This window comes from Salmo salar, chromosome 14 (assembly GCF_965601325.2).
Source record: "Salmo salar chromosome 14, fSalSal1, whole genome shotgun sequence".
In the NCBI taxonomy this organism is placed as follows: Eukaryota; Metazoa; Chordata; class Actinopteri; order Salmoniformes; family Salmonidae; genus Salmo; species Salmo salar.
The window spans coordinates 5,375,230-5,447,318 of NC_138304.1; the positions used below are offsets into that span (position 1 = coordinate 5,375,230).

At 44.1% G+C, this 72,089-nt stretch overlaps 1 protein-coding gene across 1 annotated transcript; it reads left to right on the forward strand.

The window, feature by feature from the left end:
• Positions 1–11,582: 11,582 nt before the first annotated feature.
• slc39a6 (solute carrier family 39 member 6) lies at positions 11,583–57,640 on the forward strand. Its single transcript, XM_014139142.3, has 12 exons — positions 11,583–11,725; positions 29,177–29,384; positions 31,034–31,625; positions 32,042–32,198; positions 34,292–34,384; positions 34,664–34,833; positions 35,169–35,360; positions 49,724–49,808; positions 50,370–50,768; positions 52,057–52,137; positions 52,668–52,858; positions 56,025–57,640. Exons 2-12 carry the CDS (start codon positions 29,182–29,184, stop codon positions 56,175–56,177), a joined length of 2,316 nt encoding a protein of 771 aa, XP_013994617.1. The 5' UTR covers positions 11,583–11,725; positions 29,177–29,181; the 3' UTR covers positions 56,178–57,640.
• The last annotated feature ends 14,449 nt before the right edge of the window (positions 57,641–72,089 follow it).

The window sequence follows — 72,089 nt, forward strand, 5'->3', positions numbered from 1 at the left end:
GAGGTAATTTGTACATGTAGGTAGGGGTAAAGTGACTATGCATAGATAATAAACAGTGAGTAGCATCAGTGTAAAAACAAAGGGGGGAGGGGGGGTCAATGTAAATAGTCCGGGTGGCCATTTTATTAATTGTTCAGCAGTCTGTTAAGAAGCTGTTAAGGAGCCTTTTAGACCTACAGTAGACTTGGCGCTCTGGTACCACTTGCCGTGCGGTAGCAGAGAGAACAGTCTATGACTAGGGTGACTGGAGTCTGACCATTTTTTATGCCTTCCTCTGTCACAGCCTGGTATAGAGGTTCTGGATGGCAGGAAGCTTGGCCCCAGTGATGTAATGACCGTACACACTACCCTCTCTAGTGCCTTGCGGTCGGAGGCCCAGCAGTTGCCATACTAGGCAGTGATGCAACCCGTCAGGATGCTCCCGATGGTGCAGCTGCAGAACGTTTTGAGGATCTGAGGACCCATGCCAAATCTTTTCAGACTCCTGAGGAGGAAAAGGTGTTGTCGTGCCCTCTTCACAACTGTCTTGGTGTGTTTGGACCATGATAGTTTGTTGGTGATGTTGTTGTGTAACAACAACATTATGTACAAAATAAGTACAAACAATGTGAAAAAACACACAAAATATCACAGTTGGTCAGGAGCCCGTAAAACAGCTGCCATCCCCTCCGGCGCCATTATCCTCATGTTGTTTAGCTTGGCTTTGGATATCACTACGTAGCTATTACAATGTTATATTCTGAAGTTGTTATTAGTATTATTACCTTTAGTGTCATTTCTATGTGTAATACTTGCTATTTATGTTGCCCATTTGTATAGCCTCATTGTATGGTATTAGGTAAGATGTTATTATTGTACTTTTATGTAATACCTGGTTATTAGATACAGTCCTTAACTACTGTGCTATTCCAGTTCTGTTCCATTTTTATTCACTGCTGTAGCCTATTTGATATGCATCCATCCATCCCGCTCTATTCATTGCATTCCATGTGTATATTCATTATCTCTCTGTTTTTGTGCCTGTACAGAACCATACCCATGTTCATCTTCTTCTGTCTGTGAATAAAGTTCCTGTGTGTGTTAACTCTTGGGCTGCTTTATTCCCCTCTAACCGGGGGCAGTGTCAGTGAGTCACAAACCAGCAAAATACGTAGAGCCGCGACGCTCTCTTTCAAACAGATTGGAATAGTTTAGAAAAATGTATGTTGCTTAAATTTGAGTAGCATACAATTAATCAATCAATGTACATGCAAAAACATAGATATTAAAACAAACAATTCAAAAATATCGACCTGCAATAGAGCATGCTGGGAAATATGATAATGATGGGTGTGGTTCTGGTTCAACTCTGGTTATTAAAGAGCGACTGCCTGCCCGTAAAAAAGCTACTTTTCGTTTTGAAAATGGCCTATGGGGCATCGATATGAGTCAGAAAAATGTATTCTAGTGTCAAAATGTATTAAATAGTATAATTCTGGTAATAAAGACGGTCTCGTCCAAAACTGAGATTTGTAAAGATAGGAGAAAATGGTATGTCACGGAATGAAGGGTACCGTAACAGCATTCCTTGGGTTGGGTTTATTTTATTCCTTCCCAGTCTCAAAGTCAACAGTAAAAAGGCAACTCCAGGATGCTGTCCTAGGCAGAGTTGCAAAGAAAAGCCATATCTCAGACTGGCCAATAAAAAGAAAAGATTAAGATGGGCAAAAGAACAGACACTGGACAGAGGAACTCTGCCTAGAAGGCCAGCATCCCGGAGTCGTCTCTTCACTGTTGACGTTGAGACTGATGTTTTGCGGGTACTATTTAATGAAGCTGCCAGTTGAGGACTTGTGAGGCGTCTGTTTCTCAAACTAGACACTCTAATGTACTTGTCCTCTTGCTCAGTTGTGCCCTGGGGCCTCCAACTCCTCTTTCCATTCTGGTTAGAGCCCGTTTGCGCTGTTCTGTGAAGGGAGTATTACACAGCGTTGTACGAGATCTTCAGTTTCTTGGCAATTTGTTGCATTTTCTTGCCTTCATTACTCAGAACAAGAATAGACTGACGAGTTTCAGAAGAAAGATTTTTTATTTCTGGCCATTTTGAGCCTGTAATCGAACCCACAAATGCTGATGCTCCAGATACTCAACTAGTCTAAAGAAGGCCAGTTTTCTTGCTTCTTTAATCAGAACAACAGTTTTCAGAAGTACTAACATAATTGCAAAAGGGTTATCTAATGATCAATTAGCCTTTTAAAATTATAAACTTGGATTAGCTAACACAACGTGCCATTGGAACACAGGAGTGATGGTTGCTGATAACGGGCCTCAATAGTCATTTACAACATTAACAATGTCTACACTGTATTTCTGATCAATTTGATGTTATTTTAATGGACAAAAAATGTGCTTTTCTTTCAAAAACAAGGACATTTCTAAGTGACAAACTTTTGAACGGTAGTGTACATGTAGGTAGGGGTAAAAGTGACTAGTCAATCAGGATAGATAATAAACAGAATAGCAGCAGCGTATGTGAAGAGTGTGAAAGTGTGTCTGTGTGTTTTGTCTGTGTGAGCGTATGTAGTCTATGTGTGTTGGAGTGTCAGTGTAGTATGTGTGAGTGTATGGGTAGACTCCAGTGAGTATGCATTGAGCCGGTGCAAGAGAGAGTGCAAATAAAAAGGGGGGCAATGCAAATAGTCAGGGTAGCCATTTGATTAATTGTTCAGCAGCCTTATGCCTTGGGGATAGAAGCTGTTCAAGAGCCTTTTGGTCCCAGACTTGGACCTCCGGTACCGCTTGCCATGCGGTAGGATAGAGAACAGTCTATGGATTGGGTGGCTGGAGTCTTTGACAATTCTTAGGGCCTTCCTCTGACATGTTTGTATTTGTATTTATTATGGATCCCCATTAGCTGCTGCCAAAGCAGCAGCTACTCTTCCTGGGGCCCAGCAAAATTAAGGCAGTTTATACAATTTTAAAAACATTACAATACATTCACAACAAATTTCACAACACACTAAGTGTGTACCCTCAGGCCCCTACTCCACTACCACATATCTACAACACAAAATCCATCTGTACGTATTTGTATAGTGCATATTTTATCGTGTGTGTCTATGCATGTGTATGTGCCTATGTTTGTGTTACTTCACAGTCTCCGCTGTTCCATAAGCTGTATTTTTATCTGTCTTTTTAAATAAAATTGTACTGCTTGCATGTTTTACTTGATGTGGAATAGAGTACCATGTATTCATGCCTCTATGTAGTACTGTGCACCTCCCATAGTCTGTTCTGGACTTGGGGACTGTGAAGAGACCTCTTTTGACATGTCTTGTGGAGTATGCAGGGGTGTTCGAGTGTTGTCAATTTGTTTACTGTAAAATAGCCACCGGTGTAGAAAAAGGTGAACATTCCACTTTTTGCGTTTTCCACAGTTTCTTACTTAGGCTGGCGACCTGCGTGATCAAGGAAGCCACCTCAATCCTATAATCCTCGGCAAGCAAACAATTGCCTCATTGGAACTCTGAGTGATCCGGTTTGTCCCGAAACAAAGTGTAGTAGATACAGCTCCTACAGCACTGGAACCGTTAATTTACTTCTCCAGACAAAGAGGGCTCCATTGCAAAACTCATCTGGGACTAACTTTGCTAGCTTGATGGCTAGCAGCTTAGCTAGGTTAGCGGCTCTGTTAAGCAGGCTTCAACATGTCTGTTAAGCGTGATTCCGGGACAAGAAACAGCGGTCCTAGCTGTTAAAAGCTAACCACGTTGCGGAATCCATGCAAAAACAAGTTCGGTATTTATATTTAATGAAGATTGGTTATGTTTAAGTCAAAAATAACTAACTGAGTGTTTCCAGCATATAGTTTTCAGCTGCACACTCTGATGACATGACCTGGTATAGAGGTACTGGATGGTAGGGAGCTTGGCCCCAGTGATGTATTGGGCCGTACACACTACCCTCTGTAGTGCCTTACGGTCGAATGCAAAGCAGTTGCTATACCAGGCGGTAATTTGATTTGATGTAATCTTTTTGATGATCTGAGACCCCATGCCAAATCGTTTCAGCCTCCTGAGGGGGAAGAGGCATTGTCATGACCTCTTCACATGTTTGGACCATAAATAGGTCCTTAGTGGTGTGGATTCCGAGGAACTTGAAGCTCTCGACCCGCTCTACAACAGCCTAGTCGATGTGAATGGGAGCGTGCTCGGCCCTCCGTTTCCTGTTGTCCACGATCAGGTCCTCTGTCTTGCTGACGTTGAGGGAGAGGTTGTTGCTAGCCTCGAAGTGAGCACAGAAGGCATTTAACTCATCTGGTAGGCTTGCGTCACTGGGTAGCTCATTTGTAGCTCATCACTGGGTCCCCATTTGTAATCAGTGATAGTTTGCAAGCCCTGCCACATTGGACGAGTGTCAGAGCTGGTGTAGTAGGATTCGATCTTATATCCTGTATTGATGCATTGCCTGTTTGACGGTTCGTCGGAGGGCATAGCGTGATTTCTTATAAGCGTCAAGAATAGTATCCCGCTCCTTGAAAGCGGCAGCTCTCATGGCGTCTGGTTGGGATATGTACTGGTTACTGTGGGGATGATGTCGTCGATGCACTTATTGATGAAGCTGGTGTTTGATGTGGTAAACTCCTCAATGCCATCGGATGACTCCTGGAACATATTCCAGTCTGTGCTAGTGAAACAGTCCTGTAGCTAAGCAGCCGCTTCATCCAACCACTTCCGTATTGAGAGCGTCACTTGTACTTTCAGTTTGAGTGTTTGCTTGTTAGCAGGAATCAGGAGGATAGAGTTATGGTCAGATGTGCCAAATGGAGGGCGAGGGAGAATTTTGTATGCATCTCTGTGTGTATAGTAAAAGTGATCTAGAGTTTTGTTTTACTCTAGATGCACAGGTGACATGCTGGTAGAAATTAGGTAAGAAGGCTTTCAGTTTTCCTGCATTAAACTCATCGGCCACTAGGAGTGCCACCTCTGGGTGAGCATTTTTTTGTTTGCTTATGGCCCTATACAGCTCGTTGAGTGCGGTGTTAGTGCTAGCATTGGTTTGTGGTAGTAAGTAGACAGCTACGGAAAAATATAGATAAACTCTCTTGGTAAATACTATGGTCTACAGCTTATCATGAGGTATTCTAACTCAGGCTAGCAGAACTGTGAGACCTCCTTAATATTAGATTGCACACCAGTTGTTGTTAACAAAGAGAAACACCTCACCCCCCGAGTTTAGCCGACGCTGCCATTCTGTCCTGCCGATGTATAGAAAACCAGTTCAAGTTATATTTTCCATGTCCTTGTTCAGCCACGACTCTGAGAAATATTGGATATTACTGTCACGGATCCCTCCGGTACTGTCATTACGCACACCTGGTCCCTATTCCCATTTGATTAGTAATTGTATAAGTGTGCCTTTTGTTCACAATTGTCCTGTCGATTATTGTTCCAATGTGTGAGTACCTATGCTGTGTTTTAGCTTTCATGCCGCGTATATTGCACAGATGATTACGGGTCTCGTCCCGTGTGGTGTCATTGTGCGATTGTGTTATTTATTCGAGGTACTCCTCTCTCTTTTTTGGGGGTTTCAAGCCTGTGTTTTGTATACGTGTTTGTTTGGTCTTTGTCCCCGTGCCTTTATACGGCACACTGTAATTTGGGAAATAAAAAACCCTATTACAAATTCCTGCACCTGTGTCCCGACCATTTACGCCAACGTGACAATTACACCATGCCCAAACCGAGCGCCCGCGTGCGCCATCGTGCGCAAATTGATTTTGTCCCCCCACACTAAATGCGATCACGACATGCAGGTTGAAATATCAAAACAAACTGAACCAATTATATTAATTTGGGGACAGGTCAAAAAGCATTAAACATGTATGCCAATTTAGCTACCTTGCAGTTGCTAGCTAATTTGTCCTGGTATATAAACATTGAGTTGTTATTTTACCTGAAATGCACAAGGTCCTCTACGCTGACAATTAATCCACACATAAAAGGGTAAACCGAATCATTTCTAGTCATCTCTCCTCCTTCCAGGCTTCTTTTTCTTTTTTGGACTTTATATGGCGATTGGCAACTTACTTTCTTAATAAGGTGCATTACCACAACCGACCTCAGTTCATCTTTCAATCACCCACGTGGGTATATGCTTCTAAAAACCAATGAGAAGATGGCACGTGGGTATATGCTTCTAAAAACCAATGAGAAGATGGCACGTGGGTATATGCTTCTAAAAACCAATGAGAAGATGGCACGTGGGTATATGCTTCTAAAAACCAATGAGAAGATGGCACGTGGGTATATTCTTCTTAAAACCAATGAGAAGATGGCACGTGGGTATATGCTTCTTAAAACCAATGAGGAGATGGCACGTGGGTATATGCTTCTAAAAACCAATGAGAAGATGGCACGTGGGTATATGCTTCTAAAAACCAATGAGAAGATGGCACGTGGGTATATGCTTCTAAAAACCAATGAGAAGATGGCACGTGGGTATATGCTTCTAAAAACCAATGAGAAGATGGCACGTGGGTATATGTTCCTAAAAACCAATGAGAAGATGGCACGTGGGTATATGCTTCTAAAAACCAATGAGGAGATGGCACGTGGGTATATGTTCCTAAAAACCAATGAGAAGATGGCACGTGGGTATATGCTTCTAAAAACCAATGAGGAGATGGCACGTGGGTATATGCTTCTAAAAACCAATTTTTATTTTATTTTTATTTATTTCACCTTTATTTAACCAGGTAGGCAAGTTGAGAACAAGTTCTCATTTACAATTGCGACCTGGCCAAGATAAAGCAAAGCAGTTCGACAACATACAAAAACACAGAGTTACACATGGAGTAAAACAACATACAATCAATGATGCAGTAGAAAAAATATAAAAAAATAAGACTAAATACAATGTGAGCAAATGATGTGAGATAAGGGAGGTAAAGGCAAAAAAATGCCATGGTGGCAAAGTAAATAAAGTATAGCAAGAAAAACACTGGAATGGTAGATTTGTAGTTTGAAGAAAGTTCAAAGATAAAATATAAATAATATGGTGCAAAGGAGCAAAATAAATAAAATAAATAAATACAGTAGGGGAAGAGGTAGTAGTTTGGGCTAAATTATAGATGGGCTATGTACAGGTGCAGTGATCTGTGAGCTGCTCTGACAGCTGGTGCTCAAAGCTAGTGAGGGAGATAAGTGTTTCCAGTTTCAGAGATTTTTGTAGTTCGTTCCAGTCATTGGCAGCAGAGAACTGGAAGGAGAGACGACCAAAGGAGGAGTTGGCTTTAGGGGTGACCAGAGAGATATACCTGCTGGAGCGCGTGCTACAGGTGGGTGCTGCTATGGTGACCAGTGAGCGGAGATAAGGGGGGACTTTACCTAGCAGGGTCTTGTAGATGACCTGGAGCCAATGTGTTTGGCGACGATTATGAAGCGAAGGCCAGCCAACGAGAGCGTACAGGTCGCAGTGGTGGGTAGTATATGGGGCTTTGGTGACAAAACGGATGGCACTGTGATAGACTGCATCCAGCTTGTTGAGTAGGGTATTGGAAGCTATTTTGTAAATGACATCGCCGAAGTCGAGGATTGGTAGGATGGTCAGTTTTACGAGGGTATGTTTGGCAGCATGAGTGAAGGATGCTTTGTTGCGAATGAGAAGATGGCACGTGGGTATATGCTTCTAAAAACCAATGAGAAGATGGCACGTGGGTATATGCTTCTAAAAACCAATGAGAAGATGGCACGTGGGTATATGCTTCTAAAAACCAATGAAAAGATGGCACGTGGGTATATGCTTCTAAAAACCAATGAGAAGATGGCACGTGGGTATATGTTCCTAAAAACCAATGAGAAGATGGCACGTGGGTATATGCTTCTAAAAACCAATGAGAAGATGGCACGTGGGTATATGCTTCTAAAAACCAATGAGAAGATGGCACGTGGGTATATGCTTCTAAAAACCAATGAGAAGATGGCACGTGGGTATATGCTTCTAAAAACTAATGAGAAGATGGCACGTGGTTATATGCTTCTAAAAACCAATGAGGAGATGGCACGTGGGTATATGCTTCTAAAAAACAATTAGGAGATGGGAGAGGCAGGACTTGCAGCACGTTCTGCGTCACAAATAGAACCAGCTTCTATTTTAGCGCCTGGCAATGCAGACGCTCGTTGGCGCACGCGAGCAGTGTGGGTGCAATAATTGAATAACATATATGTGTACATTTATTTTGCAACGCTCACGCACACAACACATCCGGTTTGGGCATGGTGTTACAGTTCAACAGATCACGTTGATAGGATAGTCTCGAAGGGAGCCCGTCCAGTTTATTCTCCCGTCATTGCACGTTTGCCAATAGAACGGAGATTAGAGCTGGTTTATCCACCTGAACTGTGCTTGTTAGACACGGCACACATCTCAAGAGCAGGGGTTGGAACCAAAAGTATTGTAATGAAACAGCAGGGAGCAGGTCTCGAACCCCCGACCAAAAGTATTGTAATGAAACAGCAGGGAGCAGGTCTCGAACCCCCGACCAAAAGTATTGTAATGAAACAGCAGGGAGCAGGTCTCGAACCCCCGACCTTTTAAGCCAAAGAGGCTTGGCTTAAAGCGCTGGGCATCTTGTTATGACATGCATTATCTGAATTAGGCCCACAGAATGGACAAGTGGCGTTTATGTAGGTTTTTCTATAAACTAGGGTACTTGTGAATTTCCCACACTGGACAACTTGTTGCAGCTGTTGATAAGTCATTGATAATAATCTGCACAAAAAAAGCATTACATTAAGATATAAGGGGGATCATAGCTATTTTCAATAAAATGCACAAGTTGATTTAAAACCTGTTTAACCCTTTATGGTTGGTGTCTTGACGGATTTGTTCAAAATCGTTTGACATAAAATATTACTTTTCTATCCTTGCATTTATGGCAGTGTAAGTTGTCTTTATATCATACAGGTTTAAGTTCAATGTCTAATTTAAATGACTAATGGCTATAATAATCCTGGATCTAGCTATCGGACAGTTCTTTGAATATAGATCTCAGAAATGCAGTGTGACTATGTAACATTTCGTGTCTCGTTATGTTATGGGGTTAAAACAGTTTTTATTATGTTAGGGTTGAACTGGCTATTTGTATGCATAACTTATATAATATACCGGGGAAGCTATGCTACAATATTAAGTATATAAACTACGTGTAAATCAACTGTTGAAGACAAGAAGAACTACAACCGGCAACAGGAAGTGCGTCACGACGCTGGGATCAGCCTGCACGCCGACGACAGGAGGAGCAAGTTTAAACCACGCTCCTCCTCCCTCTGACAGGCCAGCATTGAGCGGGAACTAACTCTGTCAGAGAATAAAAGAGAGAACAAAGGAGGTGTCGTTCTCTTTCCTGTTTGCCCTGCGAGGTGTCACAGAGAGACCGTATACTAACGACATATTTACCACACACGTGTTTGCATGAATTAAAATGCAGCTAAATCAGAAGTCACTATGTGCTGACTCTTTTGTTCTGTTACCAGAAACGAACTGTCGCAACATTTACAATTAGCACACTAATCCATACTTAAACTTGAATTTGGAGCTCAGAAATTCAAGTCCTGGAATAGGCCTACCTTGAAAATCGGTAATTTCCTCAACTTGGTGGTTGAAAAGTTCTTGTAATTATTGCTGGCAATTTATGTTCTTCTGTTCCCTTATAATTATCCATGATTTCATTTTTGATCCGTTTTTGTGAGAGATGTGGCCACTTTCGTTTGTTTCCCGCCACTTCAATTGAAGGGTGTTGCGCTACTCTTTTGCGATAAAACCATGTGCGGTTATTATGAGGACGACAACATGAAGTTGCCTTCAACTTTGCTTTCCACACAAATCCTTCAATTAAAAAAGGAACCTTGTTAAATTTGCATATATTCATAAATACACACGTGGAACTGCATGAAAATCCTATTTATTTTTGTTTCAAACCATTTTAAATGTTTATCCCAATGTCACATATTGACCCCATTATTTATAGAAGTACCCAATAACAACATCCAACTGGTGCTAATTACAGTCTGTAATTACACAGGTGTAACAACAAATGCTTGTTACCCTGCGTGTTACAAATGGGTAACAAATGGGTAAGAGAGTAATTACAAAAGAGCACTGTAATTACTGACCGTGTAACACAGTTGAAACGGCATCTTTTGTGTGTCTTCCACTTAGATACCAGTTGCATTTACATGGAGATGTAGGTTCTGCGTCAGTCACATTACATACTGTGTTTTACAAGTAGCCCATGTCTTGTTATAAGAATAAATGTGAAAGGCAGCACTACAATTGTTTGAATGACATTAAATGATTACCTATCTTGTAATATATAATCATGTATTGGAACATGATAGAAGTATGATGTAGGGTAATAATAATTCTAGAAAATTACCAATGAGATTGCAAATTAAATGATTTGTATATATTGTATTTTATTACACTTACATACAGTTATCATAAATAAGAGCTTTAAGAATTCATTTTAAACCTATTTACATGTTCATATTCATAAGAGGACACAAATGACATTTAGCTACAATTGATGAAAATTATATTTAAAAATGAAATATAACTATTCAGCATTTTATTGCTGAATAGTTATATTTCATTTTTAAATATAATTTTCATTAAATTTTTAAGTAAAACTTCTTCAGTGCTCTTCCATATCACTGTTCTCAGCCAAGTCCTTCCATGTCACGTCCTGACCATAGTGAGTGTTATTTTCTATGGTAGATTAGGTCAGGGCATGACTGGGGGTGTTTGTCTGGTTTTTGTATGTCTATGTTTTGGTTCTAGGTTTGTATTTCTATGTTGGTGTTATTTGGCATGACCTCCAATTAGAGGTAGCAGGTTGTCGTTGTCTCTAATTGGAGGTCCTATTTAAGTTTAGATTTGTCCCACAGGTGTTTGTGGGTGATTGTTCTTCGTGAGGTTTATGTTCCTCCAGCGTCACGGTTTGTTGTTTTTGTATTTACTTAAAGTGTTAATTGTTGCATTCGGTTTCACTGATTTAAATAAAACATGTGGAACTACGAAAACGCTGCATCTTGGTCCGCTCTTTTGTACAGCCATGACATTCCAGGGATGCCAATGGGATGCTTGAGTTGGGGTGTTCATGAAAGAACCAATGCTTGGAGGGGGGAGATGCCCACATGCAGGAACGCCCCAAATTGCGGGCTGCAGTTGCACACAGGTTCATGTCCTAACTGTCCAGGAGCAGAAACTACAGATCATCCTCCTTCACTGTCAAATTTATGAACAAGCATTTCGCTACACTCGCATTAACATCTGCTAACCATGTGTATGTGACCAATAACATTTGATTTGACATCAAAGGCAAACGCTCAGAAGAATGATCACATCCCTGGGAATAAGCTTCACCCTCTCCAATTTGCTCAAAACCCGCCCAGAACACACTGTAATCCATTTATCAATAACTTCCTTCTTCCAGTCATGTAGACTGGAATGCAGAATCTAGAACACCACCAGTCTCACCACACTCCATCCCGGTAGGTGGCGGTAATGCACCTAATACTGGTATGCACACCGCCAAGAAGTTGCACGCCATTGCACATTTTGGCCACCAGACGTCTCTCCTCCCGAGATAAATACTGTAGTCAGCACTATTCTGTACCACACACACGTCATTCGAACGAAGGTTGGGAAGAAACGTTTATCCTACAAGCGCTACGGTTTACAGGTAGGAGATACCTTGTGCTATGTTTAGCTAGATTTTAACACATGTATCAAGCGGCGGAGTATGTCGCCCGCCTTACGTTTTGTTCAATGGGTTTGTTTAGTTTCCGGTCTATGCTGCTTGACGTGTTCTCTGCACACGGCACGGTAGATTTTGCTAGTGCAGAGTGCATAAATTCAGCTCATGGCGCTCTCTTTTGATAGTAAACTCGGTGTATTTCGTCTCCGAGATTCCTGTGGTCGTTACAAAACAATCGTATTGTTTTTCATTTGCGCATGATTGCCTATCATTTACACCCTGACTAGGCCCTGGTAAGGGCCGCATGCAACCACCATATATTCTTCCTTCGAAATGCCGCATCTGTTGATTAAAGGAGAAAGAAATATCTAGCTATAAGTCTGGGTTCTTGCATGTTGCCCTTTTGTGATAAGTGATTTGTCGTGGTTATGCCAACACGACTCATTGTCCCCCTCGAACTAGTAGTATGGATCTGTTGACGTTCGTATTTACGCAACTAGTTATTCTCAGACACCACTGGCCCGATTTGGACCAAACACGGGCAATGATGCGTTTTGTCATGGTTGGTGCAATCCGATTTCTGTGTGACGTCCCTACCCTAAATCCCTACCGAAACGATTTTAAGTGTCAACTTGGATTGTGTAGTGACGTACCAAGGGTCCCGGATAACAATATTGACCATATTGCCATAAAGGTACAATGGTGTGTGATTGTGGCCTGCAATTTGTGGCGTTCTTGCATGTTTTCATTCCTGCATCTGCAGGAACACCCCCTGTCCAGCATGCCAGGCATGGAAGAAGGACATTGTCTACCGGTGTCTCTCCCACCTGCTGTTTAACGGAGTCCCAGCACAGTGTCCTTTGCTTACGCCTGCCGAACACTTGTCCTCGATGTTAACGGAACCCCTGGAAAGCGGTGCCCGACAGGCAGGGGCAAAGGACACTGTCTACCGGTGTCCTAACTAGCTATCCAGCCTGCTGTGTACCGGAATCCTAGCTAACCAGCACACAGTTTATTTCGCTCCAGCCTGCCGGACACCTGTCCTCGCAGTCATTAACAGACCCGCAATAAAGCGGTGGCTGACAGGCAGGGGCGAAGGACACCATTGCCGCCCCCACCCGTTCTTTATATAGGGTTTTTTGTTGGTTGGCGTCCAACATTATGTTCATTACCGCCACCTAGTTCACTGGAGCGCCCCCGCCTTTTGCCTGTGTACTTGAGTCCTACCTTAACTTGACCAGTAGAAGTATAATCAGTGGCTGCATCATTTCTGGGGGAAAACATGTTTACTGTTGCCTTGCTTTCCTGTTGTTTTGAAATGGCAATGCATCACTTCACGCTAGTTAGCCAGCTAGCTAATTGGCTAATAGCACAGATGAAATAATAATCTTTGTTAATGGCTTGTTGTAGCTAGCTAAGTCTGAACTAACTCACCTGATTCACCTTGGCACAAAAAAGAGGATTTCAACACCCACCATCTCAGATTATTCTGAAATCGTTTCTGTAGTTAGAAACAGATAAGGTTAGCATTCCTGCAACATTGTTTAGTTGAAATGCATTTCTCACAGATCAAATTATATCTAATTGATTGCATCAAATTGGCCATTTTTTAATTTCTAATATTCAATAAATATATTACCTAAAATCCGATTTGGACAAAACGTCTTCCTAACAATGAGTAGGACATGAGAAATTCCCCCCAAAAGCCACCCATGGACTGGCCACACCCGCAGGGCCGGCTCCAGACATAAGCGGTCGCTTAGTGTCCCCAGTCCTTCAGTCAGTCTCAATTTACTGTTGAGGTAGAATAGTAGAATGGACGAGGTGTAATTTAGATGTGCATCAGCAGTTTTTCCTCTTGTTATGTCAGTCACTGACAGTCACTCAATTAACCATGTCCACTAACAATTTTTAGATTGGTAAGTTAGTTTAGCCCATCTATCTAAACTTGTAGTAAGCGTGGCCGAATACCAACAGGCCACGCAGGGCATGTGCTCAGCACTGTGACCGTCAGGGGCCCCCATTTTTAAATTTATTAGGCACACTCACTCAGATCTCATTAAAATGGCATAAATCTTGGCCAAATGTGTACAATTGCAGGAAATTAACTTTAAAATGTACAATGTTATCTCTGTTGTCAAGAAGGGGGAAACTAAAATGTTTTGCCTGCGAGGTGGGGGCCTCCCCAACCATATCTCGCCCACTCCAACGGCCAGTATACAGTATCAGTTCTCTGTTTGACAAGCAGTATAAAGCTTGGTGTATTGTTTATTTGTTCTACGTAAAGTATTCTCAGTGAATTTGGTGACGTTTCTTTCCCCTGTTTCACTTATCTTTCCCCATAAATAAGTGTGAAAGTACCAGGTTTTGCGCACTAGGTGCCGCTGTTCCTGTCACACCATTTTATCTATTTTGCTGGTGTTTATTTATGGCAATTGTCTTTGCAACTTTGGGTAGAAAACCAATAGCTTTTGCTCACGATGACACTAAATTGTGTGGTCATCCTCACAAGTCAAGTTGGTCCCCCATGAAAGTAATTCAGTTTGTCCTTCTCTTAGACTTACAGTGCATTCGGAATGTATTTAGACCCCTTGACTTTTTCCACGTTTTTGTTACGTTACAGACTTATTCATGTAATACCCTTGAGGTATGGATACCCTGAGAAAAAAGGTTCATGGATGATGAGACCATCGAGCCCAGCTAACGTTAGCTAGCGAGTAGGGACCATAGAATATTTGCCATCTTTAAGGTACCTAGCTCGCTAGTCAAGGCAACCTTTCATGCCTGGATTTTGCACACACAGACCTCCTCAACCCCATTATTTGCACACTGCTGCATGACCTCAGTTATTTTGAGGGTGTTGCGCAGATGGGCAGATCTTGACATAATGCCTTATTTCCTGTTCTAAGTAAACAATTGCACCAATGCATCCCATCCAAAAGTGAGAATGTTCATCAACAGTGAAACCCTTGTAAGGTTACATGATGGAGTTTGTCTTATGACCATTTAAAGTGCATTTATAAACCCTTATTCAACCAAGCGTAATAGGCTTATAATTTGGCAAGCACGAATGACTCTCACAATTTATCTGTTTATTCATGTCTGTTTAGTTGATGGTTAAAGTAGTTGACCCATTGTCAAATGCAGCATTAAATATTTAACAATTTCAAGTAATTTGATGTGAAGCCATTTTTGCCACTGGGCCCAGGCATCAGACTCCAGATCTTTCTTGCAGAGTTGTGTCAGTGAGGTGGTCGGTTTTCAGTTGGATAACACTTATCACGTGGTTTGTGCAGGCTGAACAATGGTGCTTTAGGATGCTATCGGAAACTTTAACATTTGTAACAAGCAGGGTACCAAGCATTCGTTGTTACACCCCTGTAATTCGACTATATTTAACACCAGTTACATGTTATTACAGTAACTATGAATTATTACAATACTGTAATTACATATGTACAGTGTATTCAGAAAGTACTCAGACCCCTTGACTTTTTCCACATTTTGTTACGTTACAGCCTTATTCTAACATGGATTAAATAACTTGACTCTTCAATCTACACACACAACCCCATAATGACAAAGTAAAAGCTGGTTTGCAAAAAAAAACAAAAAACTGATATCACATTTACATAAGTATTCAGACCCTTTACTCAGTCCTTTGTTGAAGCACCTTTGGCAGAGATTAGTCTCGAGTCTTCTTGGGTATGTCGCTACAAGCTTGGCACACCTGTATTTGGGGGAGTTTCTCCCACTCTTCTCTGTAGATCCTCTCAATCTCTGTCAGGTTTGATGAGAAGGTTTTGCAGCACAGCTATTTTCAGGTCTCTCCAGAGATGTTCGATCGAGTTCAAGTCCAGGCTCTGGTTGGGCTACTCATGGACATTCAGACTTGTCCTGAAGCCACTCCTGCATTGTCTTGTGCATACGGTCATTGTCCTGTTGGAAGGTGAACCTTGGCCCCAGTCTGAGGTCATGAGCATTCTGGAGCAGGTTTTCATCAAGGATCTCTACTTTTCTCTGTTAATCTGTCCCTTGACCCTGACTAGTCTCCCAGTCCCTGCTGCTGAAAAGCATCCCCACAGCATGACGCTGCCACCATCATGCTTCACAGTAGGGATGGTGCCAGGTTTCCTCCAGATGTGACGCTTGGCATTCAGGCCAAAGGGTTAAATCTTGGAGTCTTTAGGTGCCTTTTGGCAAACTCCAAGTTGGCTGTCAGGTGCCTTTTACTGAGGAGTGGCTTCCACCTGGCCACTACCATAAAGCCTGATTGGTAGAATGCTGCAGCGATGGTTGTCCTTCTGGAACTCTAGAGCTCTGTCAGAGTGACCATCAGGTTCTTGATCACCTCCCTGACCAAGGCCCTTCTCCCCTGATTGCTCAGTTTGGCCGGGCGGCCAGCTCTAGGAAGTCTTTGTGGTTCCAATCTTCTTCCATTTAAGAATGGAGACCACTGTGTTCTTGGGGACCTTGAATGCTGCAGAAATGTTTTGATTACCCTTCCCCAGATCTGTGCCTCGACACAATCTTGTCTCGGAGCTCTACGGACAATTCCTTCAACCTCATGGCTTGGTTTTTGCTCTGATATGCACTGTCAACTGTGGGACATTTTATATAGACAAGGTATTCTCAAACTGGGGTATGGGTACTCCCAGGGGTCTGCGCAATGCCCTCGGGTGTACTCCAAATAAAATGATTCACATTTTTTTTTTTAAATATGCATTTTTCTTCACATTTTCAAACAGTACATTTATATTTTCCAATGGGCTATACATTTGGGTGAGTTTTTTTCGCCTGAGTGGCCTCGTTTAACTGCCAAAAATAAAATTAAACCATCTAGTGTTCAGCGAAATAACAACACAATGTCAAATACAGGTACCCTAGTCAAATAATTAACATCCAGTCACGTTAACTGTTACTCTCTCGTGTGAAACCTTCACTCTTGCGCAGACATTTATAAGCGAAACATGACAATTTGAAAAATAAGCCACGGGAGTTTTTTGAGCGAGAATAAAGACGACTTTTGAGTAGTAAGACATGTATAAAAGCAACAGATGCCATTAATAAGAAGGGGCTAGACGCGTCTTATATGGTGAGCTACCGAGTGGCTAGGACAGGCATTCATTCTTCCTGCTGCTGCGGATATGGCTGGGACAATGCTGGGGCAAAAGGCCAAAAACTATACAGACAAATCTTCATCAAACAACACTGTTTCACGACGCATCAGTGACATGGCAGGAGATGTTTTGAAACAATTACTGCTTTGCATACAAGCTAGTGAATTCTATGTGTTACAGCTGGATGAGTCAACAGACATGGCGGGCCGGGCACAGCTCCTGGTATATGTCTGTTACGTTCATGGGGGGTCAATTAAGGAAGACATCCTCTTCTGCAAACCACTGGAAACCAGGACAACAGGAGAGGATATTTTTAAAGTACTGGACAGCTTTGTGACATCAAATGGACTTTGGTGGTTAAGATGTGTTGGTATCTGTACTGATGGCACAAAAGCCATGACAGGGAGACATAGTGGAGTGATAAGGTGTGTGCAAGCAGTTGCTCCCGTCGCCACTTGGGTACACTGATGCATCCGCCAGTTCCGTACACTGCAGCATCCACCGAGAGGCTCTTGCTGCCAAGGGAATCCCTGACAGCTTGGAAGACGTTTTGGACACAACAGAGAAAATGGTTAACTTTGTTAAAGCAAGGCCCTTGAAATCTTGTGTGTTTTCTGCACTATGCAATGATATGGGCAGCGACCATGTAACGCTTTTACAACATATCAAGGAGCAAAGTATTGACATGTTTTTTTTAAATTGAGAGACGAGCTTAAAGATTTCTTTACTGACCATCATTTTCACTTGTCTGACCGCTTGCATGATGACAAGTTTCTCACACGACTGGCCTATCTGGGTGATGTTTTTTCTCACCTGAATGATCTGAATATAGGATTACAGTGACACTCTGCAACTATATTCAATGTGTGGGACAAAATTGAGGCTATATTAAGAAGTTGGAGCTCTTCTCTGTCTGCATTAACCTCCCTGGGCAAGGTGGGACGTTTGCGTAGTCAACAGCCAGTGGAATCGTGTGGCGCAAAATACAAATACCTCATAAATGCTATAACTTGAATTTCTCAAACATATGACTATTTTACACCATTTTAAAGACAAGACTCTCGTTAATCTAACCACACTGTCCGATTTCAAAAAGGCTTTACAACGAAAGCAAAACATTAGGTTATGTCAGGAGAGTACCCTGCCAAAAATAATCACACAGCCATTTTCAAAGCATGCATATATGTCACAAAAACCAAAACCACAGCTAAATGCAGCACTAACCTTTGATCTTCATCAGATGACACTCCTAGGACATTATGTTATACAATACATGCATGTTTTGTTCATATTTATATCAAAAACCAGCTTTTTACATTAGCATGTGATGTTCAGAACTAGCATACCCACCACAAACTTCCGGTGAATTTACTAAATTACTCACGATAAACGTTGACAAAAAACATAACAATTATTTTAAGAATTATAGATACAGAACTCCTTTATGCAATCGCGGTGTCAGATTTTAACCTCTTACATCTAGACGTTCCGCTAGCGGAACACCTGCTCCAATATCCAATGATGGGCGTGGCGCGAATTACAAATTCCTCAAAAATCCCAAAACTTCAATTTTTCAAACATATGACTATTTCACAGCATTTTAAAGACAAGACTCTCCTTTATCTAACCACACTGTCCGATTTCAAAAAGGCTTTACAGCGAAAGCAAAACATTAGATTATGTCAGCAGAGTACCCAGCCAGAAATAATCAGACACCCATTTTTCAAGCTAGCATATAATGTCACAAAAAACAAAACCACAGCTAAATGCAGCACTAACCTTTGATCTTCATCAGATGACAATCCTAGGACATTATGTTATACAATACATGCATGTTTTGTTCAATCAAGTTCATATTTATATCAAAAACCAGCTTTTTACATTAGCATGTGACGTTCAGAACTAGCATATCCCCCGCAAACCTCCGGTGAATTTACTAAATTACTCACGATAAACGTTCACAAAAAACATAACAATTATTTTAAGAATTATAGATACAGAACTCCTCTATGCACTCGATATGTCCGATTTTTAAAATAGCTTTTCGGTGAAAGCACATTTTGCAATATTCTCAGTAGATAGCCCAGCCATCACGGCTAGCTATTTAGACACCCACCAAGTTTAGCCCTGACCAAACTCCGATTTACTATTACAAAAGTTTGATTACCTTTGGTGTTCTTCGTCAGAATGCACTCCCAGGACTGCTACTTCAATAACAAATGTTGGTTTGGTTCAAAATAATCCATCGTTATATCGGCGTTTTGTTCGTGCGTTCAAGACACTATCCGAAGTGTAAATAAGGGTCACGAGCATGGTGCATTTCGTGACAAAAGATTTCTAAATATTCCATTACCGTACTTTGAAGCATGTCAACCGCTGTTTAAAATCAATTTTTATGCCATTTTTCTCGTAAAAAAGCGATAATATTCCGACCGGGAATCTGCGTTTAGGTAAACAGACGAAAGAAAACAAAGCATGGGGTCGACGCGGGCACGCGCCTGAGTCTCACAGTACTGTGACCAGCCACTACCCAAACGCGCTACTTTTTTTCAGCCAGAGCCTGCAAAGCCACGATTCAGCTTTTTGCCGCCTTCTGAGAGCCCATGGGAGCCGTAGGAAGTGTCACGTAACAGCAGAGATCCTCTGTAATGGATAGAGATAATCAAGAAGGGCAAGAAATTGTCAGACAGGGCACTTCCTGCATGGAATCTTCTCAGGTTTTGGCCTGCCAAATGAGTTCTGTTATACTCAGACACCATTCAAACAGTTTTAGAAACTTTGGAGTGTTTTCTATCCAAAGCTAATAATGTAATGCATATTCTAGTTTCTGGGCAGGAGTAATAATCAGATTAAATCGGGTACGTTTTTTTTATCCGGCCTTGAAAATACTGCCCCCTAGCCATAACAGGTTAAAATAGCTTTTCGGTGAACGCACATTTTGCAATATTCTGAGTAGATATCACGGCTAGCTAATTTGACACCCACCAAGTTTGGCCCTCACCAAACTCAGATTTACTATTAGAAAAATTGGATTACCTTTGCTGTTCTTCGTCAGAATGCACTACCAGGACTTCTACTTCAACAATAAATGTTGTTTTGGTTCGAAATAATCCATAGTTATGTTCAAATATCCTCTGTTTTGTTCGTGCGTTGAGGTCAGTATCCGAAGGGTGACGCGTGGTCGCATTTCGTGACAAAAATTCAAAATGTTCCATTACCGTACTTCGAAGCATGTCAAACGCTGTTTAAAATCACATTTTATGCAATTCTTCTCGTAAAATGGCGATAATATTCCAACCGGGCGACGTTGTATTCGTTCAAAGAGAGAAAGAAAAAAATGGGAGTCCTCTCGTGCATGCGCGCTCCAGTGTCAGTGTTCCCTGCCTGACCACTCACAAACACTCCTGCTGTTTTTCGCCCAGAGACTGCAGAGCTCTCATTCCACTTTCTGGCGCCTTCTTAGAGCCAATGGAAGCCTTAGAAAATGTCACATTACAGCAGAGATGCTGTATTTTTGATAGAGATGCCCTAGAAGGACAACAAATTGTCAGACAGGGCACTTCCTGCATGGAATCTTTTCAGGTTTTGGCCTGCCATTTGAGTTCTGTTATACTCACAGACACCATTCAAACAGTTTTAGAAACTTTGGAGTGATTTATATCCAAATCTACTAATTATATGCATATTCTCGTTTCTGGGTAAGAGTAGTAACCAGTTTAAATCAGGTACGTGTTTTATCTGGCCGTGAAAATACTGCCCCCTAGCCCCAACAGGTTAACAAGGACAACACACAGGTTTTTCCATCATTGTATGATTTGTTTTGTGTGTGCAAATGAACTCAAGCTTACAGACAATGTCAAATGTGATATAGCGACGCACCTGAGTGAGTTGGGTGTGCAATTACGCAGGTACTTCCCCGAAACGTATTACACACAACTGGATTCGTTATCCCTTTCACGCCCTGCCTCCAGTCCACTTACTGATATCTGAACAAGAGAGCCTCATTGAAATTGCAACAAGCAGTTCTGTGAAAATGTTATTTAATCAGAAGCCACTGCCAAATTTCTGGATTGGGCTGCGCTCAGAGTATCGTGCTTTGGCAAATCGTGCTGTTAAGACACTGATGCCCTTTGCAACCACGTACCTATGTGAGAGTGGATCCTCGGCCCTCACTAGCATGACCTAAATACAGGCACAAACTGTGTGAAATGATTTAATAAGACAACTCTGCAATGTTGGGTTGTATTGGAGAGAGTCTATGTGCATCCTTTCAAGCACACCCTTCTCATTAATTTTTGATGAAGAAATAAGGTTTCATATGTAGGATGGCTAAATAAAGAGCAGCAACATTTATTATTTGTGCCCTGGTCCTATAAGAGCTCTTTGTCACTTCCCACGAGCCGGGTTGTGACAAACTCGCACTCGTTCTTATGTTTGTGTGGTAGGCTTACAATGATGACAAAACAACATTTTGAGAGTGCGCTGACCCTGGTACGCAGCTGGAGGTTGTATGTTTGAAGGGGTACGTGACCAATCAATTGAATTTACCACAGGTGGACTCCAATCAAGTTGTAGAAACATCTCAAGGATGATCAATGGAAACAGGATGCACCTGAGCTCAATTTCAAGTGTCATAATAAAGGGTCTGAATAATATGTAAAATTGTTTTTTTAATTTCTTTATACATTTGCAAACATTACTAAACCTGTTTTCGCTTTGTCATTCTAGGGTATTGTGTGGGGGAAGATTTTTATTTTATTTTTATTGTTGTATTTAATCCATTTTAGAGTAAGGCTGTAATGTAACAAAATGTCAAGGGGTCTGAATACTTTCCAAAGGCACTGTAATCTTTGTCCTGGAAATGGCCTCTGTGGTTTATTCCCTTCAATAGAGGTCTGGATTAGTTAGACCAATCCCAGTCAACAAGGAAACCATTAGGCAGCAGCAGTTGAAATGGTTTCAGTTAGAGGTCGACCGATTATGATTTTTCACCGCCGATACCGATTTATTGGAGAACCAAAAAAAGGCGATACCGATTAATCGGCCAATTTATTTTTATTTGTAATAATGACAATTACAACTACTGAATTAACACTTATTTTAACTTCATATAATACATCAATACTATCAATTTAGCCTCAAATATATAATGAAACATGGTTTAAATAATGCAAAAACAAAGTGTTGGAGAAGAAAGTAAAAGTGCAATATGTGCCATGTAAAAAAGCTAACGTTTAAGTTCCTTGCTCAGAACATGAGAACATATGAAAGCTGGTGGTTCCTTTTAACATGAGTCTTCAATATTCCCAGGTAAGAAGTTTTAGGTTGTAGTTATTATAGGACTATTTCTCTCTATACGATTTGTATTTCATATACCTTTTGACTATTGGATGTTCTTATAGGCACTTTAGTATTGCCAGTGTAGCTTCCGTCCATCTCCTCGCCCCTACCTGGGCTCGAACCAGGAACACATCGACAACAGCCACCCTCGAAGCAGCGTTACCCATGTAGAGCAAGGGGAACAACCACTCCCAAGTCTCAGAGTGAGTGACGTTTGAAACGCTATTAGCGCGCACCCCGCTAACTAGCTAGCCATTTCACATGGGTAACACCAGCCTAATGTTGGGAGTTGATAGGCTTGAAGTCATAAACAGAGCAATGCTTGAAGCATTGCGAAGAGCTGCTGGCAAAACGCACAAAGGTGCTGTTTGAATGAATGCTTACGAGCCTGCTGTTGCCTACCACCGCTCAGTCAGACTGCTCTATCAAATCATAGACTTAATTATAATATAATAAACACACAAATACAAGCCTTAGTTTCCGGATTCGACCATATTAATGACCTATCATCTCGAAAACAAAACGTTTTTCCTTTCAGTGAAATACGGAACCGTTCCGTATTTTTTTTTCTAACGGGTGGCATCCCTAAGTCTAAATATTCCTCTTATGTCATAATTACGTAAAATTCTGGCAAATTAGTTCGCAACGAGCCAGGCGGCCCAAACTGCTGCATATACCCTGACTCTGTTGCAAGAGAAGTGACACATTTTCCCTAGTTAAAAGAAATTCATGTTAGAAGGCAATATTAACTAAATAGGCAGGTTTAAAAATATATACTTATGTATTGATTTTAAGAAAGGCATTGATGTTTATGGTTGGAGCAAAGTTTACCTAAGCGATTATATGCAACGCAGGACAGGCTAGATAACCTCTCTGGGCTAGGCGGGACGAATTCGTCCCACCTACGCAACAGCCAGTTGAATCCCGTGGCGCGATTTTCAAATACCTTAGAAATACTATTACTTCAATTTCTCAAACATATGACTATTTTAAAGCATTTTAAAGACAAGACTCTGGTTAATCTAACCACACTGTCCGATTTTCAAAAAGGCTTTACAACGAAAGCAAAACATTACATTATGTCAGCAGAGTACCCAGCCAGAAATAATCAGACACCCATTTTTCAAGCTAGCATATAATGTCACAAAAACCCAAACCACAGCTAAATGCAGCACTAACCTTTTGATCTTCATCAGATGACAACCCTAGGACATTATGTTATACAATACATGCATGTTTTGTTCAATCAAGTTCATATTTATATCAAAAACCAGCTTTTTACATTAGCATGTGACGTTCAGAACTAGCTTACCCCCCGCAAACTTCCTGGGAATTTACTAACAATTTACTAAATTACTCACGATAAACGTTCACAAAAAGCATAACAATTATTTTAAGAATTATAGATACAGAACTCCTCTATGCACTCGATATGTCCGATTTTTAAAATGGCTTTTTGGTGAAAGCACATTTTGCAATATTCTAAGTACATAGCCCAGCCATCACGGGCTAGCTATTTAGACACCCAGCAAGTTTAGCCTTCACCAAAATCAGATTTACTATTACAAAAGTTTGATTACCTTTTGTTGTCTTCGTCAGAATGCACTCCCAGGACTGCTACTTCAATAACAAATGTTGGTTTGGTCCAAAATAATCCATCGTTATATCCGAATAGCGGCGTTTTGTTCGTGCGTTCCAGACACTATCCGAAATGGTAAATCAGGGTCGCGAGCATGGCGCAATTCGTGACAAAAAAAATCTAAATATTCCATTACCGTACTTCCAAGCATGTCAACCGCTGTTTAAAATCAATTTTTATGCCATTTTTCTCGTAAAAAAGCGATAATATTCCGACCAGGAATCTCCTTTTAGGTTAACAGAGGAAAGAAAACAAGGCTTTCGGTCGACGCGGGCACGAGCCTGAGTCTCACAGTACTGTAACCAGCCACTACCCAAACGCGCTACTTTGTTTCTGCCAGAGCCTGCAAAGCCACGATTCAGTTTTTTGCTGCCTTCTGAAAGCCCATGTGAGCCGTAGGAAGTGTCACGTAACAGCAGAGATCCTTTGTAATGGATAGAGATAATCAAGAAGGGGAAGAAATGGTCAGACAGGGTACTTCCTGTACAGAATCTTCTCAGGTTTTGACCTGCCATTTGAGTTCTGTTATACTCACAGACACCATTCAAACAGTTTTTTAGAAACTTTGGAGTGTTTTCTATCCAAAGCCAATAATTATATGCATATTCTAGTTACTGGGCAGGAGTAGTAACCAGATTAAATCGGGTACGTTTTTTATCCAGCCGTGTCAATACTGCCCCCTAGCCCTAACAGGATAAACTAGTAATATCATCAACTATGTGTAGTTAACTGGTGATTGTTTTTTATAAGATAAGTTTAATGCTAGCTAGCAACTTACCTTGGCTTCTTACTGCATTCGCGTAACAGGCAGGCTCCTCGTGGAGTGCAATGTAAAGCAGGTGGTTAGAGCGTTAGACTAGTTAACCGTAAGGTTGCAAGATTGAATCCCCGAGCTGACAAGGTAAAAATCTGTCGTTCTGCCCCTGAACAAGGCAGTTAACCCACCGTTCCTAGGCCGTCATTGAAAATAAGAATGTGTTCTTAACTGACTTGCCTAGTTAAATAAAGGTAAACCATTTTTTAAAAATTATAATAATAATAATAATTTGTCCAAATCGGCTTCCAAAAATACAGATTTCCGATTATGAAAACTTGAAATCGGCCCTAATTAATCGGCCATTCCGATTAATCGGTCGACCTCTAGCTCAGACCATTCAAAAGAGCCCCCGACGCGAACCTAACTGAGACCATTCCCCTTTTTGGACAATGTGAATGCAAAGCTCCCCAGGTTCGCTTGTCATTATTGCCGCACCACGCACTAGACTACTGCAACACCGTTTCCCCTGCCATAAACCCTCACATTAGTGCCACAAAAGCGAGAAGATGCATGGGAAAAAAATGTATGCTGTTTTTGGATCTTGATTAGCGATGTTTTTGCAATATGTGATCTATAGGCTAAGAGAGCTTCACAAGCTGTATATTGACTGTTCTAGCTCTTAAAGGGGCAGTAGCCTACCTTGGGTGTAGATTTGTTTTTAATTACAGCATTATTTATTGGGCATTTATTCTGTTACCAATCAAATGTACATGTTAATAGTATCTTCTGATTACCGTTTTGTATCATATTTTAACTAAATTAAATCTATTAGCTTCCAAAATGTAAATAGTTATCTAGCTGTCCGATTACACATTTTGAATAGCTTGTCCTGCACTTTGTAAAAACCCAGTGCGCATGTTGGGAAAAGATATTGGTTCCTTTCTAAACATAGCATTGTGAATGCGAAGAGGACTCAGTCAACAAAATAGGCGAGGTGAACTGGCAAAACAGTTGAATCCTCATTCAAAGGGAAGGGCAGTGTGAATACAAAGAGAACTGAGTTATTTAGCTTATTTTTACCTGAGTTATTTTTTAAAGAGGACTGAGATCGGTTATTTTAAAGAGCACTATATGTGAAAACACCCTAAGACATTATTCTGGTGAGCACTACTTTATTTAGTCTTCTGGGGCAACAAGTTATGACAAAGAGAAGCTGCATCTATCCAACTATACTTGACAAACAAATGGCCTACCAAATGTCGGAAATTATATGCAGAAACTTGGCTAAATTAGGGGTGAAAGTAGACAGTAGGCTATACTGTCCAGTACGGAGTATCAGCAAAATAAATAATGGAATTATGCTGGATGGAACTGCGGTAGCCTACCTTTTTTTGAAGGGATTTGTTTTCATCTGATTGTCAAACATCACACAACACCCATGATATGCAAAACTGAGCCTGCCGAGAATGACAAAAACAACAGTAAACTGGATAAGATGTTTACATGCCACGGTATCCCGTCTAATATAAGCATATCGCAGGTATCTTATCCGGGTTTCTCATAACCGGGACACAAGCCTTTTGGGGTTATTGTAAACAGGAAATGTTTATATAAGTCAACTCAAACAGAATACTCCGAATAATAACGGGATATTGGTGCGAATGTAAATGTGGTCAGGAGTGTTCAACTCTTAACCTACGAGATCCAGAGCCTGCTGGTTTTCTTGCTACCTGATGAATTAATTGCACACACCTGGTGTCCCAGGTCTTAATCAGTCCCTGATTAGAGGGGGGGAAACTGAAGGAAAAAAAGAAGCAGTGGAACTGGCTTTGAGGTCCAGAGTTTATTTTATTATTATAATATATTTTTTAATGGAGTCTGTAATTAACTAGGCCAGTCAGTTATGAACAAATTTGTATTTACAATGACGGCCTACCGGGGAACAGTGGGTTAACTGCCTTGTTCAGGGGCAGAATTACAGATTTTTACCTTGTCATCTCAGGGATTTGATTCAGCAACCTTTCGGTTACTGGCCCAATGCTCTAACCACTTTGCTGCCCCAACGGTCTGAGGGGTATAGTGTATAGAAGGACACATTGAATTGCTTTTGAGGAGGACTGGGTTGACTTGTGAGGATGACCATAGAATTTATTTTCATCATGAGCAAAAGCTATTGGTTTTCTACTATTCTACTAAAGCTATTGGTTTCTATTAGTTGTCAACCAATGTAATTTTCCAGGTCATTGTTTCCAAATTCGCTGTATAAAATAGATTTACTGGAGTGGTATAGCCTAGCGGAGTGGACACACAACACATCCAACTACTGGGTTTTCAATCCTATAGATTTTATTTAGATTGTTCAGGTTCACCATAACAAATAGTTTTGCTTTAAGCAGTCCTTTTGTATTTGTCATTTTTAGGGTCATTTCTTAAAGGACAGCAATCATCTTTGTGAACTGCGTATTGTCGCATTGGTCGGGGAGCTACATACGTTTCCAAACGGTCTAAACCGTTTGCTTTGGAGATGGTGTGTAAAGTACAAAGCTGCATTATATTAATTGGCTAAGTAAATGCCATGCTAATTTCTAAAGATAAATATTAAAAGTATTAGCTTAACTTTTTTAATCAGTGGGTGATGGGGATTTCAGATTAAAAAGTCGGGACAAAAAGCATCAATTGCCCCCACCCCTAATCTGATAGTGGGGTGGTAAATGCTGTTTGCTCTATGGCTCAGCTCAGGTGCCTACACACACATTGATACTCACTCATTGCGTTAACACACACACACACAATAAGATTTATTGTGTGGGCTTTTGAATACAAAGTCTCAATAGTCTTCTGTATCATATCCTTTTCACGCTGCTAAGCCGAACTGAACACGGTCAAATCAAGCTGTTTTGAGATAGCCGGCAAGCCTGGTTATGCATCCTCCATAGTTTCTCTATTAACCCTGCTGAAAAGGAAAGAAACTCAGCAAAAAAAGAAACTTCCCTTTTTCAGGGCCCTGTCTTTCAAAGATAATTAGTATAAATCCAAATAACTTCACAGATCTTCACTGTAAAGAATTTAAACACTGTTTCCCATGCTTGTTCAATGAACTGTAAACAATTAATGAACATGCACCTGTGGAACGGTCATTAAGACACTAACCGTTTACAGACGGTGGGAAATTAAGGTCACAGTTATGAAAACAGGACACTAAAGATTACTTTCTACTGACTCTGAAAAACACCAAAAGAAAGATTCCCAGGGTCCCTGCTCATCTGCGTGAACGTGCCTTAGGCATGCTGCAAGGAGGCATGAGGACTGCAGATGTGGCCAGGGCAATAAATGGCAATGTCCGTACTGTGAGACACCTAAGACAGTGCTACAGGGAGACAGGACGGACAGCTGATCATCCTCGCAGTGGCAGACCACGTGTAACAAGACCTGCACAGGATCGGTACATCCGAACATCACACCTGCAGGACAGGTACTGGATGGCAACAACAACTGCCTGAGTTACACCAGGAACGCACAATCCCTCCATCAGTGCTCAGACTGTCCGCAATAGGCTGAGAGAGGCTGGACTGAGGGCTTGTAGGCCTGTTGTAAGGCAGGTCCTCACCAGACATCACCGGCAACAACGTCGCCTATGGGCACAACCCCACTGTCGCTGGACCAGACAGGACTGGCAAAAAGTGCTCTTCACTGACGAGTCGCGGTTTTGTCTCACCAGGGGTGATGGTCGGATTCGTGTTTATCGTCAAAGGAATGAGCGTTACACCGAGGCCTGTACTCTGGAGCGGGATCGATTTTTGGCGGTGGAGGGTCCGTCATGGTCTGGGCGGTGTGTCACAGCATCATCGGACTGAGCTTGTTGTCATTGCAGGCAATCGCAACGCTGTGCGTTACAGGGAAGTCATCCTCCTCCCTCATGTGGTACCCTTCCTGCAGGCTCATCCTGACATGACCCTACAGCATGACAGTGCCACCAGTTCTGTGCGTGATTTCCTGCAAGACCGGAATGTCAGTGTTCTGCCATGCGCAGCGACGAGCCCGGATCTCAATCTTATTGAGCACGTCTGGGACCTGTTGGATCGGAGGGTGAGGGCCAGGGCCATTCCCCCCCCAGAAATGTCTGGGAACTTGCAGGTGCCTTGGTGGAAGAGTGGGGTAACATCTCACAGCAAGAACTGGCAAATCTGGTGCAGTCCATGAGGAGGAGATGCACTACAGTACTTATTGCAGCTGGTGACCACACCAGATACTGACTGTTACTTTTGACTTTGACCCCCCCCTTTGTTCAGGGACACATTGTTCCATTTCTGTTAGTCACATGTCTGTGGAACCTGTTGTTGAATCTTATGTTCATATAAATAATTACACCATGTTAAGTTTTCTGAAAATAAACACAGTTGACAGTGAGAGGACGTTTCTTTTTTTGCTGAGTTTATTTGAGCCTGCATAATTTGGGTCAGCACGACAGTGCGAACATGGTATCGGTCATAGCTACCGAAACGGCTTGCATTTGCAAGACTATTTGAGCAATCAACTGACCTATGACCATGTTGTTCCATTTGATTCACTTTTCCATGTAGAGGGAATGGCAATGAGGAGGTGGGCAGCAGCTGCCTTGGCAGTGCTGGGTCTTGCTATGTGTTGGCCCTGCTCTACTGGGGACACTGGTCCAGAGTGCACTCGTGTCAACGGGGAGACTGATAAAAGTGGCAGTGAGTTTCTGTCCACTATCGACACCCAGATGGCAGAACAGACCCAGCGGCAGCACCTGGAAGCTCTCTTCGACAGGTAAATCCTTCAAGTGGAGCTCCAGTCTCCTTTTCACCTCATTTAACACCTGACTCAACTTAAGGCACATCTCAATAGGTAGTCCTGGTAAGTCATGACTTCAAATACAATTTTTATTTGTCACATGTTTAGTCTACAGCGGTTGTTTACGAACAGTGAAATGCTTACTTACTGGCCCTTCCCAACAATGCAGAGAGAGAAAATAATAATGAAAGTAATAAATACACAATCAGTAACGATTACTTGACTATATACACAGTGTACCTGCAGAGTCGCTGTGCAGTGGTACAAAGTAATTGAGGTAGATATGTACATATAACTAGTAATAAAGTGACTAGGCAACAAGATACACTATTGTTTATAATCTATGTGATGAGTCAAAAAAGTTAGTGCAAAACGGGTCAATGCAGGTAGTCCGGGTAGCTATTTGGATAACTATTTAACTTACTATTTAGCAGTCTTAATGGCTTGTGGGTAGAAGCTGTTAAGGATCATGTTGGTTCCACACTTGGTGCATCGGTACCGCTTGCCGTGCGGTAGCAGAGAGAACAGTCTATGACTTGGGTGGCTGGAGTAAATTTTTAGAGCCTTCCTCTGACACTGCCTGGTATAGAGGTCCTGGATGGCAGGGAGCCCAACCCCAGTGATGTACTGGGCTGTACACACTACCTTCTGTAGCGCCTTGAGGTTGGATGCGAAGCAGTTGCCATACCAAGAGGTGATGCAGCCAGTCAAGATGCTGTCAATGGTGCAGCTGTAGAATTATTTTGAGGGCCCATGCCAAAACTTTGGTCGTGCCCTCTTCACGACTGTGTTTGTGTGTGGACTATGATAGATCCTTAGTGATGTGGATACAGAGGAACATGAAGCTCTTGACCCGTCGTGCTCGGCCCTCCGTTTCCTGTAGTCCACAATCAGCTCCTTTGTCTTGCTGACGTTGAGGTAGAGGTTGTCGTCCTGGTACTACGCTGACAGGTCTCTGACGACCTCGCTAAATGCGGTCTCATCGTCTTCGGTGTCCAGGCCTACCACCGTCGGGTCATCAGCAAACTTAATGACGGTGTTGGAGTCGTGCCTGGCGACGCAATCGTGGGTGAACAGGGAGTACAGGAGGGGACAAGGCACCCAACCCACCAACCATGTTGAGGGGTCAGCGTGGCAGATGTGTTGTTGCCTACCTTCACTGCCTGGAGGTCGCCCGTCAGGAAGTCCAGGATCCAGTTGCAAAGGGAGGTGTTCAGTCTAGAGGTCTTCCAAAATGGGGCTTTCACACCTGACCCCGGTATGCACAATTATATATAATTATGACTCGTTCCGAATGTGCCCGAGGACAACTATACCCGTTCTGTATAGACCTGGTCGGATCCAGACCCGGTCCAATCCAAGTTAGCTAGACATGGCACAAGGGGGAGGTCGACGAGATCACGGATTTCCATCAGATCGATTCCTTGAATGCCGTACTCCTTGAAGTTTGCAGTTGTAAAAAACTTTTTTTCTGGTCTATATGCACACCTTGAGTGTATTCAATAGCGTATAATATAGCAAAAAAAAATAAAAAATATTCACGTTCTGAATGTGTGAACCTGTGTACAAAGGTGATGAGAATCAGCCGCATAACGCCTAAATCTACATTATTTGAAATTGTACAGGTACGGGGAGAATGGCACCATTTCGCTGGCAGGCCTGAAGCGGCTGTTGGAAAACGTGGGACTCGACCGAATACGAAAGGTCATGGTGCAACACCATGAACAACCCGAGGACGACGGAGCGGAGGGGCATCGGCAAGGACACCACAACCACCACCGTAACCACCAACACGAGGACGACAATGGCACACACCGTCAGAAGCACTCCCACCGCCCCCCCATTGAGCCCAAAAAGGTTCCCGAGACCCCCAAGGTGCCCAAAGTAGATGACCCTGTCCTGGGGAAGAAAGTGGAGAATTCAGATGCCCACCATAACCTCTATGTGAAGAAAACCACCGCAGCGCTGGAGATTAGCACCACCACTGAGACAGTGCGCAGTCGGCGGGAAGCCCCCACTGCTAGTCAGACCGCTGTCATACTGGTCAGCAACTCTCTGGGGGCTGAGAACCAAACGCAGCCACCCATGGTCAGGCAGGAGGGCTCAGATGACCACGATAATGACCATAATGATCACGAACACAGTCATGATGACCACAGCCATGGTCAGGACAGCCTCCACAACCAGAGCCAAGATCACATACAGGAGAAAGCAGAGGTATGATTTGGGCAGCAATATTGCATTCGGGGTGTTTGATATTCAAACCACACAAATATTCTCATACTCATAATTCCGATTGCACATACCACTCCAACATTTTGTAATTCTATATGACAAATGTTTTTCCCATATTTAGGTGTCTGATGTGCTTGAACTCAATTCTGTCTTCCAGTTATTTCATTGTCCCATATTCAAAACTTTTTTTTCTAATTTGGTTCTCTCTCATATCTTTGTCAAAACAAATCATCAACAGGTAACAAATAACTCCTGAGACACTCCATCAGCTGAGTCTCTTCCAGGCATAAACTCAAAACGGATGTCATTCAGTTCTGTGTGCTTGCTTCATATTTATTTTGTCTATTTGGTCACATGCAATTTTTTTGTGTCATTTGTATCGTCGTTGTATATTTTAGTGTTTGAATGCCTCCAGTATCCTGTCGTCCCATGGGATGACCAAAGGGGCCCTGTCTCTCAGTGACTTCAGCTACCTCTGTCCTGCCCTTCTCAACCAGATCGATGCCAAGTCCTGCATACTGCACGGCAACCAACCACCCCAGCATGTCAACAAAGGTATGATTATGGCTCTTTCGCAATTGTCTGAAAAAATCGGACCTCTCCTCACCTCTTCTCTTCATTGAACTGATCTTAAAGAACTGACCGGGACCCGGTTTCCCAAAAGCATCTTCAGGCTAAGTTCATGGTTAGAATCTTCGCAGGAGCATCGTTAAATATCCAAGCTGTTTACCATAACCATCGTTATTAATGTTGCACTTAACCGCTCGTAATCTAACGCCTGGCTCAGACGGCTCGTAATCTAACGCCTGGCTCAGACGGCTCGTAATCTAACGCCTGGCTCAGACGGCTCGTAATCTAACGCCTGGCTCAGACGGCTCGTAATCTAACGCCTGGCTCAGACGGCTCGTAATCTAACGCCTGGCTCAGACGGCTCGTAATCTAACGCCTGGCTCAGACGGCTCGTAATCTAACGCCTGGCTCAGACGGCTCGTAATCTAACGCCTGGCTCAGACGGCTCGTAATCTAACGCCTGGCTCAGACGGCTCGTAATCTAACGCCTGGCTCAGACCACTCATAGAACAGCTAAGTGCTTCTTCAGATGCTTTTTTTTTTGCCCTCCCGCCTCACTTAAGACACAGAAGAGCTCCGCTAAACAAAATCACATAGTTGATCCGTCTCTGTGACCACCGATAACTTTTGTTCTGAAGTTAAACTACAAATATGAAGTTGACAATGTCTTTGCAATTGATACAGATAAGTGATGTATAAAAAGATGCTTCAAATGGAAACCGAGATGACTGCATTAACATATAAACAATAGGCCATAGGTGTTTTCAATAGAGTTCTATTTTGCTACTGTCTGTAATTTGTTTCAATATATTTCATGATGTGTAGCCTAACGTGCGCAATGATGTGCCAAATCTGATTCGTTTTTTTTTGTTTTTTTGTGAATTTTTATTGGGTAAACATTAGAATAAGCCGCCTCAATATTTGCAGCCGTAGGTGGTAATATCTCTGTTGGAGCTGATCCGTCGTCAGTATTGGGAAATAATTATATTCTTAAGGAAATATTTGAATGGAAAAAGCTGATATGAGAGCAGTGCTCCCTTTCGATCCCATCAGTATCGACACACGACGCACTTAGTGACCGTTCTCTCTGTGTGACGTTTTGGGAAACGCATGTTACATCTTCATCTGTTGTAGGAAAGCTGCATCGTTAAAACACTTGGAAGCCTAAGTTCCATTGCTACTGGGGGAAACTGGGTCCAGGTCAAAGCCAGCCTTACTATGCGCTGTGTTGATTTCACCTGTCAGGTCTTTTCCAATCAGTGCTGTTGAAGGGGAGGAGACGAGCAGAGGATGGATTTCAAAACAATATCGACAGAGCCTGTATCTCCTCTTAGAGAAAGTGTAGTCATCTTACACTGTCTAGCCAGAAAGTCATAAAAAAAATGGGATACACTTGCTAATCTAGTCGGAGTCTCTGGTAGGTGCTTTGGAATATATAATATGATACCTGTGCTCGCATAATGCAATAATTGTTTGAAGTGCCAATGTTTCAGTCTACCAATCTTCGTCAGAACAAAAGGGAAACTGTGAGCTAGCAGTGTGCAGGAATCTCTTCTTTTCAGCCTCTTTTTTTTTTTTTTTTTTTTTTAACAGTATCCTCGGTTTATTCAACTTGCAGACAACAATGAAATGTAATGTAATTATAGCTGCTTTGATTGAATTTCATGGCAAGTCAGTTGGACACTCAAGTACCAATCAAGTGGCCGAGGTCTCTTGACTTTGACCTTGAGTTTCACATGTGTTTTGGTACATTTAGATAAATATGAACTGCAAGATTGATAATAGTGCATACTGTAATCCGCACATGCTCCATTTTCTGGTCTGAAGAGTATGGTTCATCATACGACTCTTCTTTTGGCTTGCTTTAAAGGCACAATCTGTTACTTTTATATCCAGTCAAAGTGCTTCTTCTGAACTTGTTAGTGAAGTCAGATTGTGCCTGGACAATAATGACATTTTGAAGAAGATGTCACTCACTACAGCATAGTGTTAAGAAAATGTATTAAAACTATTAAGCATATTCATTTTAGCAATGCCTTATATGCATTAATCACATGTTTATTTTGTATCCCTTCCAGTTCACAAGCATCACCATGGTCATCACAACCATGATCACACTCACGAGGACCATCAAGTGAATGAAAACAAGAAAGTAGGCTCAATTCTAGCAGGTAAGAACCACCATATTATTTTGCGCCAGGTTAATTTTCAGTGTTATGTCCTCCTTTGTATTCTGCCTCTCCAATTCTGTGGTAGATAAGATGAATCTATTAGTTATCATGAAATGTTTTTCACTGTGCTAATTTCATTCCATTACACCAGTTTGTCTATTATACTTTGGGGGACATTTTGCTTGAGCAATTAGCAGTGAGCTAAAATGTCACTGTTTCACTTGCATCAATGAACCTTTTAATCAAAAACGGCTCTGTGCATGTGTGTGTGTGACCTAGCGTGGGCCGGCGGCTTTGTCTCCATCACCATCATCAGCCTGCTGTCCTTGGCTGGCGTGGTGCTCATCCCGTTGATGAACCGCGTCTTCTTCAAGTTCCTGCTCAGCTTCCTGGTGGCGCTGGCTGTGGGCACGCTGAGCGGAGACGCCTTCCTGCACCTCATACCTCACGTGAGTCACACCAGATGACTGCTTTGGCGCACTACATATTAGGGCAGAACACGGGTGTTGTTTCTGAAAGCTAAACATGACGCTTGGTCAATGTGACTGGCCAGTTAATCACGCTGAGCTGGACTTAAGTCAACATTGCCATGAATTAGGAAAAAAAAGTCACAATGATTGGTTACATTAGATTTAGCTTGCCTTCCCTTTAGGACCAATTTGATTGGTCTGTACAAAAAACTGCCTGCCCGGTGCTCTGGCGAGTTAAAACAAATGCAGCTATTGCTTCCTCTACTTCAGTCACACTCACTCCTAAATTCCCATGTCCTCCTCTACCCCACCAGTCTCAGGGGGGCCACCACCACCATCAGCACTCTGTGAACAAGACATCAGGGCACGGTCTCCACGGGGAGGAGGAAGAGGACCATAACCTGGATGGGGTGTGGAAGGGGTTGACGGCCCTGGGCGGAGTCTACTTCATGTTCCTCATCGAGCACTTCCTCACACTGGGCAAAATGTACAAGGACAAGCAGAAGGTCAGCTTTCTTCGAGGATTGGCTTCTATTGTGTCCAATGTAGTTTTAGCCTTCATGTTATATATTTGCTGAAATGTTTATTCATTTTTGATAATTCAGTATGGAAACATGGGTGTGAATTCATTTGTAATGCAAAAATGAAAGATAAAAAAATGATATTGTATAGTTACAGGGTATTTCCCCTATATTCATTTAGCAGCGGTGTCTCACTGCTGCTAAATTGTAGCCACCGCTGCAAAAATAGTGTGTGTGTCAGAGAGACTGACTGACATAGAGATTGACTGAGACTGAGCGAGAGAGACTGACTGACTGAGACTGAGCGAGAGAGACTGACTGACTGAGACTGAGCGAGAGAGACTGACTGACTGAGACTGAGCGAGAGAGACTGACTGACTGAGACTGAGCGAGAGAGACTGACTGACTGAGACTGAGCGAGAGAGACTGACTGACTGAGACTGAGCGAGAGAGACTGACTGACTGAGACTGAGCGAGAGAGACTGACTGACTGAGACTGAGCGAGAGAGACTGACTGACTGAGACTGAGCGAGAGAGACTGACTGACTGAGACTGAGCGAGAGAGACTGACTGACTGAGACTGAGCGAGAGAGACTGACTGACTGAGACTGAGCGAGAGAGACTGACTGACTGAGACTGAGCGAGAGAGACTGACTGACTGAGACTGAGCGAGAGAGACTGACTGACTGAGACTGAGCGAGAGAGACTGACTGACTGAGACTGAGCGAGAGAGACTGACTGACTGAGACTGAGCGAGAGAGACTGACTGAGACTGAGCGAGAGAGACTGACTGAGACTGACTGAGACTGAGCGAGAGAGACTGACTGAGACTGACTGAGACTGAGCGAGAGAGACTGACTGAGACTGACTGAGACTGAGCGAGAGAGACTGACTGAGACTGACTGACTGAGCGAGACTGACTGAGCGAGACTGACTGACTGAGCGAGACTGACTGACTGAGACTGACTGACTGACTGAGCGAGACTGACTGAGCGAGACTGACTGACTGAGACTGACTGACTGAGACTGACTGACTGACTGAGACTGACTGACTGAGACTGACTGACTGACTGAGACTGAGCTGACTGAGACTGACTGACTGACTGACTGAGACTGACTGAGCTGAGACTGACTGACTGACTGAGACTGAGCGAGAGACTGACTGACTGAGACTGAGCGAGAGACTGACTGACTGAGACTGAGCGAGAGACTGACTGACTGAGACTGAGCGAGAGACACTGACTGACTGACTGACTGACTGAGCGAGAGACACTGACTGACTGACTGACTGACTGAGCGAGAGACACTGACTGACTGACTGACTGAGCGAGAGACACTGACTGACTGACTGACTGACTGAGCGAGAGACACTGACTGACTGACTGACTGACTGAGCGAGAGACTGACTGACTGACTGACACTGACTGACTGAGCTGAGAGACACTGACTGACTAGACTGAGACTGACTGACGAGACTGACTGACTGAGAGACACTGACTGACTGACTGAGAGACACTGACTGACTGACTGAGAGACACTGACTGACTGACTGAGAGACACTGACTGACTGACTGAGAGACACTGACTGACTGACTGAGAGACACTGACTGACTGACTGAGAGACACTGACTGACTGACTGAGAGACACTGACTGACTGACTGAGAGACACTGACTGACTGACTGACTGAGAGACACTGACTGACTGACTGACTGAGAGACACTGACTGACTGACTGACTGAGAGACACTGACTGACTGACTGACTGAGAGACACTGACTGACTGACTGAGCGAGAGACACTGACTGACTGACTGACTGAGCGAGAGACACTGACTGACTGACTGACTGAGCGAGAGACACTGACTGACTGACTGACTGAGCGAGAGACACTGACTGACTGACTGACTGAGCGAGAGACACTGACTGACAGAGAGACTGAGCGAGAGACACTGACTGACAGAGAGACTGACTGACTGACAGAGACACTGACTGACTGACTGAGAGACACTGACTGACTGACTGAGAGACACTGACTGACTGAGAGACACTGACTGACTGACTGAGAGACACTGACTGACTGACTGAGAGACACTGACTGACTGACTGAGAGACACTGACTGACTGACTGAGCGAGAGACACTGACTGAGACTGACACACTGACTGAGAGAGACTGACACACTGACTGAGAGAGACTGACACACTGACTGAGAGAGACTGACTCGAGCCTGACGAGACACTGACTGAGACACTGACTGAGAGAGACTGACTGACTGAGACTGACTGACTGACTGAGGACTGACTGACTGACTGACTGAGCGACGACTGACTGACTGAGAAAGAATGACTGCTGGAGAGACTGACTGAGAAAGAATGACTGACTGAGAAAGAATGACTGACTGACAGAGAGACTGCTTGACTGACTGAGTGAGAGACTGACTGACTGAGGAAGACGGAGAGAGACAGAGCGACTGACTGACTGACTGCTTGAGAGACTGCTTGAGAGACGGAGAGACTGCTTGAGAGACGGAGAGACTGCTTGAGAGACGGAGAGACTGCTTGAGAGACGGAGAGACTGCTTGAGAGACGGAGAGACTGCTTGAGAGACGGAGAGACTGCTTGAGAGACGGAGAGACTGCTTGAGAGACGGAGAGACTGCTTGAGAGACGGAGAGACTGCTTGAGAGACGGAGAGACTGACTGACTGCCTGAGAGACTGAATCTGACTGACTGTTTGAGAGACTGAATCTGACTGACTGCTTGAGACTGACTGAGGGAGATGGAGAGACTGACTGACTGAGGGAGACTGCTTGATTGACTGAGGGAGACTGCTTGATTGACTGAGGGAGACTGCTTGATTGACTGAAGACTGCTTGAGAGACTGCTTGAGAGACTGAGAGACTGCTTGAGAGACTGAATACTTATTGAGAGACTGCTAGACTGCTTGAGAGACTGAATTACTTATTGAGAGACTGCTTGACTTCTTGAGAGACTGCTTGACTTCTTGAGAGACTGCTTGACTTCTTGAGAGACTGCTTGACTTCTTGAGAGACTGCTTGACTTCTTGAGACTGCTTGACTTCTTGAGAGACTGCTTGACTTCTTGAGAGACTGCTTGACTTCTTGAGACACTGCTTGACTTCTTGAGAGACTGCTTGACTTCTTGAGAGACTGCTTGACTTCTTGAGAGACTGCTTGACTGCTTGAGAGACTGCTTGACTGTCTTGAGAGACTGCTTGACTGCTTGAGAGACTGAATGACTGCTTGAGAGACTGAGACGGACTGACTGCTTGAGAGACTGAGACGGACTGACTGCTTGAGAGACTGACTGACAGAGAGAGAGACTGACTGACAGACAGAGAGACAGAGAGCGAGCGACTGATTGAGAGAGATGGATACTTGATTGACTGACAGAGGCTGACTGACTGACAGAGACTGACTGACAGAGATGCGTCCAAGTTTAAAAATTTGTTTTACTTAATCTTTTCTACATGGTCAAATAAGTGACGACATCAAAAGTATGGAATCATGTAGCTTGACTGCGAGCCGTGCCTAAATAGGGCTTTTTTACAGACAGAAATAAGGGTTGGTGTGGTTACATGTTGTGTGGCCAGTTGGACAAATTCTCTAAAATGACATTGGTGGCAGTGTATGGTAGAGAAATTAATGTAACATTTTCTTGCAAAAGCTCTGGTGGACATTCTGCAGTCATTATGACAAATGCATGCTCCCTCGACTTGGACATCTGTGCCATTGTGTTTTAGGGCACATTTTATAGTGGCCTTTTATTGTCCACAGCACAAGGTGCACCTGTGTAATGATCCTTCAAATGAATCAGCTTCTTGATATGCCACACCTATCAGGTGGATGGATTATTTTGACAAAGGATAAAGTGCTCACTAACAGAGGTGTGTGTGTGTGTGTGTTGCGTTTTTTTTATTTTTTGCATTTGGAAAGTATTCAGACCCCTTGACTTTTTCCAAAATCTTGTTATGTTAGTCTTATTCAATAACGGAATATTTTTTCCCCCCCCTCAATCTACACACAATACCCCATAATTAAAAAGCAAAAATTTATACATAAAACAACTCACATTTACATAAATATTCAGACCCCTTTACTCAGTAGTTTGAAGCACCTTTGGCAGCGATTACAGCCTCGAGTCTTCTTGGGTATGACACTACAAGCTTGGCACACCTGTATTTGGGGAGTTTCTCCCATTTCTTCTCTGCAGATTCTCTCAAGCTCTGTCAGGTTGGATGGGGAGCGTCGCTGCACAGCTATTTTCAGGTCTTTCCAGAGATATTCGATCAGGTTCAAGTCCGGGCTCTGGCTGGGCAACTCAAGGACATTCAGAGACTTGTCCCGAAGCCACTCCTGCGTTGTATTGGCGGTGTGCTTAGGGTCGTTGTTCTGTTGGAAGGTGAACCTTCACCCCAGTCTGAGGTCCTGAGCGCTCTGGAGCAGGTTTTCATCAAGGATCACTCTGTACTTTTGCTCTGTTCATCTTTCCCTCGATCCTGACTAGTCTCCCAGTCCCTGCCGATGAAAATCATCCCCACAGCATGACCACCATGCTTCATTATAGGGATGGTGCCAGGTTTCCTTTAGAAGTGACGCTTGGTATTCAGGCCAAAGTGTTCAATCTTGTTTTTTTCAGACCAGAGTCTTGTTTCTCATGGTCTGAGAGTCCTTTAGGTGCCTTTTGGCAAACTCCAAGCGGGCTGTCTTGTGCCTTTTACTGAGGTGTGGCTTCCGTCTGGCCACTCTACCATAAAGGCCTTATTGGTGGAGTGCTGCAGAGATAGTTGTCCATCTGGAAGGTTCCCCCATCTCCAAAGAAGGAACTCTGGAGATCTGTCACTGACCAAGGCCCTTCTCCCCCGATTGCTCAGTCTGCATGTGCGGCCAGCTCCAGGAAGAGTCTTGGTGGTTCCAAACTTCTTCCATTTTAAGAATGATGGAGGCTGTGTTCTTGGGGACCTGTGTTCTTGGGGACCTTCAATGCTGCAGAAATCTTTTGGTACCCTTCCCCAGATCTGTGCCTTGACAAAATCCTATCTCAGAGATCTATGGGCAATTCCTTTGACCTCATGGCTTGGTTTTTGCTTTTTATTTAATCCATTTTAGAATAAGGTTGTAACGTAAAAACAAATTGTGAAAAAAAGTCAAGGTGTCTGAATACTTTCTGAATGTGTGTGTACAAAGCATTAGGAACACCTTCCTAATATTGAGTTGCACCCCCGCTTTAGCACTCAGGACAACTTCAATTCATCAGGCAATGGACTCTACAAGGTGTCGGAAGTGTTCCACAGGGATGCTGGCCCATGTTGACTCCAATGCTTCCCACAGTTGTGTGAAGTTGGCTGGATGTCCTTTGGGTGGTGGACCATTCTTGATACTCACTGGAAACTGTTGAGCGTGACAAACCCAGCACCTATGCTGTACTTGACGCAAACCGGTGCGCCTGGCACATACTACCATACCCCGCTCAAGGGCACTTACATTTTTTTGTCTTGCCCATTCACCCTCTGAATGGCACACAATCATTTTACATTTTAGTCATTTAGCAGACGCTCTTATCCAGAGCGACTTACAGTAGTGAATGCATACATTTCCTACATTTTTTTCCCCCCCCCGTACTGGTCCCCCGTGGGAAACGAACCCACAACCCTGGCGTTGCAAACACCATGCTCTACCAACTGAGCCACACGGGACCACAATCCATGTCTCAGTTGTCTCAAGGCTTAAATTATTCTTTAACCGGTCTCCTCCCCTTCATCTACACTGATTGAAGTGGATTTAACAAGTGACATCAATAAGGGATCATAGCTTTCACCTGGATTCACCTGGTCAGTCTGTCATGGTAACACGTTTTAGGGATGATGCAGACAGTGTCGAATTAACGACAGTTTATTAATAGAACAGGGGGCAGGCAAAATGACAGGTCAAGGGCATGCAGAGGTCAGTAATCCTGATCAGAGTCTAAAAGGTACAGAACGGCAGCCAGGCTCAGGGTCAGGGCAGGCAGAATGGTCAAAACTGGAAACAGACAGCAGCTGGTAGGCTTGATGAACAAAGCGAACTGGCAACCGACACAGAGAACACAGGTATAAATACACTGGGGATAATGGGGAAGATGGGCGATACCTGGAGGGGGTGGAGACAAGCACACAGACAGGTGAAACAGATCAGGGTATGACACATGGAAAGAGAAATGTTCTTAATGCTTTGTATCCTCAGTGTATATGGCTCCCACTTTAAACAAACTACAATCTATAAAAGCTTTATATAGCATACATTGTCTTGATAAGAACACCATAGATGCTTTACAAATCATCTATAAGCTGATATCATATTCCTACTGCATAAGGAAGAGTCTTTCTATAACCTAGGGTACCAGTGAGGATTTCCTACACTGGACAACTTGTTACAGCTGTTGATAATCCATTGATAATAATCTGCCAATTTTTTTGATAGAATATTGCACAAAACCCAACTCTTCCTATGAATTATTCTGGATATAATGATTAACAAATGACATGGTCTAGTGGGCTTATTCACAACACGATCACATGATCTGGTAATGAAATAACATAAATACATTTTTGTCACGACTTCTGCCGAAGTTGTTCCCTCTCCTTGTTCGGGCGGTGTTCGGCTGTCGACCGACCTTCTAGCCATCGCTGATCCATTTTTTTATTTTCCATTGGTTTTGTCTTGTCTTCCATCACACCTGGTTCCAATCCCACCAATTACATGTTGTGTGTTTAACCCTCTGTTTCCCTTCATGTCCTTGTCGGTGATTGTTTATTGTAAGTGTATGTGTACGTCTGTACTGGTGTGCGTCGGGTTATGTTACCCATTGATTTTTATTATTATGTTTTCCGGTGGGTTTTTGTAAATAAACTGCGCCGTTGGAAACAGTTATTTCTCTCCTGCGTCTGACTTCTCTGCCGCCAGTTAAACACCCTTACAGAATCACCGACCCAAACTATGGAGTCAGCAGGAAACGGTACCCCGGTCATAGGAGTGGAGGAGCGCGTCCAGGAGCATGCAGCAATACTACACCATCTTGGCACCACCATGGACCGCGTTGTCCAGACAATGGACCGCTGGGAGAGACAGGGAGTTCTTCCAGGGCCTCCACCAGCACAACCGGGTCTCCCCTGAGCGCCCCTTTCCCGCCTGAACCCAGTGGGATTAGTCTCTCCTTACCCCAGGAGTACGACGGGAGGGCTGCGAACTGCCAGGGGTTCCTGTTGCAATTAGACCTCTACCTGGCCACCGTCCACCCGGCTCCATCGGGTCGTGAGAGGGTGTCTGCCCTCGTCTCGTGCCTCACTGGGAAAGCCCTGGAGTGGGCCAACGCCATGTGGAGAGAGGGAGATGTGGCGTTGGACCAGTTTGAGGAGGTCACCCAGTCTTCAACCACCCGCCCGAGGGTAGAGTGGTGGGTGACCGCCTCTACCATCTGAGGCAGGAGACGAGGAGCGTCCGGGAGTTCGCCCTGGAGTTTGGGACCCTGGCTGCCGACGCGGGATGGAACAACAGGGCCCTGATCGACCATTACCGCTGCAGTCTGCGCAAGGAAGTCCATCGGGAGCTGGTCTGCAGAGACACCACCCTCACGTTCGACCAGCTGGTGGACCTGTCCATCCGGCTGGAAAACCTGCTGGCTACTCGCGGACGTCCAGATCGGGGTCTGGTGGTTCCATCCTCCCGCACCCCCTCTCCTATACCCATGGAGCTGGGAGGGATGGTGCGCAGGGAGACCGGAGGGGGTTCTCTCTTGTGCACCATCTGTGGCCGCAGAGGTCACACTGCCGGTCGGTGCCGGGTTGGTTCCTCTGGGGGTCGAGGCAGCAGGCAGGGCGCTCTGGCGTCACCCCAGGTGAGCCGGCATCATTTTCACCCAGAGCCCTCTGTTTCACAAATGTTTTTGTCTGTCACTTTTCCTGAGTTTTCCCCGCATTCCCAGCATAAGGCGCTCGTAGATTCAGGCGCGGCTTGGAATTTCATTGATAGAGCGTTAGCTCATAGTATAGGGACCCCCATTGTTCCTGTGGATGTGCCCTTCCCCATTCACGCCTTAGATAGTCGACCATTAGGGTCAGGGTTAATTAGGGAGGTCACCGCTCCTTTGGGCATGGTGACGCAGGGGGGTCACACGGAGAGAATAAGTATTTTCCTTATTGACTCTCCTGCATTTCCCGTGGTGTGGGCCTACCCTGGTTAGCTTGTCATAACCCCACTGTTTCTTGTGTGCATTCCCCCTGAATATTCCGATTTGGCTCTCGCTTTCTCCAAAAAGAAGGCGACTCAATTATCACCTCATCGACAGGGCGATTGTGCGATAGATCTCCTGGTAGACGCTGCAGTTCCCAGGAGTCACGTGAATCCCCTCTCACAGGCGGAGACGGAGGCTATGGAAACATATGTCTCTGAATCCCTGCGTCAGGGGTACATTCGGTCCTCCACTTCACCAGCTTCCTCGAGTTTATTTTTTGTGAAGAAAAAGGAGGGAGGTCTGCGCCCGTGTATTGACTATCGGGGTCTGAATCAGATCACTGTTAGGTATAGTTACCCGCTACCGCTCATAGGCACAGCGATAGAGTCAATGCACAGGGCGCGCTTCTTCACCAAACTAGATCTCAGGAGCGCTTACAACCTGGTGCGTATCCAAGAGGGGGACGAGTGGAAGACGGCTTTTTGTACAACCTCGGGGCACTATGAGTACCTCGTCATGCCGTACGGGTTGATGAATGCGCCATCAGTCTTCCAAGCTTTTGTAGACGAGATTTTCAGGGACCTGCACGGGCAGGGTGTAGTGGTGTATATCGATGACATTCTGATATACTCCGCTACATGCGCCGAGCATTTGTCCCTGGTGCGCAAAGTGCTTGGTCGCCTGTTGGAGCATAACCTGTACGTCAAGGCTGAGAAATGCCTGTTCTTCCAGCAGTCCGTCTCCTTCCTAGGGTACCGCATTTCTACTTCAGAGGTGGAGATGGCGAGTGACCGCATTGCAGCCGTGCGTAATTGGCCGACTCCCACCATGGTAAAGGAGGTGCAGCGGTTCTTAGGGTTTGCCAACCACTACCGGAGGTTTATCCGGGGTTTTGGTCAGGTAGCGGCTTCCATTACCTCACTGCTGAAGGGGGGCCCGGTGCGCTTGCAGTGGACAGCTGAGGCGGACAGGGCTTTTAGTCACCTGAGGGCTCTGTTTACCCCGGCTCCCATGCTGGTCCATCCGGATCCCTCTTTGGCGTTCATAGTGGAGGTGGACGCGTCCGAGGCTGGGATAGGAGCTGTGCTCTCTCAGCACTCTGGTACGCCACCGAAACTATGATGTGGGGGACCGGGAGCTGTTAGCTGTCGTCAAGGCCTTGAAGGCGTGGAGACATTGGCTTGAGGGGGCTAGACATCCTTTTCTCATCTGGACTGACCACCGCAATCTGGAGACTGAACCCTCGCCAGGCAAGGTGGGCCATGTTTTTCATCCATTTTGTGTTTACCCTTTCCTACAGACCAGGCTCCCAGTCCCTCCTGCAGCAAAGCACCCCCACAACATGATGCTGCCACCCCCGTGCTTCACGGTTGGGATGGTGTTCTTCGGCTTACAAGCCTGCCCCTTTTTCCTCCAAACATAACGATGGTAATTATGGCCAAACAGTTCTATTTTTGTTTCATCAGACCAGAGGACATTTTCTCCAAAAAGTACAATCTTTGTCCCCATGTGCAGTTGCAAACCGTAGTCTGGCTTTTTTATGGCGGTTTTGGAGCAGTGGCTTCTTTCTTGCTGAGTGGCCTTTCAGATTATGTTGATATAGGACTCGTTTTACTGTGGATATAGATACTTTTGTACCTGTTTCCTCCAGCATCTTCACAAGGTCCTTTGCTGTTGTTCTGGGATTAATTTCCACTTTTCGCACCAAACTACGTTCATCTCTAGGAGACAGAACGTGTCTCCTTTCTGAGCGGTATGAGAGCTGCGTGGTCCCATGGTGTTTATACTTGCGTACTATTGTTTGTACAGATGAACGTGGTACCTTCAGGCGTTTGGAAATTGCTCCCAAGGATGAACCAGACTTGTGGAGGTCTACAATAATATTTCTGAGGTCTTGGCTGATTCCTTTTGATTTTCTCATGATGTCAAGCAAAAAGGCACTGAGTTTGAATGTAGGCCTTGAAGTACATCCATAGGTACACCTCCAATTGCCTCAAATGATGTCAATTAGCCTATCAGGAGCTTCTAAAGCCATGACGTTTTCTGGAATTTTTCCAAGCTGTTTAAAGGCACAGTCAACTAGGTGTATGTTAACTTCTGACCCACTGGAATTGTGATAGTGAATTATAAATGAAAGAATCTGTTTGTAAACAACTGTTGGCAAAATTACTTGTGTTATGCACAAAGTAGATGTCCTAACCGACTTTCCAAAACTATAGTTTGTTAGCAAGAAATTTGTGGAGTGGTTGAAAAACGAGTTTAATGACGCCAACCTAAGTGTATGTAAACGTCCGACTTCAACTGTAGGTGAAAGCTATGATCAATTACTGATGTCTTATTAAATGCACTTGAGTCAGTATAGGTCAGGTATTCCCAAACTGGGGTACGTGATGTCGTTGGGAGTACCCCAAATAAAAATGTGATTCTCGCGAATTCCACAAATGGTCCGTATGTAACCAAACGTAGCTGCTGCTCATGTTGGTATCTGTATTGATGGTGCAAAAGCCATGACAGGGAGATATAGTGGAGTGGTAACACGCGTGGAAGCATTTGCTCCCGACGCCACTTGGGTACACTGCAGTATCCACCGAGAGGCTCTTGCTGCCAAGGAATGCCTGTCAGCTTGAAAGACGTTTTGGACACTACAGTGAAAATGGTTAACTTTGTTAAAGCAAGGCCCCTGAACTCTCGTGTATTTTCTACACTATACAATGATATGGGCAGCGACCATGTAACGCTTTTACAACATACAGAAGTGCGCTGGTTATCAAGGGGCAAAGTATTGACATGTTTTTTTAAATTGAGAGACGAGCTTAAAGTTTTCTTTACTGACTAGAATTTTCACTTGTCTGACCGCTTGCATGATCACGAGTTTCTCACATGACTGGCCTATCTGGGTGCCGTTTTTTTCTCGCCTGAATGAGCTGAATCTACGATTACAGGGACTCCGCAACTATATTCAATGTGCGGGACAAAATTGAGGCTATGATTAAGAAGCTCTTCTCTGTCTGCATTAACAAGGACAACGCACAGGTCTTTCTGTCATTGTATGATACTTTTGTGTGCAAATGAACTCAAGCTTACGGACAATGTTAAATGTGATATACAGTGGGGGGAAAAAGTATTTGATCCCCTGCTGATTTTGTACGTTTGCCCACTTAAAAAGAAATGATCAGTCTATAATTTTAATGGTAGGTTTATTTGAACAGTGAGAGACAGAATAACAAACAAAAAAATCCAGAAAAACGCATGTCAAAAATGTTATGAAATGATTTGCATTTTAATGAGGGAAATAACTATTTGACGCCTCTGCAAAACATGACTTCGTACTTGGTGGCAAAACCCTTGTTGGCAATCAGAGGTCAGACGTTTCTTGTAGTTGGCCACCAGGTTTGCACACATCTCAGGAGGGATTTTGTCCCACTCCTCTTTGCAGATCTTCTCCAAGTCATTAAGGTTTTGAGGCTGACGTTTGGCAACTCGAACCTTCAGCTCCCTCCACAGATTTTCTATGGGACTAAGGTCTGGAGACTGGCTAGGCCACTCCAGGACCTTGATGTGCTTCTTCTTGAGCCACTCCTTCGTTGCCTTGGCCGTGTGTTTTGGGTCATTGTCATGCTGGAATACCCATCCACAACCCATTTTCAATGCCCTGGCTGAGGGAAGGAGGTTCTCACCCAAGATTTGACGGTACATGGCCCCGTCCATCGTCCCTTTGATGCGGTGAAGTTGTCCTGTCCCCTTAGCAGAAAAACACTCCCAAAGCGTAATATTTCCACCTCCATGTTTGACGGTGGAGATGGTGTTCTTGGGGTCATAGGCAGCATTCCTCCTCCTCCAAACACGGCGAGTTGAGTTGATGTCAAAGAGATCCATTTTTCCCTCATCTGACCACACTTTCATCAGTTGTCCTCTGAGTCATTCAGATGTTCATTGGCAAACTTCAGACGGGCATGTATATGTGTATTCTTGAGCAGGGGGACCTTGCGGGCACTGCAGGATTTCAGTCCTTCACGGCATAGTGTGTTACCAATTGTTTTCTTGGTGACTATGGTCCCAGCTGCCTTGAGATCATTGACAAGATCCTCCCTTGTAGTTCTGGGCTGATTCCTCACCGTTCTCATGATCATTGCAACTCCACGAGGTGAGATCTTGCATGGAGCCCCAGGCCAAGGGATATTGACAGCTCTTTTGTGTTTCTTCCATTTGCGAATAATCGCACCAAATGTTGTCACCTTCTCACCAAGCTGCTTGGCGATGGTCTTGTAGCCCATTCCAGCCTTGTGTAGGTCTACAATCTTGTCCCTGACATCCTTGGAGCGCTCGTTGGTCTTGGCCATGGTGGAGAGTTTGGAATCTGATTGATTGCTTCTGTGGACAGGTGTAATTTTTACAGGTAACAAGCTGGGGTTAGGAGCACTCCCTTTAAGAGTGTGCTTCTAATCTCAGCTCGTTACCTGTATAAAAGACACCTGGGAGCCAGAAATCTTTCTGATTAAGAGGGGGTCAAATACTAATTTCCCTCATTAAAATGCAAATCAATTTATAACATTTTTGACATGTGTTTTTCTGGATATTTTTGTGTTATTCTGTCTCTCACTGTTCAAATAAACCTACCATTAAAATTATAGACTGATCCTTTCTTTGTCAGTGGGCAAACGTACAAAATCAGCAGGGGATCAAATACTTTTTTCCCCCAAATGTATAGCGACGCACCTGAGTGAATTGGACGCGCAATTACACAGGTACTTTCCCGAAACAGATGACACAAACAACTGGATTTGTTATCCCTTTCATGCCCTGCCTCCAGTCCAGTTACCGATATCTGAACAAGAGAGCCTCATTGAAATTGCAACAAGCGGTTCTGTGAAAATTTTATTTAATCAGAAGCCACTGCCAGGTTTCTGGATTGGGCTGCGTTCAGAGTATCCTGCCTTGGCAAATCATGCTGTTAAGATGCTGATGATCTTTGCAACCACGTACCTATGTGAGAGTGGATCCTCGGCCCTCACTAGCATGAACTAAATACAGGCACAGACTGTGTGGAAAATGATTTAAGACTGAGACTCTCCAAAACTCTGCAATTTTGGGTTGTAATGTGCATCCTTTCAAGCACACCCTTCTCATTAACCTGTGGCGAGTTATTTTCGATGAACAAAAAAGGTTTTGTATGTAAGATAAAGAGCAAAATGATTATTATTTGTGCCCTGGTCCTATAAGAGCTCTTTGTCACTTCCCACGTGCCGGGTTGTGACAAACTCATGTTTAATAAATGTATAGTGTGTGTGTGTGTGTGTGGCAGGCTTACAATGATGGCATAAAACAACATTTGCGAGTGCGCTGACCCTGGTGCTAGATGGGAGGGGGTACGCAGTTGGAGGTTGAATGTTTGAATGGGTACGGGGCTATAAAAAGTTTGGGAACCACTGGTCTAGATGAAGGGGAGGAGACAGGTTAAAGAAGAATTGTTAAGCCTTTAGACAATTGAGACATGGATTGTGTACGTGTGCCATTCAGAGGGTAAATGGGCAAGACAAAAGATTGAAGTGCCCTTCAACGGGCTAGTGTAGAGGCTGTTCTAAGGGCAAAAGGGGGGTGGTGGTGGTGTACTATACTTCTGGTACTATACTTGTTTTACAAACTGGGGAACTTTTGTTAGTCTCCACACCGTGAAATGCTATTTCTAGGGGGTTTAGGGTTAAGGTTAGGAGCTAGGGTTGGGGTTAGGTAAAATAGGATTTTGAATGGGACAGAATTGTGTCCCCCCACAAGGTTAGTTATACAAGGTGTGTGTGTGTGTGTGTGTGTGTGCAGTATTTCTGCCGAGACGCGCTTTTAAATGGATAGTCAATTCAATGAATGGGAGCAGCTAGCGTCTCATTGCGCTTATGCTAGAAGCAATGCCCCCTCACCCTTTTCACCACTGCTGAAAACAATCCTAGGAGAAATACTGTTACAACTACATGGTTCCATCATTCAGCATCTTGTATTTGGATTTCTGCTTTGGATTTCATGTATGTTGGGATCTGCAGAATTGGTTTACGGATAGCAATGATCATTTACATAAATGTGATGATTATCTTTGTTCTTACCACTATTAATCTCATATATTAACCAAACAGGTGAAGAAATATGACCAGAATGATGACAAGGTGGATCCTGAGAAACTACCGGGACTGGAGGACAACGACCTAAAGCCAATTGAAGGTCAATCTGAAAGAGATCGTTGATGGTTGTGGAGACATTTAACAAACAATGTGACAACATTCACTATGTCTCAGTGCGTTAAAACACAGATGCAGAGACCAAAAGTTTGACTTGCTAGTTTTAGAATCCTAACATTTATTGACAATGCATGCAACCAGCTTTTACTTACTTTATTTTTATGACGTCTATTTGACAGGGATAATGCACTTTAATCAGCATTTATGTAACGCGTGTGCCAGATTTAGCTCAAAGGCTAATTTTCACCTGTAAGACATTGTCCTTGCGTCAAAACCCAGACAAAAAGACCAAAGGGTTAACATTTAAACGACCATGTGTTGTGGATTAGCAATTACCTACGGAGCACATTTATGCTAGTGTTTGTGAGTTCGAATCCGACCCATGCAATTTCTAACACACACTGTCCGCCTAACTTTGTTTCTCTCACTGTCTCTTTCCAATAAACATGAAAAATACAGAAATTAGTGATTTCCCACTCTTTAAAAAAAAAAAAAAACACAAAACAATTAACCCTGCCTTCTGTCGTGTCCATATCCCCCAAAGATGTGAATACTAACGGAGGTGGCAACTTCGGCGACCACCACAGCGATGGGCTCCACCGGGGCAGCGAGGAGGAAGAGGTAATGCTGGCGCCCGCCACCTCACCCGAGGGCTACGCCTCCATGTCGGGCTCGGCGGCTGCTGCCACCTACACAGCAGGGGACTGTGAGAACAAGTGCCACTCCCACTTCCACGACACGGTGGGCGAGGCAGACAACCTGCACCACCACCACCACGAATACCATCACATCCTGCACCACCACCACTCTCAGAACCACCATCCACACAGCCACTCGCATTCGTACTCGGAACAACACTTCCAGCAGGCGGGTGTGGCCACGCTGGCCTGGATGGTTATCATGGGCGACGGGCTGCACAACTTCAGTGACGGCCTGGCCATCGGTGGGTTCAAGTTTTAACTTGCCCTCAATACAAGGGGAAAGCGTCAGTTTGATAATAGTGTGATAATGCTGTTTAATGTTTGTTTTTCTTTTCAGCTATTTCAGGATGATATAAATAAATTGACAAAGAGAGAAATGAGTTTGCGCTATCATAGAATCAATCAATCAAATGTATTTATATAGCCCTTACATCAGCTGATATCTCAAAGTGCTGTACAGAAACATTATTTCTTAACATTTTTGTAAAGGGAAAGGGGATACCTGGTCAGTTGCACAACTGAATGCATTCAACCTAAATGTCTTCCACATTTAACCCAACCCTCTCTGTGTCAGAGAGGTGCGGGGGGCTGCCTTAATGAACGTCCGCATCATCGGAGCCCGGGGAACAGTTGTTGTTTTTGGGTTAATGGTCTTGCTCAAGAGCAGAACGGCAGATTTATTTATTTTTTCCACCTTTGCCGGCTCGTGGATTCGAACCAGCGACTTTTCGGTTACTGGCCAAATGCTCTTAACCGCTAGTAGTACTAGTCATGACTATACATGAGGATTTAGGAGACGGTACATGGCCCCTACATATTCTTAAATTAACATACTCTTAGGTTTGAACACCTTTTAACCATGGCTTAAGTGTTTGTTCAACAATGAGAAACTTCACTCCTTTTGTATCTGCTGTTTTGTCAAGATCTGATATTTTAAAGTATTATGTCTAGTTTATCACTGTTGAACAGCCATCACTAGCCGTCTACCAGGTGACGCACTCCCACACGACACACACACAAGCTATCACACACACCACATACTCACAAGCACAAAGACGCACACACACTCGCGTACATACTCCCACAGCCAAAGCTGCTGTCCCATGCTATAGACATTTAACCATTGATCACTTCCCGTTTCACACTATTTAAATACTGTATCCCCGACAGCTCATCATAGTAGTTCTACCACTGTACATTGTATTTTAGTTACACTGTTTATACACACTGCTTATTTATACACTGGATTCTTTACATGGCTTACTCTCTTTTGAAGCTGCGTATAGATTGCATTTGATTACTGCTACAGTAATCACCCTGCCGTTCTGGATTGTCTTTTTTCTATTTTTTTTCTTAATTTTAATTGTTAGGAGCTAGTAACATAAGCATTTCGCTGCACCTGATATAACAACTGCTAAACTATGTACGCGACCAATAAACATGGATTTGTTTACATTATTCAACTCAATCTTTCTGACCCATAATGAAGGGTTCTACGGTTATTTCATGTTTCTTAATGACTTCTGACAGGGGCGGCGTTCACGGAAGGGCTGTCCAGTGGCCTCAGTACGTCGGTAGCTGTGTTCTGCCATGAACTGCCTCACGAGCTGGGTAAGACAAAACAGCCTAGCCAATACTTACAGCTGTCATTTTAACTTGAGGTGGACACTTTTGATGTTGAATGAACACCCCCTCTTTTTTTTTGTTTTTTTTTTAACAGTAGCCGTCAAAACTGCTTTCAAAGGTGTGGTTTTCCCCAATTGCATCAAAATGTTGTGCAATGACTGGGCTTTTGCATGTTTCTCTCCCTGTGGCAGTAACACTTGCAATTTGAAAGCACTTCGAGGAATGTTTTGTTCTCTCATAGAACGCAGAACGACAAGCTGACCAATAGAAAAGTTTACTACTATGGGATTGTCTTCGTAAATGTGGACAGCTTTAGCATCTTGAAAGTGCGCCTATTCAGAAATATTTTTCCATGTTCCATATTTTTGGGGTTTGGCAACAATTTAACATTGGCGCAGTGCCGCTGCTAAAGGAATCTAGAAAAAACACTGCCTAGTGCACTGCTCTCATTGAATTGCTGCATCTTTTTCTCCGGTCCATGTGTCCTAAAGCCTTGCATCCTTCCTCCCCCTTAGGTGACTTCGCTGTGCTGTTGAAGGCTGGCATGACAGTGCGACAGGCCATTCTCTACAACATGCTGTCTGCCATGATGGCGTACCTGGGCATGATCACGGGCATCCTCATTGGGCACTACGCTGACAACATCTGCATGTGGATCTTCGCCCTCACCGCCGGGCTCTTCATGTATGTTGCCCTGGTGGACATGGTAAGTCCCATGATTTGAACATTATTAACATACATGTCTGTGTACTCGCAGGTTCTTGAAAGGACATTGTAATGAAGATGGTGTAGCTTTGTAGATGATAGCATTATTGGCCATACTTTTTAAATGTTTTGCACAGGCCGTAGTCATAGTCAGTAGGGGTGTAACGGTACACATATTCGTACCGAACTGTTCATATAGGGACCTCTGTACATAAATATATCTTAAGGCCTATAGGCTATGCCTACGTTGCGTTGTGTGCCTCTTGAGTAAATCGGAGCATGAAAAAACCAACATTTCGGGCTATTCCGTTAAAACAACTAGAGCCTATGCTCAAGTTGTAATCAAAATTTGGATCTTAATTGCTGCGTTTCAAACTTTCTTTTTTGTGAGGCGCAGTCTGGAAGTAGTTACAGTGGTGGAAAAAGTGCCTAACTGTCAATGACTCCAGTGAAATACTACTTGAGTAAAAGTATTTGGTTTTAAATATAAAAAACACCAATAGAAAGGTAAATGTAATTGCAGAAATATACTTAAATATCAAGATAAAAAGTAAATCATTTAAAATTCCTTAAATTAAGGAGCCTAGACGGCACAATTGTCTTTTGTTTTTTATTTATTTACGGATAGCCAGGGGTACACTCAGACAAACTAAGCATTTGTGTTTGAGTCCGCCAGATCAGAGGCAGTAGGGATGACCAGGGATGTTATCTTGTGTGTGTGAATTGGACCATTTTCTGTCCTGCTAAGCATTAAAAATGTAACGAGTACTTTTGGGTGTCAGAGAAAATGTTTGGAGAAAAAAGTACATTATTTTCTCTCGGATTGTAGGGAAGTAAAAGCAAAAGTTGTCAAAAATATAAATAATAAAGTACAGATATATTGGGGTGGTAGGTAGACTGGTGGTTAGAGCGTTAGGCCAGTAACCGAAAGCCGTAAAAATGTGTCGTTCTGCCCCTGAACAAGGCAGTTAACCCACTGTTCCCCAGTAGGCTGTCATTGTAAATAAGAATTTGTTCTTAACTGACTTGCCTAGTTAAGTAAATAAAGTTGTACTTTAAAGTGTTTTTACTTAAGTACTTTACACCACTGACTAGTTATGTACGATGGTGAATGGTGGGGTTGATAAACCTGGAGGATTCTCCATCCTCGTTGAAAACTCCAGTTTGGGAACATTTTGGCTTCCCAGTAGATTACAATGGCGATGGACAGAGGGTATGTTGCCAACGCTCAACGAGAATAGCCTATTCAGCAGCCAACACCTCACGTTTACACATTCCTACCACCGGAGAAAAACACCACAACTTCGTCTCCCCAGACAGAAGCCACTCCTCAGTAAAGGCACATGACGGCTTGCTTGGAGTTTACAAAAAGGCACCTAAAGGCTTGCAGACGATGTGAAACAAGATTCTCTGGTCTAACCAAGATTGAACTCACCAAGCATCACGTCTGGCGGAAACCTTGCACCATCCCTACGGTGAAGCACGGTGGTGGCAGCATCATGCTGTGGGGATGTTTTTCTGCGGCAGATACTGGGAGACTAGTCAGGATTGAGGGGAAAATTAATGGCGTAAAGTACAGAGTGATCCTTGATGAAAACCTGCTCCAGAGCACTCAGGACCTCAGACTGGGGTGAATGTTCACCTTCCATCAGGACAACAACCCTAAGCACACAGCCAAGACAATGCAGGAGTGGCTTCGGGACAAGTCTCTGAATGTCCTTGAGTGGTCCAGCCAGAGACCGGACTTGAACCCAATCTAACATCTCTGGAGAGACCTGAAAATAGCTGTGCAGCAACGCTCCCTATCCAACCTGACAGAGCTTGAGAGGATCTGCAGAGAAAAATGGGAGAAACTCCCCAAATGCAGGTGTGCCAAGCTTGTAGCGTCAAACCCAAGAAGAAGACCCAAGAAGACTTTCCGAAGGCACTGTAACATCACATTATACCGGAGTGGGAAATGAGAAGTACTGTGCTACACACCCTTAATGAAAGTCACACAAGTGCGCATATTCTTTCTGTTTGTAAGAAAACATTATAGCATAGACCTATACAATGTCTAAGCCATGTTTACATATTGATTTCACACGCATATTGCACTTTATTTTAGTATTGTGTTTTTAATTTAAGAAAATACAAAGTGTTGGTGTTCCTGATTTGTTCTCTCATCAGTCATGTCTCGTGATAATCTATGGAATCAGGAATACCAACACTTTGCATTTTCTTACTGTACTAAATCTTTGTTTATTAAACTGTTGACATTTCATTTTCCTGCTAAATGGAAACCATGACCCCAAAACGGCAATACGTACCGAACCGTGGGGTTGGTGAACTGTTACACCTCTAATTTTCAGGCCTTACAAATGTTTTTAGCAGTAGTCAGTTGTCCTCCCACCAACAGAGCAACATTGAGTTTTTTTTTTTTACCAACAGTCATTACCATCTGTTATGCTGGTTCAGCAGGACTTGTCAAAAAGACCCATCCCACCAAGGCAAACAGAATTGTACTGTTGCTTAGCTTTTTGCTAAGCTTGCTGATAAGTGGCCCTCTGAACCATATGGCCTCTTCACACACACCGGGATGCGCACACACACCACACACACACACACACACACACACACACACACACCGTGAGAGAAGCAGATAGGGACTGACTGGGCTGTCACAGGCAGCTGACTGTTGTACAGCCCAGTTAAGTCCCCTCAAGTCTGACCTCTTGTGGCCATGTTGAATGCATGCGATGTCTTCCAAAGCTGCATAGCAATTTCTCGACCAGGAATACAATTAAGGTGCGTCTGTGATTGGAGGCTTCTGTTACCACAAATTTACATTACAAGCGGCTTAGTGGCATTTCAAAATATAGTAAAAATATAGATCTCTTGTGATATGGATATTGCACATGTCAATATAGCAATTTCAATATAAATTTGATAAATCGTGCAGCCCTACCATCATGCATTTAAAAGCAAAGGGTTGGTGTAATTATTGGTTGGAGAGCATTTCCACCATTGTTAAATTCTTTCAAGAAAGTGTAAAATTGTGTACTTAGCAGAAGGGTCGAGAATGGGGATGCAGGCTTGGCCTGTTTACTTGATTCTATGCCTTGAATTAGAAGCTGCTTTCCCAGATAAGTTCCATTCAGTACAACCCAATGTTTGACGTTTCACAGGTCCCGGAGATGCTCCACAACGATGCTGGGGACCACGGCTTCAGCCACTGCGGCTTCTTCCTGCTCCAGAACGCAGGCATCCTGTTGGGCTTCTGCATCATGCTGCTCATCGCAATCTTTGAACATAAAATCCAGCTGGAAATAGACCTCTAAACTGATGGATCTCAATCCTGGTCTCCAAGGACCCCTGTGTTTGCAGGTTTGATTCCAAACCGAACTTGGTACTGGGAGAAGGAGTAGATTAATCGAACATGGTTAGTTGATTAGAACAGAATGTAGCCTTAAGTTTGATTGTAAGCCCACATGCACAGGCATCCTTGGAAAACCAGCAGTGTTGAGAAACACTCCTCAAACTGACAGGACCAAGCGCCATGTGTCTCACCTGCCAAGTGGCCACATCACGAGTCAGCCATTCCTGTGTCTTTCCCTCTCCTCTCCTCCAAGAAGTGAAAAAGAAATGATTAGTATGAACATTTCTTTTTGGTCAAGGTTCGTTCACCTGTTTCAAAAATGTCAATTGGCATGTATTCTGTATGTGTTTTTTATGTCTGTCAAACCTTTGGTGTTGCATAGCTGTCTGTCTTCCCTCAGTGTGCTTCATGTTTTATTTCTGGTCAAGATTTACAGTAAAAAAAAAAAAAATGGAGGACCGTGTTTTGTTGACGAGATGTTTGGAAAGGACAAGCTTTGTTTGTGGGCGTCAGAACAAGGGCCAATCCTTTTAATGTTGTGTTTATTTCAAATCCACAAGGGTCAAGTGAAAGCTCATTGATTGGGCAATGAGGCTTCATGCCCAATTTTGGGGCACTATACCACAGGTTGTGACTTTAAACATTGTATGTGCCAGTCGGTTTGAGCCTGTTTTAATCCCAACCTAACCCACCTCCTTGGTAACAGTGCACCAAGTCTTTAAATGCCCAATCAAAATGAATCAAGCCAATTTAAGGGCAGTTAATATCACTATGCCTCTGGAATTGTGTGCATAGTGTTATACTCGGTGGGGGGGGGGACGACTTAGATCAGTCTTAAGTCTGTTACATTGTCCTCACAGAGGAAACTTGGTTGTAAACGTGTTGTAAATTAGCATTGGTTTGCAGAGCTATTTCAGAGGTACAGTATCTCATAAGTAACACTGTTGAGCATTTTCTTCCCATGAAAGTAGTCTATTAGAGAAGAAAGGCTCCATCTCTATCCCTAAGTTTGTTAATTTAGCCAGTGTCCGTAGGATATCCAGTCAATGGACTAGATAGATATCGATCGATCTGATACATGAATTAATTTTCTCTTCACTAAGTGATTATAGTGGTAACTTCTTTCAAAGGTCCTATGATGAATGTGTGATCTATGTCTGTTCAGATTGAAGCCACAAAGTGGTATTATGTTTTTAAGTTATCGTGCCATAATCTCATCTCGCTGTGTTTTGAAAAGATAACCAAACCTTTGGTCAGGAAAAATTTATGTTTTCATCTCTTTCACACACTGTTTAGGAAGAGGTACATCATGAAGAGAACCATTTTGTGTGCCATTATTTTACTGTTGTGTACGTCAGGCAGCTTTGGATGTAATATGTGTAACTTTACATTCCAGAAGAAAATTAAAGTTATTGCCTACCACCACCTCTTTGGCCTCACTGGATAAGTTGAGTTTGACTGCACCGACAAGAATGTAACGTGTACATTGAAAAGACAAGTCGCTCTGCATAAGAGCGTCTGCTAAATGACTTAAATGTAAATGTAAAATGTACTTTCGATCTGGAACTTGAAAGTAGTTATGCTGCTCGGGCAGGTCCTCTAACATTGAACTCAATTGACAGAGTACCACTGAATAGGGTTGGGCAGTATTCAGATTTTCATACTGTGGGGGGCACAAAACAATTTGAATGTCTGCTGTAACCAAGAAGCTTGATCTTGACACTAAGCTAAACTCGTAACATTTCTTTTGGAGGCAATTTTTTTAGTTAGCAAAACAAATGCATTAGCTGGAGCCCTGAGCTGGATATCATTTATTAGATGTCTTTATTATACTTTTAATCATACCGTCGGTATTTGGAATATCCTGATATGGTATATCGCCCATGCCTACCACTGAAAATTGCTTCCAGAGAAAATGTGAGTTTAGTCGTTTGAGCTCTTGGTGACCACTGGATGGCAGTCTAAATCCATTAGCAGGTTCTGTGTGTTTATGTATTTGTGTGTAGGTAATGTAATCACTACCTTTATCAAGTCATTGGTCATTGTACCATGTTGAAATAACATGAGCTACTTGAATTGTAGGTGCTACTTCATACAACTGTGATAAGTTGAACAAGCATTTTAACATTTTATATAATTGTATAACTTTTTAGTTTAACATATCACATCTAATTTCCTCATAGGTAGGGTTACGTATTTTGTTTGTTACCTTTTTCTTATTCATCATTCATGTTCAGCCTTCAAGCAAAGGCTCTACAGACGGGGGAAAAAAACATTGGACCTCCTTGACATAGAATAACTCTTTCTTCATCAACTGGGCTGACGTGAAGATTCACGGATACAAACTAATGCATCCAAGCGGGGTACTGTATGTGGTGACCCCAAAAACAGGCAGGTGTTTACTTCATATTGTAGACCCCCATGGAGTGCATGTTTGGTCGGAAGTCTCTGGGACCGAGATCAGCTAGCTAGCGATACATTACCTTCACAACCAAGAAGAGGACATGGAGGAACATTAAGAGTAAGGATCATTTTTGTCTTGTAATTTCACATGTGGAAGGTGCATTGAAACAATTAGCTAACGTGATTATATCATTTCTAGCATAGCCAACTAGCTAGCTTGCAAGCTATATGAATGATACAATAAAACTAGCTACTCGAGGGGATCGCTATGTCTATTTTGAAGAACAAGTAACGTTAAAACAACGACATTGCAAAAGGAGGCAAATTATTATTATAAACTTTTGTCGTCATTTTGATGATGCCATATTGATTTTAGCTGTATAACATTATCTAGGCTAGTTAAGATTGAGGGGAGACCACAGGATTTTAAGTTAACGTTAGTATTGCTAGCTAGCTATTTTTGATGCAATGTGTTCTACCATCCATTTGACGACATGACAGTAATGACTAAGTTGTTTCCTACTAAGCATCATATTTCCAGGCCACTATAGTGTTATTTAGATGAAACAGTCATTAGCCTCTATCTATCACGACTTGTTGGCACCACTATGGCGCTGCCGGCAGAGTGCGACTTGAGGACGCATGACGCGGCCCAGTGACGGATGTGCAACTCATGAATAACAACATTTCTTTTACATTTGTCTATTTTGCCTAGCTCTCTGACCGTGTGTATGCGTCTGTCTGTATGCCTGCCAGCCTGTCTGTCTTGGCGTTTCCGATGTGGCTGGAGGAGTGGTGGTGGCCATAGGAGGGTAAATTGAATACTGGAGCCCATGTATAAGCTCTTTGTCATGAAGTTAATGTATAACAGCTGATACAAGTATGCTGTTTTTGCTACTACTACAGCGCTAGGTAGCCAGTACATGTTCATATGGATTTAGAGTGCTATTTCATTTATGTACAGGGTCCACTTTGACCTAACACAACAATCCAGACTAAGCATTTGCAAAATATAAGAATGAATACTAGTATTACATGGAGCGTGGCCTGATCCTAGATCAGCACTCCTACTCTGGTGGAGAATTCGCTCTCCCTCATCCTGTCTATAACTTCAGACTGACCCCCTGGTTTATAGATTAGTGGATGTGAGTGAGTGGACATACAGATATGGGACTAGTTTAGCAACATCAGCTCTTCTCAACTGGTGGCAAGGATTTATTTTACATTCAATCACCATTCTGCATTCAACATTTTTATTGCAGGAGAGGTGAGCAATTATCAGATCCCCCTGCTGTCGTTCACCCCTTGGTGCAGTGTGCTGACCATCGCTGCAGCCAATTCTCCATTCTGGCCAATGATTATACCACAATTCTCATCCGACCATAAATTCATACATTGAGCCCCTGGATGGAAGTCCAGCGTCGAAGATCTTTGTGCCTTCCAGGACATCCAGGCATACTTCAATCTTAGGAAGAGAATTGAAGAGTGAAATCGTTGATCCCTCTATAGTCAACACACCAATGTACACCTCCATCCTTCTTCCTGACGAGGATGACTGGTGAGGTACACTCAGAGCTGGATGGCCCCACAACTCCTGTTATCAGTATTGTCTGCAGGTGTTATTTTTCTTAACTTTGTAAACCCAAGGGTGTGCGTCTTACAGGTTGGCAAATAGGTCTTGCTGCTCCTGTATCGATGTGGTGAGTGACAGCTGAGAATTTTCCAAAGTCTGCATTGCTGGGCAGAGAACACAGACTTGTGCACTATCAGCAGCCTGATCAGCTTCTTTTGTTGGTCCACCGTTAAAGCGTCAGTGGACTTGGCATACAAGGACTGTAGATGCTCTGAAAGATCCAGCGAGCTAACGGCGCCGACTCTTCTTATGTCTGGAGCCGGCAGTGTTGTGTCTTCTTGTGACTAAACTAGAGGGGTCCTCTGGTGACGTCCCCTTCTCAGTTGGCGCAGAGATGGGATAGCCTCCACCAAGAAGCTGAGGCAGAAGCCGTTTGCGAGAGACTTGTTTGTAGGAGACTGATTGCACACTCTGACTGGGACCCTCAGCTGCATTTCAGTCAGCGAGAGCTTCCTTTCGACACTCCATCAGCAAGGATTGTAGGTTTCTTGAACAGCATGCAGGTCAGGTTTAGGATAGTGGACTTCACCCCAGACCAGGTACTCGCTCCCCAGAGGTATAGTGGTGTCTTTCTCCAAGTTCACTCTGGAGATCGAGTAGTCGAAACGGCTCTGTTCGCTGACGAATGTAGGAACAGCTTCTGTCCTGACAGACTTTTCCTGGATTGTTATGTTTGCATCAGATCCAGGCCAAGCAGAAGGGGGTCCTGGATTGTTATGTTTGCATCAGATCCAGGCCAAGCAGAAGGGGGTCCTGGATTGTTATGTTTGCATCAGATCCAGGCCAAGCAGAAGGGGGTCCTGGATTGTTTGCATCAGATCCAGGCCAAGCAGAAGGGGGTCCTGGATTGGCGTCACTCAGATTTTCCATGTCAGGGAGATGGAGCCCATCGAAGTTGGCCTTGATTCTTCCCTTTGCATTTATTTCCTTGCCAGACTCTGCATTCTTGAGATGCACTGTTCTCTCATTAGGTTGTTCTCTTTGTGACAGCAGCTTGAACATCTCAGACATTATAGCAGCTTTGGCGCCTGTTTTCACCACCGCATGGATGAGCATGTCTTCGACAGAGGGAGCAACGCGTAGGCTTGGACCATGGCTTAGTGCTGTCCTGGACCTGTATGATCTCTGACCTGTCTTTATCCTGTCCACTCCAGTTGTAATCTTGCTTACGGTTGGCTTGTTAGATTGTTGCTCTGTGAGAGGGGGGCTTGGTGAGCATGAGCAATTCCTCTTGTAGTGCCCCTCCTCCCCAAAGAAAAAGTATGCACCTATAGGGGTGTTGAGTCTGGGGACCTGAAGCGAACACGACCCTGGCTTTCTGATATTGTTGATCCCCGTCTTCCTGGGGAGGATGAGATGTGTGTTCTTGGCTCAGTGGGGCATGTGTTGGCGGACCTGGCCTGGCCGCCTCAGAAAGAATTAAAATTTGTATGTGTAGCTTATCCACCTTTTCTACAAGCGTTTGGCTGGATTCCAGCTGTAGGCATGTGGAGCTGGCCTCCTCCAGGTCTGAGGGGTCATCCTGTTGGCCTGTCCAGGCCACGCGTCTTTCTCTTGATTTGTCGGAATCCCTGCCAATGGTGGCTTTGAAGTTCTGCTCGTAGGTGGAGATGAACTACAGCAGAGTAGGGGGTTCAGGGTGCATGATGTCGTAAGCCAGCTGTTTGATCACCTAGGCCCTTTAGGAAGGCATCAGATGTTCCAGCAGCCGCTGTTCCATCCCCGGGTAGGCTATGGCAGCGAGGTGCCGTACTTCCTCCACAAACTCCACCGAGGTTGCTTGGTCTTTCTGTCCAAACCTGGCAGCCATTTTACTAGTTAGGCTCTGGTAGGACTCACGGATATGTTCTGGTAGTGCTCACACAAACTTGCTAGTGCCGCTGAGACAGAAGTGCAGCCTGTGTACTTTGTCTGCCTCTGCCTTGATTCATTAGGGTGGCAAGTAGCTGAGAGGCCATCAGTCTGACCATGTCCATTGTTCACATGGTCTGTGAGGTAACGGGGCTCATAGTGTTTAGCCGTTGCATTAGGCAGAGAGTAGCCATTCTCAGCTATGATGAATGGTGGGCATTGAGGCTTTGTAGCTGATGTGTGGCTTTGTTGTTGATCATGTTCTTACGTGGAAACAGGCCAGCCAGAGTAGACATCAGCCTGGTAACCCTGGTGTCATGTATAGCCTGGGTCCAGATGGTTGACCGGCTGGGCATATGGGTCCAGAGCCACTGCATAGTGCCTTGGACGAGCCCCAGCGAGAAGGTAGTGTCGTGTCGTGGGGCTGAGGCCATGTTGACGGTCACTGTTACCGCTGCGGGCACCTGAGTGGAGGTGGCCACCACATCAACTGTCTGCGAGTTGTACATATCGATGACATTGTTGACATTGTCAAATCCTGGTGATATTCCTGGGCGGTTGGTTCTCAGGTTGCTCTAAGGCTTGGGGCTGGCTGAAGGTGTCTGCTGGATATGTGGGATGACGGGCCTGGCTGGCTGCGGCAGTGGCATGTTGAATGGCTGTGGCATCTTGAATGGCTGTGGCATCAGTGATTGTCTCATTCCATCCATGTAGAAAGGCGGGTATGGGCCGGCCCCCCCCCCCCTCACCCTCCCGGATCTCTCTCTACCGTCATCAACCTCACCAAGATGTTTGTTCTGCTGCTCAACCCATTCATCTAGGTGCTTCTTCACAGTCTGAAGTCGCTGCTTTATATCCTGGATGTGATTTAGAAGGAGCTGGGTCTCTTCAGAAAGCTTCAGTGTTTGAGCCTCCTCCTTGCCAGGCATCTTGGCTTTACAGTGCTTCAACAGTCCTCAGTTGAGTAGATCAGCCTATTTTCCTTAGTTATGAGTTACGTTCTTCAGTCTCTTGAAATGTGCATTTTATTTATTTATAATAAAAAAATACAGCAGGTTGCAATCCACCTAGCTTCACTTGAGAGAAGAAAGAAAAAAATGGGGGAAAAAACAAAACACCACAAGCAACAGAGGTACAGAGAAAGGCTGCAGGCACGCTAGTTACAATGTTGCACTCCACTGATGCAATGTACTGTAGCTGATTCTGTCCAGGTCAGTTTGATTGGCAATTATGTATCTATTTTCGCTGCGCCCAGCGTGGATGGCGATAACAGGAAGTAAACGCTTTTCACCACGAGGGTTCTGTGACAGTCTATGATTCTGTGCTAGCGAGGGATAGAGGAGAGATGGCTTCGGCAGCGTGGATGGCGATAACAGGAAGTAAACGCTTTTCACCACGAGGGTTCTGTGACAGTCTATGATTCTGTGCTAGCGAGGGATAGAGGAGAGATGGCTTCGGCAGCGTGGATGGCGATAACAGGAAGTAAACGCTTTTCACCACGAGGGTTCTGTGACAGTCTATGATTCTGTGCAAACAAGGGATGGAGGAGAGATGGCTTCGGCTGTGTCGGCTATGGTGGTGTATTGCTGCCACTCTTTTTTTCACGTTATGAAATAATTCAATAACTTGTTATAACGAAGTAATACATTATCTAGTTATTACGAAAAAGATAACATAATGAGAAAGATATTGTTATTACGAAATAATCCGTAAAAATAACCTGTGCCTTTATTATGCTGAAATGTTAGCATAGGCTACTCGGCAAGCTTGGCTTCTTCTCATGCACAGGTTGATATTATGGCCGGTTTGTTTGAGTTAATAAACTTTTATTTTCTCTTTGGTTTGAGGCATTGGGAGATATGTGTGTCGTTGAGCAATATTGGTTGTCTGAGAATTTATAGTGCAAATTTTGATAATCCTTGGTTGGGATCTGAGCAGATTATTTGTTTGCTATTACAAATGTAATAAAATGGTGGTTCGATAGTCCAGGATTATGAGAAAAAAACATTTTGATCCACAATATTTATTCCATGGGACAGAACTAGATCCAGGAAATGACTGTGGCAATGCGTAGGTCCGGAGACATGTTGGACTAAACCCACTGAGTCGATGATGGCTCCAAAAGCCCTTTGGAGCGGGTCTGTGAACATTTCCATGTGAATATTATCTTCCATGACTACAAGGTTTTGATAGGAATTCAGGGAACTCATTGAGGAATGCTGTATACGGCCCAGGAGGCCTGTAAACAGAAGCTATAAAAAGTGCTGGTTAGGCTGCACAGATTTCATGACTAGATGCTCGAAAGACATAAAATATGTTTTCTTTCTTCATAAATTGAAATTTTCTGTCAAAAATGTTAGCAACACCTCTGCCTTTGCTGGACGCGCAAGGGATATGGTCACTAGTGTAACCTGGAAGAGAGGCCTCATTTCACTCAGTAAATTCATCAGGCTTAAGCCATGTTTAAGTCAGGCCAATCACATCAAGGTTATGGTTATCAGTGATTAGTTAATTGACTATGACTGCCTTGAAAGTGAGAGCGCTAACATTAAGTAGCCCTATTTTGAGTTAAGAGGTATTATCACAGTCTTTCAAAAATGACAGGGATGGAGGAGGTCTTTATTCCAGTGAGATTGCTAAAGTGAACACCACCATGTTTAGATTTTCCCGACCTAGATCGAGGCACAGACAGTCTAAATGGGGAAAACTAAGCAGACTCCACTAAGCTGGCAGGCTGGCTAACAGCCTGTTGCCTGGCCCCTATCTCATTGTGGAGCTAGAGGAGTTAGAGCCCTGTCTATGTTGATAGATAAGATGAGAGCACCCCTTCATCTAGGATGGAGTCTGTCACTCCTCAGCAGGCCAGGCTTGGTCTTGTTTGTGAGTCCCAGAAAGAGGGCAAAATATCTACAAATTCTATCTTTTGGGAGGGGCAGAAAACAGCTTTCAACCAGCGATTGAGTTGTGACACTCTGCTGTAGAGCTCATCACTCCCCCTAACTGGGAGGGGGCCAGAGACAATTATTCGATGCCGACACATCTTTCAAGCTAATTTACATGCTGAAGCTATGTTGTGCTTGCTGTCCTTCTGACTGTTTCATCCTAACATCGTTGGTGCCGACGTGGATAACAATAGCCCTATACTCTCTACACTCGCCAGTTTTAGCCTTAGCCAGCACCCTCCTCAGATTAGCCTTGACATCGGTAGCCCTGCCCACTGGTAACAGTGTATGATCGCTGGATGATTCTCTTTAAGTCTAATATTGCGGGTAATGGAGTCACCAATGACTAGGGTTTTCAATTTGTCAGAGCTAATGGTGGGAGGTTTCGGTGTCTCAGACCCCGTAACGGGAGGAGTAGAGACCGGAGAAGGCTCAGACCCCGTAACGGGAGGAGTAGAGACCAGAGAAGGCTCAGACCCCGTAACGGGAGGAGGAGAGACCTGAGAAGGCTCAGACCCCGTAACGGGAGGAGGAGAGACCAGAGAAGGCTCAGACCCCGTAACGGGAGGAGGAGAGACCTGAGAAGGCTCAGACCCCGTAACGGGAGGAGCAGAGACCGGAGAAGTCTCAGACCCCGTAACGGGAGGAGTAGAGACCAGAGAAGGCTCAGACCCCGTAACGGGAGGAGGAGAGACCTGAGAAGGCTCAGACCCCGTAACGGGAGGAGGAGAGACCAGAGAAGGCTCAGACCCCGTAACGGGAGGAGGAGAGACCTGAGAAGGCTCAGACCCCGTAACGGGAGGAGCAGAGACCGGAGAAGTCTCAGACCCCGTAACGGGAGGAGCAGAGACCGGAGAAGTCTCAGACCCCGTAAGGGGAGGAGCAGAGACCGGAGAAGTCTCAGACCCCGGAACGGGAGGAGCAGAGACCGGAGAAGTCTCAGACCCCGGAACGGGAGGAGCAGAGACCGGAGAAGGCTCAGACCCCGGAACGGGAGGAGCAGAGACCTGAGAAGGCTCAGACCCCGTAACGGGAGGAGCAGAGACCGGAGAAGTCTCAGACCCCGGAACGGGAGGAGCAGAGACCGGAGAAGTCTCAGACCCCGTAAGGGGAGGAGCAGAGACCGGAGAAGTCTCAGACCCCGGAACGGGAGGAGCAGAGACCGGAGAAGGCTCAGACCCCGGAACGGGAGGAGCAGAGACCGGAGAAGGCTCAGACCCCGGAACGGGAGGAGCAGAGACCTGAGAAGGCTCAGACCCCGTAACGGGAGGAGCAGAGACCGGAGAAGTCTCAGACCCCGTAACGGGAGGAGCAGAGACCGGAGAAGGCTCAGACCCCGTAACGGGAGGAGCAGAGACCGGAGAAGGCTCAGACCCCGTAACGGGAGGAGCAGAGTCCGGAGAAGGCTCAGACCCCGTAACGGGAGGAGGAGAGACCGGAGAAGGCTCAGACCCCGTAACGGGAGGAGCAGAGACCGGAGAAGGCTCAGACCCCGTAACGGGTGGAGCAGAGACCGGAGAAGGCTCAGACCCCGTAACGGGAGGAGCAGAGACCGGAGAAGGCTCAGACCCCGTAACGGGTGGAGCAGAGACCGGAGAAGGCTCAGACCCCGTAACGGGTGGAGCAGAGACCGGAGAAGGCTCAGACCCCGTAACGGGAGGAGCAGAGACCGGAGAAGGCTCAGACCCCGTAACGGGAGGAGCAGAGACCGGAGAAGGCTCAGACCCCGTAACGGGTGGAGCAGAGACCGGAGAAGGCTCAGACCCCGTAACGGGTGGAGCAGACCGGAGAAGGCTCAGACCCCGTAACGGGAGGAGCAGAGACCGGAGAAGGCTCAGACCCCGTAACGGGAGGAGCAGAGACCGGAGAAGGCTCAGACCCCGTAACGGGAGGAGCAGAGACCGGAGAAGGCTCAGACCCCGTAACGGGAGGAGTAGAGTCCGGAGAAGGCGGGAGGAGTAGAGGCCGGAGAAGGCTCAGACCCCGTAACGGGAGGAGTAGAGACCTGAAAAGGCTCGGCCTCTGACTCCGACTCGTTGCTAAATGGGGAGAATCGGTTGAAAGTTTCTGTTCGGCTGAATGAGCGACACCGGATGAGCATGCAGACATTTCTTTCCAGAAGCCTTGAGAAAATTGTCCGGCTGTGGGGACTGTAGAACCATGTCCACATAAAGTGTCCGGGGTGAAAAGTTGAATGAAAAAAGTAGCACAAGAACAAAACTAAGATGTTAGTAAATTTGTTAAATGCAGAGTTTGATTAAACGGTTATTAGTCAAAAACTAAAAGTTTGACAGGTAGCCAAGTAGCAACAAACAGCGCAGCAGCATGGAGACAACGCTGAAGTGTGACGTGGGTAAAAGTATTTTCTCTTTAATGCTTTTTGCCTTTTTATGCCAGTATGTTTACCACTTCAATGCCCTTAGATCTGTAGTTTGAAGCATATACACTGAGTACACCAAACGTTAGCAACCCCTTCCTAATATTAAGTTGCACAACAAAGTTGTACATTTACCAAATATTAAAGAATCTTAGCTAGACAAGAAAGTCTAGAAATGGGACGATAATGATCAAGAACACTAGTCTCCCCACCCTTATGGAGTGGCAGCACAAAAGCAGCCTTCCATACTTTTGGAATATACTAGCTAGCTATAATATCAGATAGACATTTTCAGGAAAAGCATGGATAGAGCTAGCAATCTGTAGTAACATTATTATTTGAAATATTGCTATACCCTACATAACACCACAGACTATTTTACCAGACTCACAACATTTTCCTTTATTTCTGTGCCACCCAATGTTTGCACACTACTGGTACAGTGAACAGGTTTATTTGATAACATTATGGAACAATGTGGTTTAAATTAAACACACGGTTAACCCGGGAAAGGCCATACGGACACGAACATACACTGAGTGTACAAACCATTAGGAACACTGTCCTAATATTGAGTTGCACCCACTTTTGCCCTCAGAATAACCTCAATTTGTCGGGTCATGAACTCTACAAGGTGTCGATAGTGTTCCACAGGGATGCTGGCCCATGTTGACTACAATGCTTCCCACAGTTGTGTCAAGTTGGCTGGATGTCCTTTGGGTGGTGGACCATTCTTGATACACACAGGAAATTGTTGAGCGTGAAAAACTCAGCAGTGTTGCAGTTTTTGGCACAAACAGGTGCACCTGGCATCATACCCCGTTCAAAGGCACTTAAATCTTTTGTCTTGCCCATTCACCCTCTGAATGGCACACATACACAGTCAAGTCTCAATTGTCTCAAGGCTTAAAAATCCTTAAACCTGTATCCTCCCCTTCATCTACACTGATTGAAGTGGATTTAAACAGTGACACCAATAAGGGTTCATAGCTTTCACCTGGTCCATCTATGTCATGGAAAGAGCAGGTGTTCTTGATGTTTTGTAAACTCAGTGTATATAAAACATTTTGTTTAACATAATGTTTTATATTACATATTCAACAAGAAACAACTCACACAATACTTCACAAGGGTGTCTGTGTTTGTCGACCATCTTTCCAGGTCAATTACGTTTTATAAGTTTAGGTTTTCAGCACTCAAAACCACTTTACACGCATACTTAATACACGTCTGAGGTTGACGAGTGCTAATTTCTCTCAACAACTTTTTAAAAAGGGTAGTAGACGTTTACAGATCATAGTTTAGCCCAAAACTAATGAGACTGTTTCAGCATGTACAAAGGAACAATAGAAAACATTCATCATTTTAGCAAACATATTTATATATTTAATAAACATTTAAAAACAATACTTGCCACTATAGACATGCTAAATTACTCACATCTAGCATTTAAAAATATATATATATAATTATATATTTATTTTAAAAGATGGAGCAATTATTCATAAAGCAAACATTGGATGACTTTTGGTGAAGGTGTGGTAAAGAGAAGCTATCTGTCACAACCTGATCTGTTTCACCTGTCTTTGTGCTTGTATCCACCCACCTCCAGGTGTCGCCCATCTTCCCCGTTATCCCCTGTGCATTTATACCTGTGTTCTCTGTTTGTCTGTTGCCAGTTCGTCTTGTCAAGCCTACCAGTGTGTTTTTTTTCGTACTCCCGTTTCCTTGAGCCCGTTTTCTACTTTTCTTGGTTTTGATCATTCTGCCTGCCCTGAGCCTGCCTGCCGTTCTGTACCTTTTGCCACTGCCCTGGATTACTGACCTCTGCCTGTCCCTGAGCCTGCCTGCCGCTCTGTACCCTACGGACTCTGCCCTGGACTACCAACCCCTGCCTGCCCTTGACCTGTCCTTTGCCTGACCCCTGTTTATATAAAAAAAGTCTGTTATTCGAACTGTCTGCAAATGGGTCTTTTTCTGAGCCTTTAACTATCTGTTTTCCTCCCCCTTCTTCGTCCATGGTGCTTGTTCAACGTAGCATTAGGAGAGTCCTGTAAAAATCAACAGTTATGAACTTGTCATTTTGAACAGCACCATCTTTCTAATTGATAACGTTGACATATTGGCATAATATGAAATCTGATGGGCAACATCATCACCCCCATAACCTCTATAATGTATAAAGACATGTTTAAATAGTTTTTTAAATCAAGCATGTTGCCATGCTGTGTAGAAGCTGTTATTGACAAAAGGGAATATTAATCATAAATACATAGAAAAATAAGAATATACAACCACAACACTCACTGTTATTGTTACAAATGCATGCTATCGTCTCACGTTAATCAGGACAGCCCTGATCAAGTCACAAAGTGCTTTACAGAAACGTTACAGCTTTCCAACTGTAACATCAGTACTAGCGTACAAAACATTTTGAACACCTGCTCTTTTAATGACAAAATGTTTGGCAGTGGTTAGTCGCTAAATGAGTTACTAAACTCAGAGCGTGCACATTCGACATCGGCAAATTTAGTTTTGATTCACAGACAAAGATTCACCAGTCGCAAGTTAGGTAAAGGAGTTGTATTAATTTTCAAATTGGGTTGCAAATATTATTGAATTTATTCACATATCAAGTTACAAGTTTGCAAGTGTTTCACAACTACAAAGCTGATGATACAAGTGCAACTCATATTTTACATGTGCCAATCATACATTACATGCTTGTACACTTATGTCTCTATTTTACCTGAATTCATAAGACACATTTTAAATAATATCATGCGTAGACACAAAAGTATGTGGACACCCCTTCAAATTAGTGGATTCCATTGCTGACAGATGTATAAAATCGAGCACACACCATGCAATTTCCATAGACAAACATTTGCAGTAGAATTGCCTTACTGAAGAGCTCTGTGACTTTCAATGTGGTACTGTCATATGATGCCACCTTTCCAAGAAGTCAGTTCGTCAAATTTGGTAGGTGGTACGTGGTAGGCCACACAAGCTCAGAGAAAGGGACCGCCGAGTGCTGAAGTGCGTAGCAAGTAAAAATTGTCTATCCTCGGTTGCATCACTCACTACCGAGTTCCAAACTGCCTCTGGAAGAAATGTCAGCACAAGAACTGTTTGTCAGGAGCTTCATGAAAAGGGTTTCCATGGTTAAGTAGCCACACACAAGCCTAAGATCACAATGCCAAGCATCGGCTAGAGTGGTGTAAAGCTCGCCGCCATTGGACTGGAGCAGTGGAAATGCGTTCTCTGGAGTGATGAATCACGCTTCACCATCTGCTAGTCTGATGGACGAATCTGGGTTTGGTGGATGCCAGGAGAACGCTACCTGCCCCAATGCATAGTACCAACTGTAAAGTTTGGTGGGATTTTTTTCATGGTTCAGTCCTAGTTCCAGTGAAGGGAAATCTAAACTCTACAGCATACAACGACATTCCAGACAATTCTGTGCTTCCAACGTTGTGGCAACAGTTTGGGGAAGGCACTTTCCTGTTTCAACATGACAATACCCCCGTGCACAATGCAAGGTCCATAAAGAAATGGTTTGTTGAGCTCGGTGTGGAAGAACTTGACTGGCCTGCCCAGAGCCCTGACCTCAACCCCATTGAACACCTTTGGGATGAATTGGAACACCGACTGCGAGCCAGGCCTAATCGGCCAACATCAGTGCCGACTTCACTAATGCTCTGCAAGTCCCTGCAGCAATGTTCCAACATCTAGTGGAACGCCTTCCCAGAAGAGTATAGCAGAAAAGGGTGGACCAGCTCCATATTAGTAGCCATGGTTTTGGAATCAGATGTTCAACGAGCAGGTGTCCACATACTTTTGGTCATGTAGTGTATGTCACTCACCGTGGAAGTCGAAAACAGCCACCTCTGGCAACGGGGGCCACCTTGGAGAAAGTAAGCCCGGAACGGACAAAGACTAGAAACAGCTTCGCTGCCCTGGATCCAGAGTTTCTGGAGCCTTCTACCCTGGGCACTTCCAATTTGAGATCGTATCCGGAGGTACCTGCGCCTTTGTCATCTATTCTGTCTCCTTCTCCAGTGGCTTCTACCTTGGGTTCAGATCCTCAGAGCTCCCCCCTCATCAGACCGTGAGGCTGTCTAAGACTCTGGCCCTTTCATCATCCATGATGGATACTACAGCTGACTCAGGTCCATCGGGCCCCACCACAAAACCACTCGAAGCGAAAGAACGGCCGGACCTCCTCAGCCATTGCACCAGCTGTCATCATTGGCAGCTCTATGGAAAGAAACATCTCGGTTGCCCAATCAAAAACCCTGTGCTATCCTGGAGCACGAGTACAGGACATAACAAGGCTGCTTCCGATCGTTCTGCGACAGCTGCCGGAAGCTGACGCTGTCATAGTCTATGTGGGGTCAAACGAAATTAGGAGTGCCAGCACGGAATTGATTTTAAAGAACTGATTCTAGCTCTAAAAGATTCTAAAAAGCGGGCAATTATTTCAGGTCCGGGAACCATCGTTGGACCGTGGGTGTGAAACATTCAGCAGGCTACTGGCATTACACACCTTGCTAAAATATTATTGTAGCTCTGTTGGAATAAATTTGAAACCTTCTGGAAACAGAAGATGCTCTATAGGAATGATGGAGTCCATCCAAATCATCTTGGCTCCATGCATTTCAAGGC

What these genes read in the sequence shown, in the direction of transcription:
- slc39a6 (XM_014139142.3), top strand. Translation starts at nt 29,182, where the DNA reads ATGGCAATGAGGAGGTGGGCAGCAGCTGCCTTGGCAGTGCTGGGTCTT. An exon ending in ACCCCAGCATGTCAACAAAG is followed by an intron (nt 32,199 to 34,291) that starts GTATGATTATGG and finishes TATCCCTTCCAG; the next exon opens with TTCACAAGCATCACCATGGT. An exon ending in ATGTTGCCCTGGTGGACATG is followed by an intron (nt 52,859 to 56,024) that starts GTAAGTCCCATG and finishes GACGTTTCACAG; the next exon opens with GTCCCGGAGATGCTCCACAA.